This window comes from Plectropomus leopardus, chromosome 4 (genome assembly GCF_008729295.1).
Source record: "Plectropomus leopardus isolate mb chromosome 4, YSFRI_Pleo_2.0, whole genome shotgun sequence".
Lineage (NCBI taxonomy): Eukaryota > Metazoa > Chordata > Actinopteri > Perciformes > Serranidae > Plectropomus > Plectropomus leopardus.
In genome coordinates, this window is record NC_056466.1 from 37,400,946 (window position 1) to 37,473,034 (window position 72,089).

Here is a 72,089-nt window from a genome sequence, read left to right on the forward strand (position 1 = left end):
CTTCCTGGAGAAACAGACACACCAGACCACCACGCCAGCCACACCGAGCTCTGCTCTTAGGGGCAGGAGTAGTTTATTTAATTACTTTATTTTATATATTATTTTATTTATTTATTCTGAACTTTAGCTGCAGCTAACGTTACATTGAGAAGCTAACGTTAGCCGCAGCTAATAACGTTACCGGAGTCACACACCCCCCTCAGCTGCTGCCATAATAATAAACGTCTGAGATGCTGGTGAGTTTTTATAATTTTAAAGTTACACAGTGTTTTAGCGATCTATGCATATGAACAATAACGTCACTGTCATGTTTATGCCTTCAGTTGACGTTATTTTGCCAATCTAACAGAGAGGAGTTGATCATGTATCTTTGTGTTTATGGATAAGTGTCTGTGTTGTTAGCAGGAGAACTAGGTTAGCCATCATGATATCAGGCAGGCTGAGTTTTAGGGGTGCGCAGCGCCATGTAGAAGGAGAGAGGAGAGCGCGGGAGGGGGTTGGTATCGCAGTGACAACAGTGTTGTGCACGTTCATGCTCAACATGAACTAGTTCAAAGTTCAGTTCACACAGCTTAAAATGAGCTTGTTCACATTCTTTGTTCATAATTTAAAAATATGAGCGCCGTTCACAGCCCAAAATATGAGCTTGTTCACATTCATTTTTTTCCTTTTATATGTTCTGCTAGAAGCAACTTTTTATTAACCCTCACTGTCTGTCCCTCACCCCTGATGGTGTTGGAGGTGAAGACTACAACAGTAACGTGTTACAGCGATGTATTCATTTTAAAGTAACTATTTTATACCCATTACTGAAATGATGAGGTTAAATGACTCATTTTACTTTGTCAACTAACGTGTCCCCACCCAACCTCGTCATTTACAACATTTACATTAGAATATTATATTCCATAATACAAAATAAATATCTCTGATCTGGATGCTGCGTGACTCATTGACTTACTTTATGTTGTCACTGTAACATTACCGAGGGTCCGGGCGGCCTCTCTTTCAGATGCTCTGTAATAATCCAGCCTTGAATGCAGCGTCGTCATGGAAAAGCATGGCCCTCTACTGGATGTTTTAATTAACAACAATATATGCTTTTTCTCTTATTTGACAACTTGATAATGATATGAAACATAACGCTCTGCCATTTTTGGAAAAGTATGCGCGAGCATTGTGGGAGGCAAGAGTATCTTAAACTCCTGGTTGAGCGTTGTTCAGTCTCGCCAGAGTGAACTGCGCTCACGTTCACTTTCATTAGTTACAAAATGATTTGTTTCAGTTCACCATTCATCAAAATATGCTCATGCACAACACTGAGTGACAAGGCGCTCGGTGAACATACTGTAAATGATGACGTAGTGCGGATGTCTTTTCTTCTATTTTTTTCTATAGTACATCATGCTGGTGAAGGTGAGATTTGGAGAAACGCAGAAGTATGTCAAAGTGGCTGAGACTGAAGATGGCTATGATGACTTCAACACATTTCTTCAGAAAGGTTGGCACCACTTTTAATAGAGCCCAGAATGCTTGTGTAAATTGACTAATTGCTATAATATCTACTGAATTTATGTGACATGTAAATGTCTCATATTATGGAGTTGTGTTTATGATAACTAATGGTAATGGCCTGTGTGCCCTTGAAAAAATGTTGGGAAAAACAAGTTTAGCAAATTTATGATAATTGTAATTTTTCCATTGCTCTAAATTTAATATTTTTTATCAGTCATTCAAAAGCTAGACCTTCCACTTGAGACTGAGCTGCACTTGACAGATGAATCAGGGACAGAAGTCGATGCAGATGTGTTTGAGGAGCTTTTGCAAGCAGGGAACCTTACTGTTAGGGTGTCAACTGAAAAGTCAACAGGTGAGACTCAGGCTTGTGAGGCCAGGAGTGGATCGTCAATAAGGAGTATTGTGGAGAACTAATTATTTTTTCCTTTTGGGTATACATTTTTTTAAACTGTTTACAGTTGTGCTTCATCATGATCTTTCATATACTTCGTTGGAGTCACCCATGTCAGACAACTCATCTGTGTCAGTGTCAGAAGACTCCCTGGCAGTATCCTCGGATTCATCAGATGCAGCAGTGATTGTTCAGACAAATGGAGGGAAGAGAACCCATGCTGAACGGGAATCGGCAAAAGAGGTCTTAGTTATCCTGGAAGAGGGGTCCCTCATCATCCTCTACCGCTCTTCCTGAGGTTTCTTCCCTTTTTTTTCCCCCCATTACAGGGGTTCTTTTTCGGGAGTTTTTCCTTGGGTGATGTAAGGGTCTAAGGGCAGAGGGATGTCATACACTGTAAAGCCCTCTGAGGCAAACCATGTTTTGTGATAATGGGCTCTATAAATAAAATTGACTTGAAAAACTGACTTATCAAATATCACACACAAATATATTGTGCAGCTAAACTGTGTTAAACTGTTTTTTGTTGTTGGACGTAATGATGATGATGGTGATGGATATAATTGCTAATTTGCTTTATGATTCTTTATCTTTTAGATGGTGAGAGATGCTCTAAAGGGTAAAGCGGGTGGACAGATTATTTTGGATGAATATGATAAGATGAAAACATTGATGGATAGCACAAGGAGACAGTTGGTAAAAGCTTCTTGTGGCCGACATGGTTGAAATTCACGGGTAAGACTTCATTGTTCATGTTTATACTTTACTCAATACAGATTTTTTTAGCAGCACACTTATTTTAGGACATTGCATATTAGTAAAGCAACTTATTGTTTATTTTCTCCTATGAAAGAGATAAATACTAAATGGCTAAAACATGACACAAAAACTAACTGTTTGAGAGAGACTTAAACTCAATGAAGCTAACAACAGTGACATTTGTAACCACGGAGGAGCCCACCTGTCTCTGTGCGAAGTAAATATGCTTTGGGCATCATCTCTCTATTTCCCAGCCTCAGAGATCCATACTCAGACAATGGATATGTAAGTTTATAAATGAAAAACTGATGAAAAAATGATATCAATTTATGGAGTAGTAATATGGTCTGAACTACAATTTAATGTTTTTAATATTACAGGAATACTTCTATGTGGATCTGGGTACTTGGCCCGGAGGATAAAAACTGTTCAGCACAACACTGCAGCTCAGTCCCAGAGATCTTCCACCAGCACACCCTACCAGGACAGTCCAAAGACAAAGAGAGAGGTTCTCTGCACAGATAAGCAGCTGCTTGGTGAGCAGTGCCATGAAGCAATATCCTTTTTGAAACATTCAACATTCTTCCCACGATTCCTCAACATCACTGGCTTGGTAAGAAAGACAACTTCTTTATATTAAGTGAATTGTCACTCAATGTATACACTTTTAAGTTGTATAAGTATAAAAATGTGTGTTCTTCTGTAGATTGACCAAGATTTCACCATGATGTTTGGAGAGGAAGTGTCGGGCAGATTTTTGGCAAAATGGCCTACTTTTTTCAAACCTAGGATCCTGACAGACTGCAAAAAACTGACTTCTAATGGACACATTCAAGACCTCTTGTCTGCGCAGCACGACTCAGATGGGTCTGGTTAGTTTCTTCTCTTTCTTTCCTTCTCTTTAAAATTATGATGTGAATGTGTCAGACATTTTCTCCTGTTGTTCCCCTAGGCTGGGACAGTGACTTATCAAGCATTCTGCTGTTGGTTCACTTGCTGCCGCCCACGTCCAAAGGCCACAAGAAGAGTCCTAAAATCAGCGCATGTCAAGCTGAAGACCATGTCGTTAGATATTTGCAGGTATGCAAATAGTAATGTACTTATGTAGGGCTGTCCCAAATGATTATTTTTCTCCCGATTAATCTATCAACTATTTTTTCGATTCGTCTAACGATTCATTTTTTCGACTAATCTAGCGATTATCTTTAGGTTAACGATTATTAATTTACAAAAACACTGTGGTATGCCATCTCCATTTTGCAAAGGCTGCAGATAAGGATGCACATGATTAACCGATCAACCTTTCTTTTAACAGATTACAATAACTTTGACCAATTAATAGCCTACTATTGGTAAAAAAAAAAAAAAAAAAGTTAACGTCTGCCGTACGTGTTTGATTTTTAAAATTGGTTTAGTTACTTGAATGTAGCAGCGCTATATTTCATGATTTTGTCATGATTCTTATTTACATTTTGTTAAAGATGGGAGCCAGTGTCAAAATGTTCCTTGCTGGTGTGGTGCCGAGACAGCCCTCCCTTGTGTGAGTCAAAAGAAGAACAGTATCCAAAGATACTACGTCATCATTGACCACAAGGCCATCTCTTGCAAGGCACAGACATCCTCGGCAGCTTTCGATGAGCTCTTCAAAGCACACTTCATCTTCAGTGTCAACTACCACGAATCCCTCTTTAACTTCGATACATTCATCCAAACCACAGTTTTTAGCATTGACGTATGACGTGCCAAGGAAAGTCCTAGAGTCAAGGAGCTCAGAGCTAGATTTTTGCACGACGCTTGAGGTGATAAATATCCCTGGATGAAAATATGTGAAACGGGCTGTGTTAGAACCCAGATGCAGTACGCCAAAACTCAGAGTTAGTTGGTAATGACTTTTATTATAACCAACACAAACGAAGATCAGCTCACAGAATTTCAGTTCGTTCTTCGGGCGGTAAGCCCAAACAATGTCTCTGGGAATCCCACGAAGCGAAGACACGAAGCTTGAACCTACTGTGGCTGGAGAACAGGAAACCCCGTAGCTCGACGAGCCGACAACATGTGTGGGAATGTTGTCGGGGATAGCGCTGAATCGTGGTCGGGGACAGGCAGAGGATCCGTAGCCGGGAAAACAGTCCGAAAGAACAAGGTACCGTCGAGGAGCAGGCAGGAGGATCGTCGTGGTCGAGCGGTGAGGTCTTTGCCAGTGGAGCCGTCAGATTTCCGGAACGCCGGAGCGAAGCACGTGGTCGGGGACAGAAGGCAGGTAGGTACACGGGGAGGCAGGCACAGAGAGCTGGTCGGGAACAGGCTGGGTCGGCAACGGGAAATCTGGCAGGAAAACGCTGGAGAGTCGTGCATAGTGCAGAGGAACAATCTGGCAGTGAGTGAATGTGTGGGAGTGTCTTAAATACCGGACTGATTGGAGATGAGCTGCAGCTGAGGGGAGCAGGCTGCAGCAGTGGGCGTGGCTGGCAGGTAGAGCGGGTCAGAGTGAGGTGAGTGGAAAAACACTGGCAGTGGGGAGGAGGAGAATGCAGGAACCATGACAATATGTTTCTTTGTTGTCTGTAAGGCACACCACAAAAGTTCTGCATTGCTTTTGTAACCCAGGTTAAAAATGTGTATTAAAAATATTTCATTGTGTATTAAAAACTGAGACAAATGGGTTAAAATCAGTAAATTAGTTCACTATATATATATGAAACCAGGATGTTTGAATTAAAAACAGTGAAATTCATAGTGGAAAAATCAATTCATTAAATATAATGTTTTGTTAATGATTAAAATACCGATGTTCATTTAAAAGGAAGAACAGAACTGTAATAAAAAAAAAGTTATGTGGAGTTTTAGTTTGGAAGAGCTGATCGGAAGACGGACTTTTCATCAAATCGGAAGATAAGCTCCCACCCTCTGACCCGATTGGAGCAGGTACACTTCCTCTTGAAGCCGCTAGAAGAAAGAGAGCAAGCCACATTGAGCACGAGTCACGAAAAACACACTTTTGGACGATAAAACACTGAAAAACACGGAGAAAACACGGAGAAAACTGTTGGAGAAGATCCCCCGGACGACCAGGACCTGCGTGAGTGCAGCTAGAGGAGCCGCTCGGGAGGAGAAAGCATCGGTCAGGTTTTTTTTCGTTGGATTCCATTGAGATACGGACCTGCCTGGAAGTTGGAGCCAATAGAAGTTGATGGCGAGCCAGACCCCGGTGGACGCTTAGAAACCGACGTCGTGGAACCTGAATCCTTTTGCACCAGTACACACACACACACACCCACACCCCAGTGAGGTGGAACTGATATTTCACCTATACGGTGCTAACTGACTGAACTGAACACTAGAAATTAAAGCAGCTGCAGGACATTATTTTATTTTATTTTTTTTTTTTCATACTTACCCGGGTAAGAGTTGTAATAAATGTGTTATTATTGTGGTCTTCCCATCTGCAATAAATAGGGAAGCATTATTGTTCCTTAAAGAGAACACTGTGTTGTGTCGTTCCTGAGCTATCGGTTGGTCAATCCTGGGCTCCGTAGTCGACCTTAGAGCTTCTGATACCTCTGGCCTATTAAACCTAAATCCTATTCTCTCCTTTAAAGGGTAATACGTGTTACACTTTGTCAGCATTTAAGACTACCCACCCTGGGAATTCTTAAGTCTATGTTCAAGAACACTGAATTGTGTAAAAGTTTCTTGCAAGCCAAGCATCAAGAAGAGGGAGTTTATAAAGACATATGTGATGGTTCATACTTCAAGAATAACGTTTTGTTTTCCCAGAACAAACATGCTCTACAGATTCAATAGGTTCAAAGAAAGGGACACAAACTTGGTTGCATTTACTTTATATTGAGGAACCTGCCCCTAAAATATAATTCTGTGTTGATGAATATACATGTTGTGGCACTCTTTCACTCACAAGACCTGAAGACTTACGGATTTGATGACATCTTAAAGCCTGTTCTTGATTATCTTAAAATACTTGAAACACAAGGAATTGAGGTGCCTTTCTCAGACTCACCTTTGCTTGGTTCTGTTATACAAGTAACAGGTGACAACCTAGGTTTACATGGACTGTTTGGTTTTGTCGAGTCCTTCAGCGTTACGTATTTTTGCAGATTTTGTTTGACAAGTAAGGCTGAGTCACAGTCTGTGTTTACTGAAGATGACCCTGGCATGATTTTTCGTACAAAAGAAATGCATGCAGAACATTGTGCAGCTCTACAAGAAAATCCTATGTTGAGTTCAACATTTGGTGTCAAAAAGACATGCTTGCTCAATACACTGTATTTTTACCACACCTCTGAAAACTATGCAGTTGATATAATGCACGACTTACTTGAAGGTGTTGTACAGTACGAACTCAAACTTATCTTTCAATACCTTGTCAACCATAAGTATCTGTCTTTGGAATCATTGTCACTGAGGATTCAAAGTTTCAAATTGAAATGTCAACATGGACCACTTCATTTTCAAATGCTCATGGACAGAAAATGTCCCGTATGTTGGATCATTTTTCATCCACACCTGAGGAGGAACAGGACAGGGAGGAGCCTGCTTCCTCCACCTGCCAGAGCAAGCAAGTTTAAATATATTCAGATTTCTTTATGAATCTCTCTCTCTCTCTCTCATTTTGTGCGTACGTGTTGTTACAACCCTGGCTCAGGGGAAGCAACATAGAGGAGTCAGAGGCATCAAGTCGACGATTACAGTCTTTATTTTACAGGTTAACTAATAAAAAGGAAAAAAGGAATGGTGGCTGAAGCCATGGTCTCTGATCCTGGCTGCTGGTTGAGAGAGGGAGGGGCTTGTCTCAGGCTTTTGTAGACATCTCTCAGGTGCAGGTAATCAGTGGCAGATGATGTGTGGAGGCCAGGCAGTGTCACACTAAAACAGGAGGTACGGAGGTCAGGGAATGCCTCAAAGAAAACAAAACATTGGTAGGTCTATACATAACAGTGTTTGTGAAGTGTGACACATAATTCACGCAAGGTTTAGGGGCCGGTGTGTGCGTAATTGCCCGCAGAATAGACCATCCACATCTGTTGCGCTTGGTGTTGCATGTGAAGTCAGTGCAATAATCTCATAGTCATCATCTCAATTAATTTATTGTTTCTGGTTGTTGAAAGGGCGGTCTTACTTTTCATGCGTTCATATTTTTTTACATTGATTTCAGCCCCACAAGTGTATGGATTAGCCCTACATTTATATAGCTAAAACAAAAATTCTGCCATCGCCACTGAATGAGATGAAGATGGAAAGAGAAAATGAGAATGTTTAAAAGGATTTTAAAAAACAAGGACATATTGTGACATATGTGACACAGGCTGAAAAGGGAAAAAAAGAGATTCATTTGAAATCATGAAGAAGGACGACAAGTTAAGCTAAGCGATATAAACAGTTTTGTTCCAGGTGCCATCACACGCGATAACAAGCTGTAGGAAGATTGCGAAACTTCACATTGCACAACATCATTTTGGAGCCTGTGTTTATGATTTATTTATTCATAGTTTTTGGATTGTTTTTTTTTATTTAAGTTTGTTTTTTATAGTTTCATGTTTTTATTGGTATTTATGACATATTTGACATTCATTAGCACTGGGGCACTTGTTTAATCCTTGCAGTTGTTTAATTTTTATGTTTGATCTTGTTTTTTTATCTCTTTGTCATGTTTTTATTCTGTATGTTGTCTGTGGTGTCAGAAAACTGTGTCGAATGGATGCCTTTCACCTTATACTGCAAACCAAATCTACCTACGGGTACAAATAAAGGAACCTGAACCTGAACCTGAAGCTAAAATGTTGAAAGGAAGTATGGAAGTAAATGTGTGTCATCTGATTTTGAATTGAAAAAGCCATTACAATTTTGGCACTGAATATGTATACATTGAAATTATGTATCTGATTTTTTGCCTCTGAATTTAACTAAATTTCACCTTTAATTTCCAATGCTCACAAATTCAGAATAAAAATTTCAAGTTAAAAAATTAAGATAATCTGAATTCAAGTTGCTTAAATTAAATAGGCCAAACTCGGATACCAAAATATGAGGTATAAAATTCAACTTATAAATTTTCAAGTTGCTCAAATTCGATAGGCCAAATTCAAATAATAGGAGGTACATAATTCAGAGTAAACAGCTGGAACCCAAGGGAAAAGCAATCAATTCTAGATCAAGTCAAACCAACATCCAGCCAATCACATTATGCTCAACTGGTCACCTGATGCCGAAACTCAAGCTCATGAAGTCAAGGGCTGTGGTCAGTGTTGCCAACTTGGAGACTTTGTCGCTATATCTAGCAACTTTCCTGACCCTCCTGGCAACTTAATTCGTCAAAGCGACCAGCAACAGATGGAGTGACTTTTTTCTGGTAATTTGGGGAATGATTGCGTTGACAAAGCTCTGCAAAACGCATCTAACATATCCCATTCCGTGGTTCACATTACAACTGAGCTCACGAGAGCCAAGTACAGCGAGGGAGGCTGCCGTCTCCTCCTCATTACTCACACAGTACTCATGTGGTCAGTCTGACCAGCAGCACCACAGTCCCAACCTGCAGTGGACTGAGCGATTTGACCAGAAAAAAAAAATTTGGAACTTGATTTGTTGCTTTTGACTAATTAGGTCACCGAGAGGGTCTGGAAAATTGCTGATAAGGCTCGATTAAAAGTCCGCCTTGCTCGCCTTCAGTTGGAGGCTCAGGAGAAGGCGCAAGACCACCTAGCGCAGCTCGATAGTGATAGTGCCCGTGCTCCCTCTGGAGGACAGCCTCCACTACAACGCTGTGAAAGCTGTCATCCTGCGTGCCTATGAATTAGTCCCAGAGACAGCACACAAAAAGTCCCACACTCAAACTCACATGGAGTTTGCTAGGGACAAAGGGAACATGTTTGATAAATGGTGTTCAGCCTGTGATGTGCATGACTTTGTTTATCTCTGTGAGCTGTTTGAGGACTTTAAAAAGTGTTTGCTTGAGCGCATTGTTGTATATTTAAATAAACAGAAAGTGCTGCTGCCCAGGGCCGGTTGTAGGGAGGCATATATGAGGGGGCAGTCAGAAATGTGAAGGGGGCATCATATGTTTGCTCCAGCACTTTTTTTCCCCTGTGCTTATAGTAACAGTGTTTTCTTCATTGAATTGGGTTGTTAGCTATGTGTCCAACCCCAACCTAGAGAAGTGGATTGCACTTAGTCAGGCCTCTACCTTCAGACCTGTCCAACTTGGGTGTCCCACCTGAAGACTAAGCTCCTGCTGGTATAGCTCTTAAGGTCACTGAGGCACGCAAACCCCCTGACCAAAATAAGGTGGCAATCCCTCAAGGGGGGAAACTGAAAAATAAAAATAAAATAAAATATCCTTGATCCAGATTTTATCAACCAAAAACATAACATATATCTTAACTGGATGGCCTAATTCTCAAATAAATTTTAACCTAAAGTAAGACTTCACACACTATAATCAATATTTACAAAACTGAAAGGTAGTCTTATGAATAATAATAAAAAAAAACTTCTCAAACTAATTTATAAAACACAACAGATATAGAACAGAACATTTTATGTTTTCTTTCTTTTTTTAAATTTTTTTTGGCTTGTTTTTTTTGTTAGCAACCGAACAGTTCAAAAATCTTTCTTTCCAGTTGTCCTGCCTTCCTCCCTTTCGATGAGTGCTTGCTCCAATTTTTTGTTTTCCTGATGATTATTTAAGTCCATCGTACCTTTGTCAGTGCATGGCTGTGATTTCATGTGAGCAGTCTTCCTCTGTGCTGTGTGCTCTGTGTAGCTATTGATTGTTGTAGGTTGTATTGGTTAACTCGACTGTTGTACGTGCTGCCTGAGAGGAAGCAGTCAAGTTGTGAAAGGAGCTGGACCTTAGAGTAGGTTGTTTTGTGTTGGTATCTTTTGTTTATAGTAGCCTCCATACCCAGTTGTTGCACCACCCCATAGCAAAACTCTGTATAGCACACTAGATCCTATCTGTGTCTACTGTGGGCTGGATAGGGTAGATACAGATTTCTTTTGTTTGCCTTATTGTTTGTTGTCACCCTTCGCGCTCTCTTTGTGTTCACATGTTGCCTGCTACTGTAGTTTAGCATAAACATCTAAACACTAAACATCTTTCGCGCCTGTTTAACACACACGGTGCTGTGTTACCTCCCTTTGTCCCTAGGCATAAGATTTGCGGGTTGTAATGTTCTCCAAGTTGGCAACACTGACCACAGCCCTTGACTTCTTTGTCTTCTCCGGGATGAGCTTGAGTTTCAGTGTCAGGTGACCAGTGGAGCCTAATGTGATTGGCTGGATGTTGGTTTGACTTGATCTAGAATCGATTGCTTTTTCCTTGGGTTCCCATCAGTTTACTCTTATTTTACACCACCTTTTATTTTGGCATCCGAATTTGGCCTATCGAATTTGAGCAACTTGAAAATGTATAAGTTGAATTTTATACCTCGTATTTTGGCATCCGAATTTGGCCTGTCAAATTTAAGCAACTTGAATTTAGATTATTTGATTTTTTTAACTTGAAATTTTTATTCTGAATTTTTGAATATTGAAAATTAAAGGTGTAAATTAGTTATTGAAAATGTAAAGAGTTAAATTCAGAAGCAAAAAATTAAGATAAAATCACAGTCAAAGCCAAGGTTCAAATGAGACAGTTTTGCAACCACTTTCTCTACCATTGAGACGCCTGCATTCAAGGAAAACAAGAAGTCTCACCAGGTTCAACTGCAAAATAGTTAATCTGCAAAGACAACTGGAATATGTATGTGCTGTTCTAAAGGCCACTCACAGGAACATAAACTTTCTAAAGGAGAAGGAGTCTGCTTTAGCCTTAGCATTGGGCACATGAGCAAAGATTGCGACAAGCACTTGATGTGTAAAGTGTGCAGCCAAAAACATTCCAGCATTCCTCATATTAACCAAAGAGTAAGAGCAAGCAGCACAGACTGTAAATGGCCCAAGGAACCATCTGTGAGCAGTGCACTGGTCTCTCTGCAAACATGTGGTCATAAGGGGCTGGGAATGGTGATGGAATCCTGTCCATCCTTCCAGTTCAGGTGAAGTCTAGCAAGGGAAACAAAATTCATACAAACATATGCAATCTCTGGATCGAGGCAGTACAGCCACATTCTGTGCCAAAAACTTGACGAGGAAGCTGAATATGAATGGAAGGAAAGCTCAAATCAATCTACAAACCATGGGTTCAAGAGCATCAGTTTCCAGCTATAGATTGACAGGTTTGGAGATTTCAAGTCTCACTGAAACCCTTTTCTATGACTTACCAGACGTCTATACCCAGAAGAGGATACATGTAAGCACAGACAACATTGTCATAGAGGAAATTGGCTAAGTGGACCATACTTGGATGGTGTTGATATATCCTTGTATCCAAGCTAATGTGGAGTTGTTGATAGGCACCAATGCCTCCAAAATGCTTGAACCCTGGGAAGTAATCAACAGCCACAGAAATGGACCATATGCCATTAAGACCCTATTGGGTGGGTTATTAATGGCCCTCGTCAAGAATGCAGTGAAAAGAGGTGTGAAAAGTGACCACCTCACTGCTACTGTCAACAGGATCTCCATAAGAAGGCTGGAGGTGCTACTGAATAATCAATACAACCATGATTTTAATGAGCATTCATCAGGTGACAAAGGACATGTCAAGAGATGAAGTCAAGTTCGTTAAAATCATGAAAAGTTCAGAAGAGCTTCAAAATGGGCATTACAGCCTAAACTTCCTTTTGAAAAAAGAAAGAGGTCTCTCTGCCAAACAATCATTGTGTTGCCAAGTAATGCATTCTTGGATTGAAGAGGAAGTTTGAGAGAAATGAAGAAATTCCACCAGGAATACACCAACTTTCTTTGTGAGGTCATCACCCCCCACTCGCATGAGGGATATGCTGAATGCGTACCCGAACTGTGATCAGCCTTTGGAATGGTCCAATCAAAAATATGGTATATTCCACATCACGGAGTATACCATCCGAGGATTTGAAAGAAGTCTATCGTTGTTGAGCTTGACTGTGGAGCTTAGTTCAGAGGCTGTGCAATTGTATTTCATTTCTAAAAAGTCAACATCTTACAAGGTTCCTTACCTTACCAGCTTCTTTGTTAGGAGTCCTCACACACATTCAGACAAGAACCTGTGATGTGAGGGTCTAAGGGCAGAGGGATGTTGCTGATATTCAGGCAAACCATGTTTTCCATCAAGTCAAAGTAGCCCAGGATTGATTGAGATTTCCTGCATTTCTTGTTGTGCCTGAAGGCGATTGTAAATCACCTGCATATGTGAATATAGAATGACAGTTACATCTGTTCGGGGCAGTGTCTAACTTTTCACCCAGGTTTGCTGTGTCTTCATTGTCCCAGATTTGACAGCCGTTTTCATAGGGAGGTTTCTATTTGACAAAATGGATTAGTAACAGTCGTGGTGTGTTGCTATCCATTCCACAGGAGCAAAGAGCGTAGATTTTGCATGAGCTCGATTGGACAGAGACCAACTTCCAGTTGAGAGAGCCTTGCCCTTCATTGGTTTGTTGAGACAGACTATTTTAAAATTCAAGATGATACTCAAAGAACAGCCTCATACCAGACGGGGGATTCTGTCGGTGGTTAGCTCTGTTTGTCCTTTGGAATTTCTAGCACCACTCACACTTCCAGCAAAGTTCGTATTGCAGGATTTGTCTAGGAAAAGTATTGATGGAATGATCAAATACCAAATGCTCTCCAACAGCAATGGATCAAATGGTTAGGAGATGTGGAAAGGGTGACAGCATTCAAAATTGATAGATGCCTTAAGCCACCAGATTTTGGACAACCTATTCATAGTCAATTACATCGCTTTTCAGATGCCAGTGATACTGGATATGGCACTGTAACATATCACAGGTTGCAGAAGAACAGCAACAGTATCCACGTGTCTTTCATACTGGGCAAAGCCAGAGTGGCGCCATTGAAAAATGTGACAATTCCTGCTTAGAGCTTACAGCTGCTGTTCTTGCTGTTCGCATGGACACAATGCTAAAGGCAAAATTACAGCTTCCACTTTGAAGTTATGTTTCTGGACTGATAGTAGACAGGAGGTTTCAAACCTTTGTGGCAAACAGTATACTACCATCGAGGAGCAACTGATGTCCACAATACAGGTATGTTCATACCACCCATAATCCTGCAGACAAAGCCTCATTAGGATTGACAATGGATTGTTTCTTGATAAACCAACGATGGATTGAAGGCCCTGATTTTCTGTGGAAAGGCCTGGCCTGTAAACAGCTTAGATTTTGACATTGATGCTGATGACCATAGTTAAAAAGGGATCTCATGGCTAATGCAGTGATTGTCGAGGATTCACCAACTATTCATCAGCTGATAACCTTCTTTTCTGACTGGGGAATGTTTAAGAGGTCAGTTGCATGGATTCTGAAAATAAGGAAGGCTCTACTGGATATGATTCAAAAAAGAAAACAACTGAGTCAAAGGGATGCAATAATAACAATAGTAACAAAGTGGAAAAGGAAATGCAAAGGCTTAAAGCTGCATATGGAGGACAGACTTTGACTCCAGACGATCTTTTGGAGGCAGAAACAAACATCATTCATTTTGCTCAACAGGAAAGATCCCCTAATGAGTTTGTTGCATTATCATCTGGCAAATGTGAAGTAAAAAAAGGTGGGTACAATTTACAAACTGAACCCACTTTGCATGATGTATTGCTTAGAGTTGGAGGGAGATTGAGTAAGGCTGCCATGCTAGAGGAGACAAAACATCCAATTATCCTATCCAAAGACCAGCATGTATCCTCTCTAATAAAGTACATTCATGTACAGCTGGGCCATAGTGGGAGAAACCATGTTCTCTCCAGATTACGGAGCAAATTTGGATCACCAGTGCTAATGCAGTGTCCAGAAAGATTCTGCCCAACTGTGGATTCTGTAAACGCCATAAAGGGAAGTTGGGTGAGCAAAAAATGGCTGATCTGCCCATAGAAAGAATCATTCCAGATCTTCCCCCATTCACTAATGTTGGTGTTGATTATTTTGGACCAATCAAGGTCAGGGTCCTGATGATACACACCACACGTGAAGAAAAAAAAAAAACCACACACCATCAACTGACACCCAGGTGCACTACTGTACAGGGAGTGAGGGGACCACCACCGCAGGGATCAGTCACTCGCCACACCAACCCAGCAGCTCCTGTCCAAGAGAGAGAGGCAGATATTAATCAAGGCAAGAGGGCAAGAAAACAAAACTAAACCAAAAATGCCCCGACACCACACTCTGCCGGGCCCAGGAGGTCACCACCAAGGTTGATTGTGCTTCAATTGCCGCTCACGCACAGTTAACCCAAAAACCAAAACAAAAAAAAAAAAAACAAAACTTATGCAAAAAAATAACTGAATAACTAAACACAAAGTCTACAGAAAACAATGATCACAAAATCCATACACAATAAAAATGAATATCGAAGTACAATACCAAAAGAAACAATAATCAACCAATGATTAAAAAGTTAACTGGCGTGGATCAGTCCTCCTAGTGCAGCTTTAAATCCTATGCTGCGTGTTACGTCCACATGATCCACACCACATACAGTGCAGGCAACACTCACGGGTCATCCAGAGGGATTTACTCCAGGCGTGCGAGACCGCACGCACACGCCGAACACACAATTATATATAAAGGAAAGAACAAAACGGAAAACAGTGGACACAAATGTAAAGAGTGGAGAGCTTGCTGCGGCGAATCCGCGACAGAGCAGGTAGACAGAACAGCAGCAGCAGCACAGCGGCCCACGTCAGAGGAGGAGCCACCTGCTGTGATACAGACTAAAATTAATACGTGAATTGCAATTAGATGGATTAAAACAATCGCGCATACATACCCGTGAGTGAGGGCGCAGCGTCACAGGCAACAGGAGAGATAGCCACCAACCAACCACCTTTATAACTGCTACAGCAAACAGAGACCAGAATCACACAACGTGCAGCCCGACAAAGCGCATGAGACACGCCAGACACAAACGAGCCAAGAATTGTTGACATTTTTGCAGATTTATTAAAAAAGAAACACTGAAATATCACATGGTCATAAGTATTCAGACCCTTTGCTGTGACACTCATATATTTAACTCAGGTGCTGTCCATTTCCTCTGATCATCCTTGAGATGGTTCTACACCTTCATTGGAGTCCAGCTGTTTTTATTATACTGATTGGACTTGATTAGGAAAGCCACACACCTGTCTATATAAGACCTTACAGCTCACAGTGCATGTCAGAGCAAATGAGAATCATGAGGTCAAAGGACCTGCCTGAAGAGCTCAGAGACAGAATTGTGGCAAGGCACAGATCTGGCCAAGGTTACAAAAAAAAATTTCTGCTGCATTTAAGGTTCCTAAGAGCACAGTGGCCTCCATAATCCTTAAATGGAAGACGTTTGGGACGACCAGAACCCTTCCTAGAGCTGGCCGTCCGGCCAAACTGAGCAATCGGGGGAGAAGAGCCTTGGTGAGAGAGGTAAAGAAGAACCCAAAGATCACTGTGGCTGAGCTCCAGAGATGCAGTCGGGAGATGGGAGAAAGTTGTAGAAAGTCAACCATCACTGCAGCCCTCCACCAGTCGGGGCTTTATGGCAGAGTGGCCCGACGGAAGCCTCTCCTCAGTGCAAGACACATGAAAGCCCGCATGGAGTTTGCTAAAAAACACCTGAAGGACTCCAAGATGGTGAGAAATAAGATTCTCTGGTCTGATGAGACCAAGATAGAACTTTTTGGCCTTAATTCTAAGCGGTATGTGTGGAGAACACCAGGCACTGCTCATCACCTGTCCAATACAGTCCCAACAGTGAAGCATGGTGGTGGCAGCATCATGCTGTGGGGGGTGTTTTTCAGCTGCAGGGACAGGACGACTGGTTGCAATCGAAGGAAAGATGAATGCGGCCAAGTACAGGGATATCCTGGACAAAAACCTTCTCCAGAGTGCTCAGGACCTCAGACTGGGCCGAAGGTTCACCTTCCAACAAGACAATGACCCTAAGCACACAGCTAAAATAACGAAGGAGTGGCTTCACAACAACTCTGTGACTGTTCTTGAATGGCCCAGCCAGACCTGACTTAAACCCAATTGAGCATCTCTGGAGAGACCTGAAAATGGCTGTCCACCAACGTTCACCATCCAACCTGACAGAACTGGAGAGGATCTGCAAGGAGGAATGGCAGAGGATCCCCAAATCCAGGTGTGAAAAACTTGTTGCATCATTCCCAAAAAGACTCATGGCTGTATTAGCTCAAAAGGGTGCTTCTACTAAATACTGAGCAAAGGGTCTGAATACTTATGACCATGTGATATTTCAGTCTGCAGCCCTCAGGTCCTCTGGCAGGCTGTTCCACAGACAGGGGCCGTAATACTGAAATGATGCCTCATCGTGGGTTTTTGTTCTAACTTTAGGAATAATTAAAAGGCCAGTACCCGAGGACCTCAGGGTCCGCGAAGGTTCATATAATAAAAGCAAGTCTGATAAATAAGAAGAATCACAGCTCCCAGTACAAAGGGCCCTCCGTCAGCAAACACCAGAGCTGGAGTAAAAAACTAAAAACAGAATAAATAAACAACAAAGTAGTTCAGACTAAAAGGTTAAGAAGTTGAGAATATTATAAAACAAAACAAATCTGACATAAAATATACGTAAACTAAGATTAGCTAGAACATTTCCTTAAACAACCTAAGAATCTTAATAATATCAATAAATAAATACAAAATTTAAATAAATTAATAAGTTGGTAGATTAATAAATTAAATAAGTAAATAAATAAATAAAAAATAAATAAGAAAGATTAGCTAAAATCTAGACTAAAAAGGTGGGTCTTGAGCCTGCATTTAAAATTCTGAACACTTTCTGCAGCCCTCAGGTCCTCTGGCAGGCTGTTCCACAGACAGGGGCCGTAATACTGAAATGATGCCTCATCGTGGGTTTTTGTTCTAACTTTAGGAATAATTAAAAGGCCAGTACCCGAGGACCTCAGGGTCCGCGAAGGTTCATATAATAAAAGCAAGTCTGATAAATAAGAAGGCCCAAGACCATTAAGACTTTTATAAACCAATAAATGTCTCTTAAAATCAATCCCGAAACACACAGGGAGCCAATACAGAGATTTAAAAACAGGCGTAATGTGTGTGTGCTCTTTTTTTGGACCTCGTCAGCACACGTGCTGCTGAATTCTGGATTAGTTGTAGCTGAGTAATGTTTTTTTAGGAAGACCAGAGAGTAGAGCACTGCAGTAGTCAATACGACTAGAGATAAAAGCATGCATCAGCATCTCTGTGTTTGCATGGGAGAGAAACTGGCGGACGCTGGCAATATTTTTGAGATGGTAAAATGCCGTTTTTGTTATGTTTTTAATGTGTGGAATAAAACCAAGCTCAGAGTCAAAGATAATGCCCAGGTTTTTTACTTGTTGTGATGGGTTTAAAAACAATGTCTGTAGTTTTGTTATAAGTTTCTCTCTCTGAGTTTCATGATTAATAATTAAAACTTCAGTTTTGTCCTGGTTGAGCTGCAAGAAGTTCTTGGCCATCCAGGACCTGATGTCTAAAATGCAGTTAAAAAGGGCATTGAGTGGTCTTGGGTCATCAGGAGACACAGAGATATATAGCTGGGTATTATCAGCATAACTGTGAAAGTTGATGCCGTGCCTCCTGATGGGAGCATGTGGAGATTAAAAAGTGTGGGGCCCAAAATTGAGCCTTGGGGCACACCACAGTTTATTTTATAGTTCTTTGAGGAGCAGGTATCCATACTTACTAAAAATTTTCTATTTGTGAAATAGGAGGAAAACCAGTTAAAAACAGTACCAGAGAGGCCAGCCGGGTTGTGGAGTCTGTTTAAAAGAATTCAGTGATATTATGTATCGAAAGCAGCACTTAGATCCAGTAGCACCAGGACAGAAGGTTTCTTCATGTCCATGTTACACCTGAAATCATTTACGATCTTTAACAGGGCTATCTCCGTACTGTGGTTCGTCCTAAAACCAGATTGATATTTTTCTAAAATATTGTATTTATTTTAAAAAATCATTTAGCTGAGTAAAAACAAGTTTTTGTAAAATTTTGCTTAAAAACGGTAAGTTGGATACTGGTCTGTAGTTATCAAGAGTGCTAGCATCTAAGTTGCTCTTCTTCAGAAGGAGCTTGACCACTGCAGTCTTAAAGGCAGTGGGGAAGACAGACGCCTGAAAAGAGCAATTCATGATGTTTAAAAGTCCTTCCTCGAAGAATCCATAAAATGTTTTAAAAAGTGAACTGGGAATGGGGTCTAAAAAGCAGTTTGTAAGATTACTTGAGAGAAAACTCTACCAAGCATTTCGGCATCAACCAGGACAAAACTCCCAAGTGTTTCCTCAGATAAAAGCAAAGATTCAAGTGTGTTAAAAACATATTCTGATATGGTAATAAATCTGATCTAATTTTATCAATTTTACCTCTGAAGTGGCAAAGTAGTCACAAAGGGAGTCTGTTGACATTCTGCTGGACTTATTAAAATCAGGGTTAATAAGGTGATTGATGGTAGAGAAGAGGATTTTTGGATTGTGTTTATGGTCTATGATGAGTTTAGAGAAGTGAGCCTATCTGGAATTTTTTACTTGAATTATTATTGTAAATTTTAAGTTGCTCACAGAGGATTTGGTAATTTATTGTCAGTTTGTTTTTTCTCCATTTCGTTTCTGCTGTCCTACAGTTTCTTTTTAATTGTTTTATTTTTTTCATTTCTCCATTGGGGTATAGGATTTCTTTCTTTCTTTCGTTTTCAGTGGGGCGACGGAGTCCAGAGTTGACTTTAATTTGCAGTTAAAATTCTCAACAATAAAATCACACGAGGAAGGTATAATGTCAACAGGAATGTCACATAAAACCTTAATAAAATTTGCAGCCACTTCCGAAGTAAGATGGCGTTTCCTCACAGTTTGCTCCGAAGCTTCCCACTGAATAAAACCAGTGATGTTAAAAAAGATACAGAAATGGTCAGACAATGCCAAGTCAACAACAGAAGACACACTGATGGAAAGGCCGGATGTTATGACGAGATCCAGAGTGGCTGTTGTGAGTGGGTTCAGTGACGTGTTGAATAAAATCCATGCAGTTAAGCAGGTTTAAAAAATCTGAGGCGATGGGGTCTGACCAAGTATAATTGTGTAAGTTAAAATCACCAGAGATAATGATTTTATTGTAAGAGGTGTGGATAATTGAAAGTAAATCTGAGAATCTGTTAATAAAATTACCACATCGTTTGGGTGGTCTGTAGATTGTCAAACATATAATAGGAGGGCTGCTAAAAACAAAGGAATGGTATTCAAAGGTGGTGCCAACACCTTTTTTGCCGCTCCTTGAGGAAAAAGTGAAGTTAAAATTTGGTGGGGAAGCTTTATTGAGGGCAGCTGGTGCATCTGTGCCCAGCCATGTCTCAGTTGAAAACAAACAGTCAATCTTATGATCTAAAATCAGTTCATTTATAAGAAAAGTTTTGTTTGACAGTGAACATACGTTCAGTAGTGCCATGTTGAGGGTCACAGCAGTCACTGCTTCCTCTGCAGGATGGTTGTCTGTGGTTTTATTGTCTTTAAATTGCTGACGTTGGCTCCACCGGTATGATTGCTATGATACCTGTTTGTGGTTACAACAGTAGGAATGTTAAAAGGGTTCGGGGAGTGAGTGCAGGTGTGACTGGTGGGGCTGTGACTGGTGGTGGAGTGTCTACCTGGATCAAGTGTGGCTGTATTGATGATTTATGGATGCAAAGGTATACCTGTGCTAAAGTGAGAAATACGTGAATGAAAATAAATGGGTCACCGCACTCAAAGAAACCTTATTGGACATTGGTTATTTATTGCTGCCCAGAACACGCATTTGAACAAGTTCTTCCCATTCACATACCGGAAGCCAAATGTATTAGTCTTGATTGAAAGACTCTACACACAGACAGTGTCTTTTACTCACCAAGGCACCTTATATACATATTAGATCACATACATGCACTCACAAATTGGCTCTCAACAGAAGCACACAGAGAAGAAACTTCAAGTTCCTGCCTTTCCTTTGTTCCTTTGTCTGACCAGTCACATGGTCAGCTGAGGCCTTCTTCACTCTGCGGCCATCTTTGATCCAGCATCTTGAATCTGGCATCTTCTTTGTGCTTCTGTTCTTAGTCAATCCACCTCTGCTTCTTTGTGTTTTTATGCTCACACAACACACATTTATACATCCACTTGTATACTTGTATATATTAGCAGTTAGGATATAATGTGTGTTTTGTTTAGCATTGCTTTTCTTTTTGAATAATGTCATTGGAATCATACTTGCTGTCTGCTTAATGTTGTACAAACGTGGGTAAATCACCGAAATCCTTCACTCTTTACTATCAATATGAAAACTTTGGTTATAATTATCAATTTAATTATTGATCAGAGTTCCGAATTGTTAATTTAGTGTGTTTAGTGTTTAGTTTTATGAGACTGTTTTTATTGACCGGCTATCATTTGCCCCAGAAGGTGATTTAATGTAAATTAAGACACATTATTTAACAAAATTAATAATTATGTTTAATAATCATTAATTATTTCTGATACTTTAACAACTGGTGAGCCTTGCGTGAGGCTTAATCACAGAAAGGGTTGTGTTAAAGCCAAATCCCTACAGCAGTGTCATAGAAAATTATTATTTTCTAATAATGTTAATGTAATCATGAGTAATTGTATGGAGTGGTATGATTCAGTAATGTCATGAGGACCTTTCAAGTCTTTCACTCTCTCCAGTAAACCTATATGTTAAGATACTGCAAGGGAGAGACCTTGTAGATTTTTTGACTACGCTGATAGGCACAGCTGTGTGACCTGTGAAATGTACTATATAAGCTGAATGACTTTTTGGTATGTCTCTGTCCATGCATATGTTTTGTGCTAAGACCTTCTCTGATCAGATATATGTAGTAAACATATATTCAAGTAAGGACAACTGAGGCTCACCGAGTTCATTTCACTACTTAATGAGTTATTTTACTACTTATTAAGTTTATTTAATAATACATCAAGTTTATGTTATTATTTATTGAGTTTACTTAATTGTGCATTGGTTCATCAAGAGTATTTTCTTCAACAGGCAGCGTTTCATCCTGATGCCATCTTGCTCCGTTTAATACGGAAGCAGCAGGTACTGTCCAGCCATCTGCCAGCATATAATAACACTGCGCCTGGTTCTGTTCATCAGTGTTCTCACCTGACGCCGTCTAGTGGTGTTTCATGCAGACGTGATAGGTGGCTTGAAGTACAGTCTAGTGGGAATCATTGCTACCAAGAGGGCAACTATCTAGTCCAGTATACAGGACTATGATGTGCTCCTAACTTTGGCCCTTAGTAGTCAGCCAGCTGCTGCCATGGAGACACGCAGTGGCTTGAAACATCAGTGTTTTCCACACGTTCGGGTCATCGCAGGATCATCGTAGTTTTCTCCCACAAAATGTCAGGAGAATTCATTTTTCAGTTTGACTTTAATCAGCCAAGTTGAGCAGAGATGGAAGTGAATCAGTTTGATTTCCTCAACCTACCCTCGGTGTGTGTGTGTGTGTGTGTGTGTGTGTGTGTGTGTGTGTGTTAAACAAATGAATGACAAGTGTCATTCAGCTGTCTTACTTTGGCTCCTTCATGAAGTCATCTAGCTACATGAAGAGATTACACAGGACATCTACATCTCATCAGCAGTTTGAGTCCAACCTCTGGTTTCCACCCACTGCGCTGAAGGATGAATGTCACCTAAATTCCTGCTTGAAAAGTCTGAAAAAAAAAAAAAAACAGTGTATTTTTGTCTCAGGTCCAACTGAGAACATGCATTTGAAAGCTCCAATTGTGTTATTTTTATTGATAAATGCTGAGAGGATGGTGTCTCTCAAAGTGTAGAAATGAGGTGAAAGCACTCTCACAGCCTCTGTGCAAGTCAATATCTTGACTTTAAAGTGATTGACAAGTTGTTTTTGTGAACAAATCCCTTGGTTTTGGCATGTAATCCTGTCTGTGCTGTGCTCCGTCCTTCATCTAGTCTCTTCCCTGTCAGACAAGGCTAGAGCCTGATTTTATTTGTCTGCCACAGAAAAAGGCAAAGCCGGGGGGGGTTAATAATACAAATCTGATGTTCTTTTTTTCTCAGCTGTCTCCCTCTCTTTCATGTTGACTTCTAATTTCATTTTTTACTTAACTCCGCCTAACCCTAATTTTCTCAAATTTCCATCTAATCCAGCTACCTTCTTTTCAACGGTTGTTTCTCAGATCCAGACAAAGAAAAAGGCAACTGTCAGTATGAAACTATGGCCTGCTCTCCCTCCACCATGGCTTCACTCTCTTCTGACAAGCCTTTAAATTGTTTCCCAGACAGCCTTTCACCTTGATCAGGACACTAAATCCACCAATTAAATCACCCAAATTGGCACTGTGGGCACAGCCTGAGGGCGGAATTGGAATGGCAGCATCAGCAAAGGTGACATATACATCTGTATACACCACGCATAAGTGACTATGACTGTGTGTGTGTGTGTGTGTGTGTGTGTGTGTGTGTGTAGGCTTTGACAGCAGGGATTTGCCGACAGCAATACTACCTTGCAAAGGTAGAGTGCAGATGCAATGAAATTAAGAAAAAGGGGTTTAAAGTTGTCAGGCTGGATGGCTGACTGTAAACAAATAGAAGGGTTTACTTTTTCTGCCCCAATCATTATTGGCTAATCCATGCCACATATACAAATGCAGATACTGCATTCTGCCTTTGGATAATCTTCAGCGAATGCTCATACAAACTGAAGTATGTACCAACAAAACATTTTCTCCAAACATTCTTATCCTTTTGAACCAGTGTGTTTCAGAAAATTGTCTTTAGTTTGATTATTTACAGTCTGTAGCTCATAGGAATCAAGCTTCTATCTGTTTGTATAGCATTTATACTTATATTCATTAATTTATAATTTAATACATTTAAGTAAAGTGGAAACCGCTTCTGGTGATCACAGTTACAGTAATCAACTGCTGATATACGTAGATCAAAAAGCTTGAATCATTTCTATAAAATGTTGTTAAAAAATATGCATATAATACACACTCTTCTGACAGTGTTTATGTCAGCTCTTTCCGTACATGACAACATGTAGAAAAAAATGTTGAAACTACAATTATTCTGATGTTTTGTTTTTCCTTAACTCCCATGATCCTTTGCTTTGTGATTACCCGTCTGCCTTCACCTGGCTACCTGAGGTTAGTGCTGTGTGTAGACTGAAATCCTGACAGAAAAGAGAAAGTCATTGTCTCTCAGTGAAAACTTTACACCCTTTTTCCACACTTGTGCTGGCTTGGCTTGACTTGGTTTGGTTTGGCATGTCAGCTTAATGCAGCAGGTCTGCATGTGGCTACCCTCTGGAAGGTGTGTCTTTAATTGATGATGGCTTGTCCTGAGTGACAATGTCTCAGACACCAGGCTGATGTCCCCCGTTATTCTTACTTTTACTAGTTGGAATTGAGCTGTTTGTGTTGGTAAGAGCATTAAGAGCCTGTTGTCTGCAGCTCTTTGTTGAACATCTCACTGTAGCTGTTTCTGCTTTTACTTTCTTCCCTGTGTAGCCCATTCTCCTTCCAAACTCCTCAAATAGCGTGGCTTTGACAGTGCTTTTGGCGTAAATGTGTAAGACCAAAAGAAAACTTTTGCATGTGCGTGGAACACTGCTGGATGGCAGGAATGCGGCCAGACAGAACGTAGGGCAGATGGTTGGACGGCACCTGCTGTCTCCCCTTGATATGTACACAGGCAGCACAACTTGAGAACGCGGACGGAACCTGTCGCATGAGCATGAAACGCATCAGGATGCCGTTGGGTTGTAACATTGCTGGTTATGATGTAATATAAGGAGTGCAAGTGGGCTTCAAGGGTGGGCAGGAGGGGTGGTGAATGCGTCCAATAAACCTGGACTTTGATGCGGGAGTCTGTTTGAATGTGATAATTTTTCTATACCTTTCTATGTGCTTACTTCCCCTTATCCTAACCATCTGTGCTGTGCTGTGCCTATTCACAACCACATGCCATCTCATCCCACCATGTGCATTTGTTTACACCACTGTAGCAGCATTCTGTTGCATAAACATCAGACTTAGAAGGATACCTAACTTGAAGAAAAGATTCTAAGCTCCACTATTTCTTTGATGGACACATTTCATCTCGTGTCATTTTTTTATAGTAAATGTTTGTTTTTTATTGTGAAGCATAAAAATAAGGAAATGTTTGGTTTTCATCAGCTGTAACTTAACAGACAGCTGTATTGCTAAAAGCAAACATGATACTGTTACAAACCTGGCTCACTGGTTTGCAACAAAGAGAGAGTCCACACAAAGTTTGCCAGGGAATAAGGAGATGTTTATTTAACTAAATATAATTAAAAGGAAAATAAGGTGCATATCCGTAGATCAGTGTGTGAGGTGGAGTGAGGAATGTGTGTGTGTGTGTGTGTGTGTGACAAACAGAGAACAAACCAAACTAACTAAACCATGTTGGCCATGTGGCGTCAGCTGCTCAACCACCAGAGAGAGAGCAGAGTGACTCCAGCAGCCCTTTTATAGGGGTAGGCCCCGCCTATAGGTGTGGCCAGCCATTTAGACGGCCCAACTACTCTGGGCTGCAGCAAAGGAAGAAGCTGAGAAGAGAGGCACAGATTAGTGAGGCCGTCACAATACAGAAGAAATAAAGCAGAGATCTTAAGTACAAACAGGACACAAGAGAGAAACTAAATTTCAACCCACAGAGATTCAATTAGAAGCTACAAAACTTCTGAAAGATGAACACACAGAGACTTTAAAAATGTCATATTCTCTGGTCTTCTCACAGACAGGAGGTGAGTGGAGCTTCAGGGGGAGAAGACAGTCATTGGGTGTTGGCAGCGGCTGGCGAGACATCACCAATACCTGTTTGTAGGCGGTCAGGTGTGCTTTTGCCCTACTCCAGAGATCATCCATCTCTGGCGTGGCTCGGTTTGGCTTGATGCGTCTTAGCTGATAATGAGAAGACAAATTGGTGTAGCATGGTTTGACTCTTCCCGGCCCGAAGGGGTGATGGAAAAGGGTACTAGTCTCCATGAAGCAACTAAACTTGATGTTCCTGTGTAGCCTACTCAAATAACAGGGGACAGTCACAGCTACTGCACGAGTAAAATTATTGTGTATGGGGAAAGCACCTGCGATTGAAGCTGCCCTCATCATGTCATCTCAACAGTAGAATTCAGTAAATAGTAAAGCTGTCCCATTTCATTACTTTATAGCCATATAAAAATTAAATAAATGTAAATTAGATTGCAATCTGCATAAGACATGAAGAAAAGGGATTATAATCATCTTTTTTTGATCAATCTGACCCCGATAGTGTAAAGTTTTAGTAAGGGTGTGTAAGCAAACACAATGAAAGGCTGGAAAGCATGAACACACTGGGGTGACAAAGACAATCTGGCAACTGAATGGAGGAAACACCGGGCTTTAAATACACAAAGGCTGATTACTAACTGCAAACAGGTGAGTGAAACAAAACACAGGTGAAACACATGAAGCAATCAAAAAACGCAGCAAAACTCAGGAAGTAAAATTAGCATCAAATCACATGGCATTGTTTCGAGTTCAAAATTAGATGACAGCTATATACTATGGGATCTGCTACACTGTAAACCCAAATGTTCAAAGTACTTAAATAAATTAAGTTATGCATACTCAAAGTTTTAAAAAAAGTTCTAATAACTTAATTATGTCAAGTTCATTTAACATGTTGTTCCGTTTTGAGTAATTTTAACTAATATGTTTTGATTAAATTGAACTATGGCTATATTAAGTAAGAGTAACTTAAAAACATAGCTTACATACAACTTAATACACTGTAAATCCGAATGCTCAAAATAATTAATTGGTATTAGTATAGTTAACTTAAAATTTTCTCAAAAGTTCTACTTATAAATGTTGATTGCCAGTATAGCATTGTCCGTCTTTTCAGTTTATTAAACTTGTAATTTTTGATGAACATGAACTTTTTGCAGATTTGTGTAACCTACTTAAAATAATTAACTCATAGTTACTTATAAGCTTATCTGTTTTTATTTTTTTTTTGTTCTTGGTAGGACCTGTTTCAGTTCCCTTTTTCTCCTTTTTTTTTTGGTTGTACATTTACACTCATATTGTACGGCTTGTATCTGTTGTGATATTGTTTGTAATAAGAAAACCAATAAAAAGAGAATTACAAAAAAAATAAAAGCGTATCTATTAAACATGAATAAATCAAACCAAGAATCAATTAAGAATAAATCCGTTGCATCAGATAGATTTGTACTGTGTAGGTTACACACGCGCACCTTCCACCGGTAGTGTTCACACGATTTTATTTTGTAGTATTTGCGTGCACTTCCTCTTCAGACAGCGAGGCGGAGGACTCAGGAGGAGAGCGGGATCAACAGACCAGCCAACCGAAGGCGGCAACATTAGCACTCAGCTCTGCGCCATTGGATTAAATGTAAGTAGTCGACATAAAACTCGCTTTAATGTTTGTTTCAGACGGTTCAACGTGTTTTTAAAACGGACTAAGTGACTCACGTTAGCCATGTAAAATTGTTAACCGGTTAGCAGCAAGCTAACATGCAAAGTCAACTCGTCAGTTAACGTTAGCTGTGTTGCATGGCGAAGGTTATGTAGTTGTAAAGACTGGTGATGCCAAACATGCAGTGACTGCTCATAATTAAAACTCTTAATCTGTGTTGAAGCTGCGTCAGTGTGTGAAAGCAGAAAGCTAACTCTAGCACCACGTGCTGTGTCTAGCTAAAAGTTAAAAAAGTTAAATTAGCTGGTTAAATAAAATTTTTTCTATGTGTTTACTAAGATTAGAATTTATGAATGTTACCAGCCAAATTTTCTGCAGTTCAAATGAGTGGTTTTGGTTCACTGCACAGATAGGTGATACGTTTTTTTTTTTTTTTTTACCTGTTGGCAAATTCTGGTTCAACTGCCAGGCTGTGTGCGTGTGTGGTAATCTGTATTGAAGCTGCATCAGTGTGTGAAAGCAGAAAGCTAACTCACCATGTGTTGTGTCTAGCTAAAAGTTATTCTCTGCAGCAGAAAACTGTAGCACCACGTGTTGTGTTTAGCTAAAAGTTCAATTAGCTGGTTAAATAAAATTGTTTTTTTCTTTGTGGTTAGTACAGATAGGTGATACGTTTTTTTTCCCCTGTTGGCAAATTCAGGTTCAACTACCAGGCTGTATGTATGTGTGTGTGTGGTAATCTCTGTTGAAACTGAATCAGTGTGTGACAGCAGAAAGCTAACTCTAGCACCACGTGTTGTGTCTAGCTAAAATTTCAATTAGCTGGTTAAATATAATTGTTTTTTTCTTTGTGGTTAGCACAGATAGGTGATACGTTTTTTTCCCCCTGTTGGCAATTTCAGGTTCAACTACCAGGCGGTGTGTGGGTGTGTGTAATGTAGGCTATTTGTGTAAAATGTTGCAGATTGAATAGTCTAACAGGATAACACATCTAATAATGTTTTAAGCAATGTTGGTGTATTTTGTTGTACTTTGATAGTTCTGATAGAGGTTTAAACTTCATAACAGGTGTCCTGTAAAATAATATATTTTTTTGTGTGTTTTCAGGTTGCTGCAACGAACATGACTTGGCACTGTAAGTTATGTTCAGCTTTTTTTACCACTAGAACATATCTATTTAAACACTGTAGATTGCAGCACAGCCACTTTTCAAAAATTAGCCCACTCCCATGCCTCCATGATGATTGCATGTGCACATTTCAGACACTTAGTGCACTGAGTACTCATCTGTCAAGATATCATACTCAAAAACAAAACAGCAGTGCAAGGGAAAATCAGGAACTTGTGACTTTCAAGTGTCCTTTATGCACATTTGAGCAACCATTTTCAGAGTCTGTACTCCTCAGTCACATAAGATCACACTTAAAAAAGCATGAGACAGTGGTATGCCCGTACAGAGGTTGTGACTATAGCACAAATGTGTACTCTTCATTTAACTCCCATAAAAGTAGAGTGCACCAAGGGAGTCTTGCATCAGACTTTTCTAGTGACATTATCTATGAGCATACTCAGAATCTCCATGCTACTAGCTCTAATGTCACTAGTGATTTGGATGAAGGGCGTCCAGTTCAGAGCACACAAATGCAGGATGATGAGCAGTGTGATACTTCGAAGCTGAAAAATCAGCTCAAACTTAATGCAGCTTCTTTATTTCTAAAGATGCAGGCTATCCTTCATGTGTCGAACACAGCTACACAAGAAATAGTTGACAGCTTGAATCAGATCTTCTCTTTATCTCAGCCCTTGATCAAGGATGCCATTAATGATATATTGCAGAGACATGGTCACAATATTACAGATTCCACACTCAATGACATTGTCACTGCTGTCATGGACTCTAATGTTGTATTTAGTGCTACCTGCAAAGGTGCAGAGTTGTCCTCTTACAAGCGAAGAAAGACATTTATAGAGCACAACTATCCATTGGTAATGCCAGTAGAGTACCACTTAGAATCACCTGGTCATACCATCATGTATGTGCCAATCCTTCAAATGCTTCAGGAGCTGTTTAAAAACACAGATATTCTGAGCAAGATCAGAGAACCAAACACTGAGCCTGGTTATTATGTGTCATATCGTGATGGCTCTCATTTCCAGGAGAATGAATTACTCTCAACAGAAGATCTACACCTAGCAATCCAGCTATATATTGACGATCTGGAAATAGCTAACCCTCTCGGCACGTCACGTAAAGTTTACAAACTTTGTGCTGTATACTGGGTCCTGGCAAATGTGCCGCCCAAGTATCGATCAGCAATGCACACTATACAACTGGCTGTGCTAGCTAAAGTGACAGACCTCCAGAAATATGGATATGCAGCTGTACTTGCTCCACTGGTCCGTGATGTTCACACACTCGAACAGGATGGTGTTTTCATTGAATCTGTTGGTCAGAATGTGAAAGGCACCATCTTCTGTGTTTCTGCTGACAATCTGGCTGCACATGGGTTAGGCGGCTTTATGGAGTCATTCAGAGCAGATTATGTTTGCAGATTCTGTATGGCCACAAGTGAACAGTTTCAAGCAACTGAGGTAAAAAAGGATGAATTTGTCCAGAGAACCAAAGCTAGTCATGACCTTCATGTACAAAATGTCCTCCAAGATGAGAGTTCAAGCAGCCAATTTGGGGTTAAAGGTGGTTGTGTCTTGCGTGAGTCACTTGATTACTTCCACCCTATCACAGGTCTTCCTCCAGATCTACTACATGATCTTTTGGAAGGAATCGTTCCAGTTGAACTTGCACTTTGCATTAAAGAAATGATTCGGCTTAAGTTCTTCACTTTAGACTACTTGAACCAAAGGATCACATCTTTCCCATATCAGCACACTGATAAAGTAAATAAACCTCATCCAGTTCCCAAAACATTCATGACCCGAGGAACAATAGGAGGCAACGGGCATGAAAATGCCACTCTCTTGAGACTATTTCCGTTACTTGTAGGCAGTAAAGTACCAGAGAGTAATGCTGCATGGGAGGTTTTGATGGACTTGAAGGAGGTGGTGGAATTAGCATTGTGCCCATCATTTTCTGATGAAACACTTGACTACTTTGTTTGCAAAATCAGTGACCACAGACAGATACTGCAAGAAGCTTTCCCCGAGTTTAGACTTCGTCCTAAACATCACTATGTAGAGCATTATCCCACCTTAGTTAAGTGCTTTGGGCCCCTGGTGCATGTTTGGACGATGCGATTCGAGGCTAAGCATCGCTTCTTCAAGAGAGTGGTGCATGATGTGCAAAACTTCAAAAATGTCTTGAAGACAATGGCAGTGAGACACCAGCACATGATGGCCTATCACCTTGCTTCACCGTCGTTTTTCAAGCCAAAAACGCAAACATCCAGGGTTGATTCTGTTTTGGTTTCAGCTCTACCAGAAGTAGCTCAGGCTCACATCAGAGGACAAACAACTAGTGACACTGTCTATCGTACATCAAAAGTGACCATTAATGGCATAGACTATATCAGTGGAATGTTTGTGTCTGTTGGAGTCAGTGGGGGACTGTCTAAATTTTGCAGACTAACACAGATCTACCTTGTGAATCACAATGTGTCTTTTCTCTGTTGTGATTATGACTCCTGGTATGTAGAGCATCTTCGATCCTACGAGCTGTCAGCCACACAGGGAAGCCTGTCTATCCACCTGCAATCCGAATTCAATGATACAAGCCCACTCTCTGCATACAAAATAGATGGGCTGCTGTTGGTGACTCCCAAGAGGTTCATACAAGTGAGACAAAATTAAGACCACTCTATGGTAAGTAATACTTCACAATTCAGTAATTGTACATTTATTGGAAGATGTGCTCAGTATGATCAATCATTATACATCAATTTTGGGATTGCACTCTTTGGTAACACATTCTAAAGAACATACTGCATTAAAAGCACATTAATATAGCTGGCTAATTTTATGGTAGTTACAATGTACTGTGTAACCCAGGTCTCACAATTTTCTGTCACTTTGGCATGTAAGGTATAAAGCATTGTCAACACATTAGAGGTTGTCATAAATGATTATTATTATAACATTTAAAAAGCCTTATAAATGCACCATAATACATGTTGATGTGCTTTTAACCTCTCATTTCATTTCTTAAAGCGATGGCAGCTGAAGCCCCACAAAACATGATCCTTCGTGTCGTCGAGGCGGACCGTGTCAGAAAATTAAAACTCGCCTCCCGTCCAGCCTCTGTTGATGGACTGATTGAGATTTTAAAAGAACAACTGGGATTGGACTGTGACTTCACTTTGAAATATGAAGATCCAGACTTCGATGGAAAACTCACTTGCCTCATTGACATTCAAGAATTACCACAAAAAGCCTGTGTTCATATTTCACTTACAGAGGATTCCTGTTCTGTTGCATCGACTGATACCCTTTCAGACGTGTCATCCCCAGAACGTCTAAGCAGATGGCCTCCAGGTGCTTTTGAAATTCCCACATTTGCATATGACGTCGAGCTGACACTTCGAGATGGGAATGCTGAATTTGAAAAGAATGAAAAAACTCTTCAGCTGTCAAGGGATCAAAAGCATAATATCTTAGACAAACTGGCATCTACCATATATGGTTTCAAGGCTTACCCTAGTGATAAAGAGATAGCAGTGGTAGCTGAAGCTCTTGTGAGGAAACATCCCTGTTTAAAAGAAGTAGGATCTGACAGTGGATGGAATGGCTGGAAAAACAGCATCAAGTTTAAAATGGGCAACTACAGGACCAAGATGAGAAGAGCTGGATGTCAGGAAGTCACTGTAAATGCTGGGAAAAGAAGTCAAAGAAACCCTGAAAATGAACCCTCACACTCCAGCATCAAAAGACCTAGGCGTGCAGAAGTCAACTTTCTGCCCAACTTTCCTCAAGGAGAAGATCCCTCAAGTCTTGACGTTTTGAGGCAGGCTATTGTGGAGGAAGTAAAGAAGACTGAGAGAAATCTCCCACTTATTAGCAAGATGATGCAGACCACATTTGCCTTGCGACGACAGACTATTGTGACGTCCAGCCCACCAGTCAAAGAGCTCATGGAGCTCTGGCCTGCTCTTCGTATGCAGTCTGAGGTAATGTTGATTAACTCATTCATCTGTTTTCATCTGTACCAGACAGTACTGTATATCACATTGTGTGCAGTGTTATCCATGCATTCATCCTAGATTAAATAATGTCTTTCCTCTTTCTCTCTGCTTTCTGTACTGTCCTTTCCACAATGCAGGTGTATGCAGAGTTTCAACGCATTACTAACCAGAACCTTCCCAATACTTTCTATGCCGAACTTGATCGTCACACTCCTCGTTTAATGGCCTTGTTTAGGCAGAAAGCTTCCAGAACGGGCAAAACTGCAGACGCGTTGGCTGACATTTTTAAAGTCCATGATACACAGGTGATTATACATTTCACAGGTGCAGTCTTTGTGTAATGTTGAGAATTTAAAGGTTTAAATAAGTGTTTGAATTTGACAAATGCACCAGATAAGTCAGCAGGTTATTAGTGGAAGATATTATTGTGGTAGCTAATATAATGCGTTGACTGGTATTGGGTTTGATTAGTAAACTTGTCACAGTATTTACACTATTTTAATCTTCTTAGGAAGTACATGATGTCCACACAAGGCGTATCACTATTCTCCATGCCCTTCCTGTGTATCTGCGTGAGGAAGCGTCAGGATTTTTCAGAACATGTGTGGTAAGTCCCAGTTAAGAAATATCAAGCCTATTGTACTGTAAATTAACCTACTCATATTTTCATTTCATTTACTTATGTATAAGGAAAACACACATTAACATTTATGTAAATGGTCCAGTGTTCAAACTGCAAACATTTGGCAAGATGTTTAGAAACCTTAACCCTCTTTCAAAATCCATCCTTTGAGAACCTTGAGGACATTTTGTCCACTCAAAACAACTGCTCTAAAAATGTATGAGATAGATTTTTTTTTTCACAGCTCTTTCAGTCAACCTCTGTTCTTTCCAAAAATACTAAATATTATATTTTTTCTTTGGTTTTTAATATTTTTATTGTCCCTTTCATTTTTTCAGGATGCTATGGATGAGCCAGACCTGGGGGATGCGTCAGTGGTCCTCCTTACAACCGTGAGTGACGGTGCCACAAGCCCAGTTCACTACCACCCAGCGAAAATCTCCGTCATCCTAGAGGGTGATGTGGTGGTCGACCTCCCCAGGCTCGCTGATGCCTTTCTGGTAATGTTCGGCCTGATTTATGCTCTACATCTCGCCTATCCGAAGGGACTGACCAACACGTTTGAGTTCACACAGAAAATCTTGCTTGGTCTGGATAACTCTAAACTGTCACCAAAGCTACAGACTCTCAAAAATGACCTCATGTTACATGTGTAACTCTAGATCTGAAAAGGAGTTGTGGATTCTGAGGGTTCACTCTGTTGGAGCATAGTCCACAACAAGAATATATCATGGTCCATGGTGACTATTGTTCAAGTGTTGATGCAAGTTGCTGCTCCACAGTATTCAGGTGGTTTTCAGCCAAATGGCAGAAAGTTGTTAATGTAATTTACATTTTATTGTTGTTGAACTGATATATAAGTGTTTACACTATGACATTTTGTTTTTACAAGGTGTAGTTTGGGGAAAGAATCTGGCCTCAAAGTTTCAGGCTGTTTTACTGAAGTAAAGTAATTACCTACCTAGTTGCAAACAGTGTTATAGAGACTTTATTATCCCCCGAGGATGGAATGTTGGGATATTGTGAATTTTGCTTTTGAGTTTGAATTTCTTTTCTAAAACGTAGATTTAAACCAGATAGCCAAAGGAAAGCTACACACTGTGCCTTGTGTATGTATGGTTTTGTAAACTGTTTACATTGCTGCACTTCAAGTTTACAACCAGATGGCCCAAATTGAGCCTTTGTAATTGTGTCTTTCAAATATTATTTATGTTTCATTTTATGCTACAAGGCACAGGTGTGAGTAAATAATTCTTCTAAACTCAAAGGGTAATGTTGTATTAACAGTTTCCTGATTTTGAGTATTTTGCACTACTACTTTTAAGTCAAGAGTACTTGATAAGCTACAGACTCTCAAAAATGACCTCATGTTACATGTGTAACTCTAGATCTGAAAAGGAGTTGTGGATTCTGAGGGCTCACCCTGTTAGAGCATAGTCCACAACAAGAATATGTCATGATCCACGGTGACTATTTTTCAACTGTTGATGTTCAAGTTGCTGCTCCACAGTGTTCAACTGGTTTTCAGCCAAATGGCACAAAGTTATTAATGTAATTTACATTTTATTGTTGTTAAACCGATATGCTAAGTGTTTACAATATGACATTTTGTTTTTACAAGGTGTAGTTTGGGGAAGGGTTTTGTAAACTGTTTACATTGCTGCACTTCAAATTTACATTTACAATTTTCCTGATTTTGAATATTTTCCACTACTACTTTTAAGTTAATAGTACTTAATATGTTTAAGGCAATCAGTTGCCACAAATAATTTAAGTGTGAAAGTAAATGATTTCAAGTTTAAGCAAGTCAATGTTTTTGAGTCATGTGTAATCAGAAAATTGAAAGAAAAAACTAATAAATGTTAAGTTCATTGAACATGAAATCCTGAGTTTTCATACTTGAAATTATTAAGTTATCTTGAGTTATTGCAATGAGAAAGATGAATGAATTATTTGAGTACCATTTACTGACAGTTTTTGAGTTGGCCTAATCAGTAACTACAATTTATGAGTAATTTAAAAGTATATGTAATATCAACTCCAAATATTTAAGCTCTGATATACTCAAATGTTTGTGTTTGTGAACTCAAAAAAAATGTGGCAACTGATTGCCTCACTTTTTTTGAGTTCTGCTAACTTATTCGGGTTTACAGTGTACTTATGCTTAACAAGGTTTTTTTGTTTGTTTGTTTCCCTGACTATCATGACTAGTTTTAACTGATAACTTTTTTTTTTTAACTATGTAGAATAACAAAATGATGAACCAAAATGTCACTTTATCAAAATGGATATGTTTCATTTCCTGATGACAGCTTGGGGAAATCAATAACTTAACTTTAATTTTAGCAAAGGCTTCAGAGTGCAGAGACTGCAGTATGGTGAGGAATCCCACAGCACACAGATTAACAACAGTTTGTAGCCAGAATGTGGTAACCACTCAGTCAAGTGCCTTTTAAAGTTACTGCAAATTTAAAAAGCCTGGTCATAGAAATGGCACATTTCTACACCATAATATCTTGATATAGTAAAACGGATGTTAGAGAGTCGGATACAGGTTAGAAGTGTTTGGCCTTTGTAGGGCAGTATAATTGGTGAGCTTAGTTCGTCTGTCAGAGTGTTCTCAGCACAAGGCCAAAGGAGCTATCTGTCAAGCCAGATGACACAGAGACGGGGAGCCCATGAAACGGGGGTCATCATATCACAGCAGCTCGGCAAGGAGGCAGGGGGAGAGGGGGGAGGGGGACGAAGGAGTAACAGTAAAAGAAGAAAGGAGGATGGTGAGAGAGGAGAAAGATGAGGAAAGCAGAGGTGAAGGGAAGACACAGGACAAGACGAGAAAGTATGAGAAAGGAGTATGATGTCAAAGAAAAGTGGGGAAATAGAATGATTCAGAGATGGAGAGATAATCCAAGAAAAAAACAAGAAATAGAGCAGGAAGGGAGTGAGAAATTGGGATAGGAACAGCAGTATGCCAGATTGCATTTAAAACAATAAGGACAGAAGCAGGTAGGCAGGAGGTGAGAAAGGAGAGGAGAGGAGATGAGACACTGTATCTGTAAGTGACGGAGGGATGATAGAAGAGAGGATTTGATGGCTGGGGAAATTGGGGGGAAAATGGAGGAGAGAGAAAGTGGTGTTCAAATCATAGGTGATTTGTTTGGTGGTGCTTTTCACAAACTCGCACTGTACACACAAAAACATTCGAGGTGTAACTCTCTTTTCAATTACATGTGACAGCTGCTGTCCTTCTGATCCATGCAGCTCCTCTGGCAGCGGTGCAGGAGGCAGTGGAGATGTGGGAAAAACTGAAACAGAGCCAAGAAGTCCAGGGATGAGCAGCAGAGGTGGCCACTAGACATAAAGTATATGAGAAATAGCACTCCAAATAAGGTCAACTATGGATGATGCATTTCTTTAAGAGGGCTTGATAATGAACATCATTCATGCAGATTGGCACGGTTGCCTAAAGAGCATAGTTAAAGAAAAAATGTAAAGATTGTCCCAGAGGGCAAATTGATGCTCATGTTTAAACAAGCCATAACATATACATGACAAGCAAAGAGGTTAGATGGGGCACATTTAGTAAACAAAATAACAAGTAAAACACTTAGACATAGAAATGTGTTATTATTTAATGCAGACTCTTCTACTTCTGTTTGTCATAGAAAATATGTTTCCCCATTACATACAAATGACAGTATCTTGCTGATACTTGTGAAGTTTTGTTTTGCTTTTTAGGCATCCACGCCAGCAATAGCCAAAGCTGGAGGCATTACAATTTTGGGTTGTCCATACATCTATAAGCTAATTTAATGAATGTAATATCTCGAGAACAACTTGAGGGAATTTCTCCAAATTTAGAACAAACCTTAATTTGGAACCAAGAATGAACCAATCATAGGTCAGTCTTAGGTCAAAGGTCAAGGTCACTGTGACTTCATCCATCTCATTCTTGTGAACATCATATCTCAAGAACAACTTAAGGAAATTTCTTTAAATTGGCACAAGTGTTCAAACAGACCCAATGATGAACTGATTAGATTTTGGTTTTCAAAGGTCAAGGTCATGGTGACCTTGCATTCGTCTCATTGCTGAGAATGCAATTTCTAAAGATGACCTTGAGTACGGTGTCCATATTAGGACATCCTCAGGTGTCAGGGTTCAGAGTCAGACCTTAGATGAAAAGGCATCAGGTCTCAGGAAAACCACCATCAGGTCTCAGAGAAAACACTGTCAGACTTCAGAAAAACAAGTCATCAGACCAAATGGCCTCAGAAAAAAAGTCGTCAGACAAAACGGCCTCAGAAAAAAAGTTGTCAGAAAAAAAGCCTCAGACAAAATGGCCTATTAATTTATTCATCGATCCCGGGAATAACTGAGACGTCATCAAGACACAACCTCGAAAAACGGAAAACAAATGCGTCATCAGTACTGCACACCATGACTGCACAGCCAGAAGACACGAGAGTAAGTTTTCTTCGTTATTTTTTTTCCCTCTTACTGCTTCCCCTGTTGTGATAGTTTATTGTATATTGACAAAATACTTAGCTGAGGTTTCCTGCATAACGTTAACCCATATCACAAAGTTTCTCGTTTTTCATTAATAAGCATAACGTTAAGTTCACTGTCATTAAGCAATAACATTTTTTCTCGTACATCTTTTCCAGACTCAAGATGTCAGCTGACAGGGAGAGAGAAAGAAGTATCCACAATAGTGTATTAATGAGTTCCAACTAACAAATCTTACTAATTAAATTTGATGCAATTTGATGTATTGATTCAATGAACGTACTTAAGGACTGTTACCGTGACTAGTCCACTAAGTTACTGGTTTAACTTACTTTCCCGCACGATTTTTGACAACTTTACAAGCTAGTATGAGGACAAGCCTCCATATGTTATCTGTTTAATTTTTTGAAGGAGCAGGCTATGTTATTCTGAATATAGAGTTATTTCTGTTTACTGTGAGTACATCTTACTTTTAGCAGAATATATCTATATCTTCTGTTGTAGTTGTTTTTGGTTTTGTTTTTTACCAAGAAATGTCCAGTGCAAGTGGTAGAGGATCCGTCAACCTATGGTTGTCACACTTAACCTTTTGCAGATGCATTGATAATTTTGTTATTCAGCAATGGGTTAAAACAAAAGGAAATCAGCTCTGCACTGGCTTCCCATGGACATAAAGTCAGGTAAGCCTACATTTGGAAGTGTGTGTTGCTGTTTTAGATACCATTAACATGACATATTTTTGATTGTTCATGTAATGTTATAATACAGTAGTTTATTCCTTGTGGGCAGGAAACAGTGAATGTATTTTTTCATGAGGAAAGTCTGTGTTGTGTTTTGTTTGTGTTCTAACAGTGAGTGACATCTCAGAAGATTATTAAAAATCCTGGAGTTGAGGCGGAGAGGTTGCCAGCGACCTTTCATTGAAATCTACAAAGCTGTGGAGGTAAGCCTTAAAGCGGGTATTAACAGTAAAACAAATCATCATATATTTTAAGCAGCATCTATGTTGTGGGCTACTTGCAGAAAAAAAATAACTCTTGTTAGTTATCTATGCAATGATTATCCTTATGATAAATAAAATTATGTAAGATGTCATCTAATGTCTACGATTTCCAGAGTGAGTTGAGACAGTGGTCACCTGATCAAGGCATCAGGGCCATGCTAAAACAGGTTCAGGATGTCAGAGGTGTGCAGCCTTGCTACAGGTTGGTTTCTGTACTATGCTGTTAATGTCATCAAGCACTGTCTCATTTTAAGTTAGAGTTTGATTCATAACCACTTGTTAATGTAGAGATGATGTTGCTGGAATAATGAGGGAGTTGGATGCAAGTGGTCTTCAGAGAAGATCTCCTGGAAAGAAAAAAATCCTCCATCCTCCGTAGTAACTATGTCTGCCATGGCCCAAATGACACCTGGCACATTGAAGGTACTTGTAGCTTTTTGACTTAAGTAACTCACCTCTGAGATGTAACTGTAGTAATACTTATTGCAAATACACATTTTTCCATATAGGTAATGACAAACTGAAGTTCTTCGGTATGTGGATACATCTGGGTATTGATGGGCATGTATTTTGATAATGATTTTGAATAGCTTTTGCTATTTCATGTTAAACTAGCAGATTATTTAATGTTACACGAAAAATGGTGTGTTGATATAGGTAGACTCCCAACTGAAGTGAGGCTATGGGTTAACTATGTGATTCAGTCTTATCTTTACATGTGCATCTTTTCTATTTGTCAATTCAGATTTTCAAGAAAGGTTGTTTGGCTGAAGGTGGGCACCTCCAGCCACAAGCAAAGATTTGTGGCAAGGTTCTTCTATGATGCTGTTCAGGAACAGGGTGGTATGAATTGTATTATTTGTAATTGGTTGGAATTCCTATTAAATAGGGAGCGAGAGAGAATGGCTGGAATGGATTTGTTTCCTCAGGCTGTCCTTTGTTGATTCGAAGTGACAAAGGAAAGGAGAACCTTGTTTTTGGTAAATGTAAATTGCATTTCATATACGAGAGTTGGGAAACCAAGCATGGAAGTGCTTCAGAATGGGGACATCAGTCCACAACCAGGCAAGTTTCTAAACAAATATTTCGAGACCAGCACTGATGATACTCAAAAGAATTGTGTTTTTTATTTGTGGTTTAGAGAGCTGAAAGCTCGAACAGCATTTTAAAGTGGACAACACCCTCAACATTTGCAGAAGCAAATGACATGTACAAATATTTGACCGGAGAAAGGATGGAGAGAAGCCATTAAGTTGTTGCTATGACAAATAAAAGATATGCAAAAAACTCTTTGATGATTTTGTTTAACAATTTTCAAAATTCTTAAAGTTCTATGTTCTGTTTATAATGTGGACAATTTCATGTCATTGCCGGAAAACATTGAATCAATCAATGACAACAGACCCTGAATTTAGTACACCATTTTTTAACCTATATTTTTGTCAGTGTGTTTATTTGAACATGTAATTAAACAATACAATAAAAATTGGAGGTGTATAACCTGTACAACAAACTTCAACTTAAAACACATTACACAAAGAACTGGGTATGTACACAAAGAACTGGTCATGTACAAATATAAAAACCATTACACAAAGAACTGGTCATGTACATATATAAAAACCAATACACAAAGAACTAGTGATGTACATATATAAAAAACATTGCACAAAGAACTGGCCATGTACATATATAAAAAAACATTACACAAAGAACTGGCCATGTACATATATAAAAAACATTACACAAAGAACTGGTCGTGTACATATATAAAAAACATTACACAAAGAACTAGTCGTGTACATATATAAAAAACATTACACAAAGAACTGGGTATGTACAAATGCAGTTGACAGACTACCATTCATAGCCATATCGGCTTGCAAGATCAAGCACTGATTTGAGGAAGTGAACAACCGGTAGGCCTTGAAGAAGCATCGTAGTTCAACAAGCCACCAAGAAAACTATATTTGGCATCGAGTTGTGCTAGGGCGTGTGGTGGGGTTTGGGCAGCCATGAGCACCACCAGCTCTCTTTGTTTCCTAACTGACCATGGAGCAGACCCGGTCAGGAGCCTGGCGAATACTTACAGTGTCTTTTATGTTTGCCATACCCCAATCTGTCAGGACCGCCTTCTTAGACAGGTGGTGAACCTGTAAGGCATTAGAATGCAAAAAAACAGGCTATCCAAAAATGGCATTGATTTTATACAGTGAATTGTGAAAAACGTGTGGCTGCATGTCATGTAGCTTATGATCCATGTTATTCTCATGCTTTTTATAGGCCTATTTTGCCAACAGTGTACAGTGATTGGAGGAAATACTCCAGGAAGCAATGATTGCCAACAGCAAACTTAAATATATGTGCAAAATGTTTATGTTGTGCATGTCTGCAGTCCTACCATATGATCTTATTAAGACACAACAACAGACAAGATAATCAAAATGTATAGAAAATGTACTAAGATTGTAATGACATCCATTTTGCATGTCCTGATTTATGCAAGGAAGTACTAACTAGATGTTTTGCGGGGTGAGACTATTAAACAGAACCATTGTAAAACATTTTGATTGACATGAAAAAGCAATTAAGAATTTAGGAATAGCAAACAATTGTACATAATCATAACCCATAATCCCAAATCCAAAGCATTTTCAATTTAACAAGTGGTTTGTGCTGTGGAGAAGTGACTTGGTGATGAACTAATACTTAAGAATTTCAAAATTGTCCTGGGAAAGTGGGCAGAATGAGAAAAAATGTAAGACAAGACAATTATCTTACCATGACATTTGCTGGCTTTAGGTCCTGGTGGATGATCCTTTGTGCATGGATGTATTCCACAGCCATTGATTGGTCCAGGCATATGAACATGGCATCATCTCCCTCAAGCTAACAAGATAATAGGTTAAGTATATGTCAGGTAAAGAAATATCTAAAGTGTTGCTTAAACAAAACATCCTGGGGACGTATTTTTGGAGAGCTGAAAAACTAAAATATATAAATCAATAAGTAATATAAAATAAAATAATTTGGACAAAAAATTAATTTTGCCATTTAATTACTTTTACAAAATAAAAATTTGGAATGGTACCTTTCCAGTGCAGTTGTCAGAATGGAGCACTGCATCCAGGGATGCTCCATGGATGTATTCCATAGCCAACAAAAAGCAGGACTCCGTTCAGGATGCAGCCATAAGCTGAACAATGTTGGGATGAGATAGCCTCCTAAAATGCAGAAAACAAAAACAGTGTTGTGTTATATTCATATACCATTCATGTAGAACTTTAAAATATACAAAGACAGCACAATAAAATAAGGCACTTTAATTTTCATTAAGTTCTTACAGGGATACGTTTAATTATTGCTGGATGTCACTGTCATCCATTCCTGCCAAGCTTAACAGTGTCTTCTTTACTGCAGCTGGAGTTCCATGAAATGAACCTCGGTAGACTTTGCCAAATGTCCCTTCACCGAGTAGATGTTCTTCACTGTACTTTATTGTCAACATATGGAATGCGAAGATACGCTTGGGGATACAAACACATTATCAAACAGCTGCCACTTGGTATTCCAATCATTCCTGTCATGTTTATTAGAGCAGTCATATCTTAACCATGCAGGTCTATGTACAGGAGCACCAGTCCCAACCCCTTAAGTACAAACTTTACTCTTTTTCTGCTTATCGTCGACCAATTCTTGAAAATATCTGTAATACTGTAAAAGTAATAACAATAATACATTTGGAAGTGTGTGTTTGTTGTAACAATAATAATACTTACATGCTGGCAGAATGGGAGTTGTAAAGGACCAATCACATTTGGAAGATATCTTTTCCTTTGTCCATAAATATCAGTCTCTGATAAATATAGACACTAGCAGAAATGAATGCTGATGCAGTTTTTGCAGATAGTTTTGGAATCCTTTGGGCAACTGAATGAACAAAGAACAAGTTTGAGGAAATATATACCTAGATGGTTCAGTCTCTAAGGGTTGATAGAACAAACACGGTTTGTTTGGTTTATACTGGGGTTGTCAAACACTTAAGTGTACAAGGGAAACAAGAAGTTTCTTGCTATTCCTCACTTTTGTTTCCCTCTATTAGAGAACTAAGGAATAACAGGAGTCGACATGCAGGTTCAATCTGAGCTGGATACAGAAGACACTGCTCAAAAGGGAGAGGACAAAGTGAGAGACATAAACATGCCTTAACTGCATCTCTGTTGGGTTTCAAACCTAGGTCAGGCATTCAGCTGATGTGTCAAAGCGTATGTACAAAGCTGATGTACAGAGTGTAAACTGGGGGGAGGGCTGGTGGTTGGCTGTTGACTGTCATACAGTAGAGATTTCAAACACACGCACACACACACACATTTGTGCACAGATACACACAAAAGATGAAGGGATTTGATGAGAGTAAACAGTTTGCTCCTTTAGAGAAAGTCTGAAGTGTGTCTGACACACCCAGGGATGCACAGATGGGCTCAGGCACATTTGCTATTTAAGGACGTGGGCGCCGGGTGTGAAAATGACAACTGCTCCAGTCTGACACTAGTAATGACTCATGACTCAAGCGTAAGATAGAGCACAAGTAACACAAGTTAGACTAAGCTAATTGTCAGCATTTTTCATTTAGAGATGTGTCAGTTGAGAAATTCTGCTAATGCCGATATGATATACTTGATTGTCTCCGTAGGGAAAATAAGTCTTGGACTCAGTGCTATAATGACTCCACTCATACCAATGTTTAAAATTATTAATGTGGCCAATAGCGAATACAAAAACCAAATAAACAACAAAAAAAAACTAATAATAATTAATAATAATAATAATAATAATAATAATAATAATAATAATAATAATAATAATAATAATTATCCCCTGTGTGTGTGTGTATATATCTTTGTGTGTGTATGAATATATATATATACATATATTCATATATTTATATTAGATTTGATTTGATTAACTTTATTATCTACCTTTTGCTTCTCCAATACATTAAATCACAGACAAAAACAAATCATTATATACAACAACAACAAACAAATTGTACAAATAGACAGGAAACAGCAGCAGCAGGTGAAATTATTATAACCTACAGAAAATGCACTTAAGAGCATTTGGTTTCCCTGGTGCAGTCGTTTTGCATTCAGTGCTTGTAAAATATAAATATATATATGTGTGTGTCCTCCCTGAGCTACCACCTTATTGTGGTGGAGGGGTTTGCGTGTCCCAGTGATCCTAGCAGCTCAGCTGTCGGGGGCTTTATGCCCCTGGTAGGGCCACCCATGGCAAAAAGGTCCTAGGAGAGGGACCAGAAAAAGCGTAGCTCACCAGACCCCTTATGATGAGTTACATAAATGGTTCAGAGTTTCCCTCGCCTGGACGTGGGTCACTGCCCCCCCCCGGTGCCAAGCCTGGGGGTGGGGATCGATGGTGAGTGCCTGGTGGCCGGGCCTTTTACTATGGGGCCAAAGGGGACGGGTGCAGTGTGAGTTGGGCGGCAGCCGAAGGCAGGGACCTTGGCGGTCCAATCCTCAGCTACAGAAGCTAGCTCTAGGGACGTGGAATATCACCTCTCTGGTGGGGAAGGAGCCTGAGCTGGTGCGTGAGGTTGAGAAGTTCCGACTAGATATAGTCGGCCTCACCTCGACACATAGCACGGGCTCCAGAACCAGTCTTCTCAGGAGGGGACCAGCAACTGTGGACCAGCTCTGGACCCTTGGCAGGATCCTTGAGGATGCATGGGAGTTGGCCCAACCAATCCACATGTTCTTTTTGGACTTGGAGAAGGCATTCGACCGTGTCCCTCGGGGACTCTTGTGGGGGGTTCTCCAGGAGTATGGGGAATTGAACCCCCTGATATGGGCCGTCCGTTCCCTGTACAACCGGTGCCAGAGCTTGGTCTGCATTGCCAGCAGTAAGTCGGACTCGTTTCCAGTGAGGGTTGGACTCCGTCAGGGCTGCCCTTTGTCACTGATTCTGTTCTTAACTTCTAAGGACAGAATTCCTAGGTGCAGCCAGGGCTTTGTGTGTGTATGTACATATAGATACATCTTGGGCATTTAGAGGGTTTTCCAGGAACATACAACTGGTAGGAGGCCCTGGGGCAGACTCAGAACATGCAGTGGGGATTTTATATCTCATCTGGCCTGGGAACACTTGGGGATCTCCCAGGAGTAGCAGTAAAATGTCACTCGAGAAGGGAACATCTGTAATACCTTGCTCAGCCAAAATTAAACACAAGGCCCTCCTCAGTGCTTATATGTTATTATTTTTTGAAGATTACTGTTTTGTCTTTTAGTCTTTATTTGTGATAGTACAGCTCAAGTGTGAAAGGGGGAGAGAGAGAGGGGATGACATACAGCAAAGGGCAAGGCCGGAATCAAGCCTGCAGCCACTGGGATGGGGACACAGTCTCTGTATATGAGCTGTCCGCTCTACCAACTGAGCTTCTGGGTGCGCCATTGCTTACATTTTTTTTAAATGCCTGACCTGTTCTGCAGCTCCTCTTCCCCCCTAGTAAATACTGACCAGTCTCTCTCTATCCCTACCCACTGAGAGAGGTCGGCGTGGTGTCTAGGAGCACGTGCAGAGCACCTTGTCCAATTACTAAGGTGTACACATGACAGAGGAAAAAAATCCCTGAAACAACTCCAAATAACCCTCAAATCACAAAGATGTCGATTCACACAGGAAATTTTTACTTTACAAATTACGAACATGGCTTATTCTTAATAATCTAATTATCAGTTGGACACTTTAACTTAAAAGTTTGGAAATATACTATAAAGACTAATTACTGACCCTCATAAAGGTAACAAGTATTTATGAGAGGCTACATATCCACATTTCAAGAATATGTACTACAACCACATGCGCAGATTGCTTTATTCATTTATCTATCTACAATGAATGTTCATACAGAACAAACATGATGGGACAACAGAAGACCTGGCAAAAAGTCAAGATAAAATGTCTGGCATGGGGGGGGGGCAGACCACTAGCTCAGCCTTCACCACAGCAAAGAGAGCTGGCCCTTGACTTAAACCAACTGAGGCTTGTAGTAGAGGGGATCCAGGAGGGGACAGTCACTGACTCTGTCCCACTGACTGAAACTGCCTCCTTCATACAAGGTTCATCATTTATGTACTGCAAATGGAACGCCATCAACCGTTTAGACGGTGTTATGTAGACTGTCTGACTTTGGCTTGCCTTGCAGTGTCTGGTGACAAACTCAGTCTGCTCAAGCCACCAGACAAGTAAGTGAGTATCCTTTATCCATTAAAAGCATGCCTGGCGTGTCCTGTCACAGCAAGTTCTGTTGAATTTGGCAGGAGGAAGGCACTTCTGCAGCAGGGGAAGGAACCTCTGCAGATGACTATTACACTGTGTCGCTGGACTCCAGAAGGCATGTCAGTCTTGTGGAAAAGCTTATGTGGTTTAAGTCAGTGATGCAGTGCTAACAGAACAGGACCCAGACACTATACAGCCTGATGGCCAGACTGCAAACATACTAAGTATTCCCTAAAGGAAACCCACATTATGCACAATTCCTGCTGTGCTTACTGGTAGGTGTTTTACAAACTTCACCAACATTCAGACAGCTTGACACCAAACACTTGAAACAACAAATTGAGCTGGCAGAGGTAAAGATCAAACACGTTCTCATGCCTAACTTGTCACATGGTGCCGCTTTGACAGGACCTTCTGTGTCAGCCTATTACGTTTTAGGTATCCTTCTGCATCAGCTTTTTACATTCAGGAATGCCTTTACCGTGATGCACATGGTGAGATGACAACCCATCCACCTCCCCACCCGCCCGCCTTATAAGCGCACTCACACGCCTTACATTGCGTGATTACCGGTGGCGTTATTACCTGACACTGTCCTCCAGCATTAATGCACATGCAGCCAGTTTCATCAGGCTGCATTGTGAAGGGATGCCCCCCTTGTGGGTTGCATGTGGACACGCCCGCTGCCTTCCAGCAAAGTATGATAACAATGCCGCTGGTTCTGTCTGGCCATGTTCTCCAGATATGCCATATGTGCGATTGCATGTGGATGCGCCCCATCCCTTCCAGTCATCCCCAGCGTACAATAATAACGTCAACGCTAAATAGTAATGATTATTATTGGCAATGATCATATTGCTGTGATGTTTCTGCAGGGCTGCCTGTTGCTATGACTTCTTTATTTCCATATTTATAAGCACATATTCCACCTATTTATGAAGTTGCGCAGCTCCTGCACTGTCAACAACACAGTCTTACAAATGTTTACAATAAAATGCCTTGTGACGACAACTGATGGGATTCTGTCAACAGAGATGTTGTCAGAGGACTTTTATTTTGAAACGGATGCATGGAAGTTTAGTGTACATGTAGACTAGGCCTTTGGCAGGTCATTGTGAACCCTTCCCTGATCTGCCAAACTCACCAGCCCTGTCCAGCTATGTCCAGTCTTGCCTTTCTACTCTTTTTCTGCACGCTTTTTCATCTGCACAGCCAGCTCCAGAATGTGTTTATTTTATTAAAGCTATTCATCATTTGCATTTGTAGGCTAATTATTGATTTCCTGTTTGTAAATTCCTTATTAAATAACCCAGAATATGGTCATGATGTCTGAAATTAAAAAATGAAAAAAGAAAGAAATTAAATTATATAAAACCAAATGTTTCAGGAAAAAAATTAATAATAATGCTAATCATGACATCCAATGATCAGGAATGTTTAGCCTCACACGTCTGACTGAAAATGATGAGTGAAAAACTGCTGATGACAGCCAGTTTCGGCCTTTAACTGTCTCCAGAATAAGGTTAATGAGGAGAAATAATAGATTCCTTTTATTTTTCAGATTTTTAGATGGTAAATCAGAAGACATGAAATATAAAACTTGGGAGTAATACACTTGTGTTAAATCTTTGTTCCGCCTTCACTGCGGTTTGAAACTGTGCAGTTAATAACTGATGTGTGGTGGTTTGACCATTGTGACAGTGTGTGAGTGCTTGGGACTTTCTGTGTGTGTGTTTGGGTTGTCTTTTCTGTCTGTCGGTGTTCAGGGGTTGGGCGTGGCTTCCGGGTCCTGGAGCTCTGGGCACACTCTCTCACCTGCACCTCATCATCAATCAACCTCTCACAGCTTAAATACTAGGACTTCACATCTCCCCGATCTCCCCACATCTGCCAGATTATTTACCGCTCCATAAGTGGTAGATCGGCCATCTCATTCTGAGATTCTTTCTGTGCTTTTTTGGATTCGTTTTTGTGTCTCTCGGATTTTTGCTCATTGTGCCTCTTTGTGTTTTCCTCCAGTGCCTCCCGTCTCATGCTCCAGCGCTTTACCAACCAGCCCCTCGTCTTCGTGCTCAGCCACCACCACAGCCCTTCACCACACCAACGTCACCTGCCCTCGCTGCCTGCACCATACCAACCTCACCTGCCATCTGTGCCCACGTGGTTCCCCGGCTCCCTTTCCCCCTATTCCTTCTCATCACATTTTCCTTATTAAAAGTTACACTGCTCCCATCCTATTTTTGGAGAATTTGGGAACCATAAGTAACCCTGTGTTTTCAGAGCGCAGTGATCTTGAGGGATGGTAAGGAACTATGAGCTGTGACAGATAGGATGGAGCCTGATGATGTAGATGGTTGGGATCAAATTCTAACATGTCAGGAACTAAGGTTCTTCTAAGAAGTGAGGAATGTGTTTGTGTTGCTAAATCTGCTGGCACTGGTCCATCTCAGGTATCTATGGTCAACTTACAGGCACTAAGACTTAGCTATATATGGGTAGTTCTTTACTTGAGGTAGACATAGAGTCTTGAACTAACTGTGGAGGATGCATGATCCTAAAATACATACTAACAAATACCATCTTCTGACGAGATGCAGAACCAACCAAATGGCATCTAAATTGAAGGTGGATGGAGCGGACCAGGCAACACTGATTCATAGCTCGGTGAAGAACACGAGCTGGAAAAGACTGTGTGTGAGTGATTCATTGTGGAGAGTTTCAGCTCTGAAAATGGGGTATTTTCAAATACCCTGAGTGTGCCAGTGAAGGAGTGGATGACAATGTTGGACGACTGCGGGATTCACATAGGCACTGTTTCGCACCAGTCGATGCTCTAGGGAGGTGTCTAAGGTAAAAAAGAATCTCTCTTTGTTAGTCTAGAAAACTAAAAAATTTTTTTTAAAAAGATCAAGTTACGAGGCCACTCCCACCTGTCTTCCACACCCCTCTCCTTTAACATATATAGGTCGGACTCTAGGACCCTGTGACTCTACCACTCTGTGCTCTTGCATCAATTTTGAGCATCATGTATTCGCTATCCAGGCACTCTTGTTAGGGATACACGCCCCCTCCTCATGCAGAGCTGCACGATGGGCTAGAGTGCGATTGCATACACAGAGAGGGTGACCAGCTGGACGCTGTATTGTTGACATGGCTTCTTGACGGCGTTAAATCTGCTGTCCTTCATCTGCTGGACATTGTCCTGAGCCAGAATCTGACCGAGATCTGCTACGGATGCCAAGTCAACCACCCGAGTAAGATACAGCACAAATGCATGTGGGAGATCCCAGAGTATTTCTTCTAGACTCACTTTGACCCTTTGATGAGAAAACTCTTATCCTCAAGTTGCTGAATTCGCAGCGCAGATATACCAGTGAATCCAGAGTCCCAGGCATTGTGTAAACATAGCTTCTTGATCTGAGGTCATCGGAGAAGATTGCAGGCAAAATCAAGAACTTTACAACAAGTTAGTTGGAGAAAAACTCTACAAAAACAGCTCAACTACGAGCGGCTGCTGACCTTTGGAGTGGTTGAGAAGACTATTTTTTTTTTAATGTGAATGCTTTTTTTCTCATATATATATATATATATATATATATATATATATATATATATATATATATATATACATATATACAGTTATTGCTAGAAAATTGTATCATGGGAAATTGTTTGAGAGGACTGTTTTGAGCTGTGAAAGAATGCTAAATCATTTTTGAGCTACCGGCTCTTTCACATCAGGCCATTGAAAACACTGTAAACAATGGGCCAAAGAACAATGGAGTTGAATTAGAAAGATTAGAAAATATAATGTAAGTAGTAAGAGCTCAATCTTCAGAGAGTCAGGGGAAGAGAGACTGTGCAAAAAGCTGTTACAATGTCAGAAACTTTTGCGACTGATGATGTTGATGTTGTATGGTATACTATGCTTGTTGATACCCTTGCCCATCTTGTTAAAGAACAGCCAGAAAAAAATATATAAAGAGAAGCAATATTACGTGATGCTTGCTGAAAAAATTTTAGTACAATCCCCCATCCCTGCAGTTTTGGGGGAGTGGACCGTCTTCACAGGGCCATGCAGGATGAAACGGGGAGTAAAGTCAAAGTAGATGGGATGAAAAAAATTCTATGAGAGAAAGATACGATACCTTACATAAACCTGCCAGGATACATTTTCCCAGAAATAGAGTATTCGTACCAAGACCCCTAAACCAGTTTCAACTTGATCTCTGCGACATGCAGGCGTTGTCGCAATACAACAATGGATTCAAGTATCTTTTAACCGTTATCAACGTTTTTTCAAAAAAAGGCTTATGCCAAAGTGCTAAAGACAAAAACGGGTAGCGAAGTGACCAAGGCTTTTGCCTCAGTATTAACAGGCAGCAAAGTGCCTGAGAAGGTACAAACCGATGCAGGTATTTTTCAACAAAAATTTTAAGGCACTAATACAGAAACACTGTATTGTTCACTTCGCCACCTGCAGTGTTCTGAAAGCTTCTGTGGTTGAGAGGTTTAACTGTACGCTAAAGACTAGAATTTGGCAAAAATTTACAGCTAAAAATACACGTTGTTACGTAGATGTATAACAGGATTTGTTAAAAAGTTATGACAGCTTTCATCAAAGCATAAAAATGAAACAGAACGAAGTCACTCCTGAAAACACCCCGCAGGTATTTCAAAACTTGTATAGGACATTTCCCCTACGTCACAAAAACAGGTTGAAGATTAATTTAAAGGAAGGTGACGTTGTTAGATTATCCATACTCAGAGGGGGATTTGATAAAAAAATATGAGCAAAGTTACACAGATAAGCTGTTTACAGTGTCAGAGTATAAATTGTGCCAGCCCCCCGTGTACAAAATAAAAGATTATGATGGAGAGCTCATTGATGGGACCTTTTATAAAGCCAAATTACAAAAAGTAATGGTTGGTATAGATAATTCGTTTCAAGTGGAAGATATTCTTGCCAAGCGTAATAAATGCAGTAAAAAGTATGTCCTGGTGCTTTGGAAAAATTCTCCAGTGAAATTCAATCGTTGAGTGGAGGCCAGTCAGCTGACTGATGTATAAAGGCAGCACACAGCTTTTGATACAAATCACAAAGAGCCACGGACGCATAGCCTGAAGAAGGATTTTATGTGACTCTGCCTTCTAAAGCCATTCTCAGCGTGTATACAAAAAAACACCATTTCCGACTTTCTAGTGGCTTTAGCCCAGCATCTTCACTTGGAAGGTTCCTGGCAAGGAGCTTTAACAGAGATTTAATACCCTCACACTTTTTATAATGTTAGCGCTAAGCAGGCAATTTTTGAATGGATAGACACTTGGGAGCACAGAGTTCCAGAGTTCAATGAACACATACCCCAAAAATGTACCTATTATGATAGCAAATTAACCATCCACAAGGAAAGATTGGAAGAAGGCTATTACGATGAAAAGAAATAATTTTGAGACAAATAAATGCGTTGCTTAAAAGGATGAAATCTGAAGTCACTCTTAGGTATGTCCTCTTAAAACGTGTTTCAGTGGATAGGTAGCGGTCGCTATCGAGTGCATTTTTCCCCCCAATGGTGTATATTTTAGGTTTAAATGCCGGTGAATGGTTCACGTGCAGTCCTGGCCCCAACAACTCTCCTCATCCATCTGATATAAAAGCCGGGGAGTACCAGTTCTTGTTACTGCGATCTGGTGCTGCCGCAAGTGGTTGGAGACTTGTATGCTCCGCTTTTACAAACAGTTCAAATAGAGGGGAAATTTGGCAACATAGTCAATAAAAACCTTTAACCCGGCTTACTACTTACTGGTGGCACAGGCACATATTGAAAACGCTGGTGTAGAAATAAAGACGGATCAAAACCAGCCGGTAAATTTCACCTACGGAAAAGTGGTTTTGACATTACATTTTAAGCCTGTTTAAAATGCTGAAGCTTGCTGAAAATAATTAAAAGATGGTGCAAGTAGAACCTCACCCCGATCTCAAGTTGTTAAGTTATTATGAAAATCAAGCGGAGAATGGGATGCCTGGGTTCCATGGGGCCCCTATGATGTACAGCAAGGGACTGGAATCCATATTTTCCAAATTTTTTTGCTTTGTTACACTCATGCTTACAAAACGTTTCGCCATTGCTAAGCCTCATCTCAAAAGCGCTGTGCAAAATATTGCATCGGACGTAGTCAATTGAGTTGTCAGGCGAGTGACTCAGAAACAGACTCCAGTTGGGGAAGATCAAGATGGTGTGGGTCTAATGCTTCTAGCTCGAAGACCTGGAAAAAGCGCAAGACCAACAGTCGCAGCAAATCAGTGCAGAAAAGACGTGCCACAAGAAGGAGGTCCAGCAAAATATTCTCTTGACTCTCAAAAATCCCGTGATGGCTCTTCTACACCATAAATCTCTGGAATGCAGCATGTAGGAGCTGTTCGTCGCTGAGGTGGATGCCTCAGATACCAGTGTTGGGGCTTTTTCTTTTGCGAAAATTGTCCCCCGCAGAGAGGAATTTTGATGTTGGGAATCTGTTGGCAGTCAAGCTGGCTCTGGAAGAGTGGAGACACTGGTTGGAGGGAGCAGAGAAACCCTTCTTGGTCTGGACTGACCATAAGAACCTGGCCTACACCCAAACCGCTAAGAGACTGAACTCTCGCCAGGCTTGGTGGGCCTTATTCTTTGGGCGATTCAACTTCACCCTTACCTACCGACCTGGAAGCAAGAACATCAAGCCCGATGCTCTATCCTGGAGTTTCCAGACTGACAGTGAGAGGGAAGCCACGCCTGACACCTGACAATTAGGGGGGCCCCCTCATTGTCTCTTTGTCCCAGGCCAAGTCCGTTCCCAGGTGCTCCAGTGGGGGCACAATTCCCACTTTGCTTGTCATCTCTCCAATGACGTTTCTGGTGGCCGACTGTGGTCCAGGAACACCAGGGAGTTCGTCTCTGCATGCACCACCTGTCTTGAGGGAAGTCTTCCAACCGCCCTCATGCTGATCTTCTACAACCACTCCCTGTAATAGGACGCCCGTGGTCACACATTGCTGTTAACTTTGTGACCGGTCTGCCCCCCTCGAGAGGTAATTCTGTCATTTTGACAATAGTGGATCGTTTGTCCAAGGCTGTCCATTTTGTGGCCTTGTCTAAGCTGCCCTTGGCGGTGGAGACGGCCGATCTCCTAATTAACCATGTCTTCCGCATCCATGGCATACCTGTGAGGTGTATTATGCTCTGTTTATAGGGGTCTTATCTTGAGATCAAAGGTTAAGGGATGGTTAGGCCTTGGGGTCTGATGGCTGGAGTACGGACACCCGGCTTAAATTACATGGAATGTGTCCCCTTGGGGTTTTTGTGGTTGAACACAATGGGTGAAGGAATGTTTACTGATAGATCTGTAGATGCTTGTACCTATATAAGACACATGCATGAGCTGTAAGAGAGAGAGATTCACATTGGTCCCAAATCTTCTCCCAGGCAGACCATGGTGCTGGTGGATGCTGAACTTTGTTGTAATAAATTGATTCTTATACAACCAAGTCGGTGTCAGCGGAGGTTTCTTCATCGTCTACACATCATTGCTGCTTAGGAAACAACGACACCTGCAGATATAGTTTTGGACTGGCACGTGCAGAGGGGGGGACGGAGGGTGCTGGAGCACCTGCCCCTTTTCCTCCTCTCGATGCCCAAAGTGCCCTTTTGTCGAGTATGTGTGTGTGTGTATGTGGTTGCCCTCGGTCGGTCACATGATCCACGTAAACGTGCCCACACTTCGTCACTCACCGCCCAGACGTGCCCGGACGTGCCCGGACGTGCCCAGTGGAGCCCTGTTCCTTTGCGCTGCTAATTATTTAACAGCTGATAGCCCAATGATTCCGGTGAGTAGGATGTGCAGCGATATTTGTTGGTGCACATCTGGTGTATTCTTTCATTGAAAGATGACTGACGAAGTAAAGTGAGCATGAGCAAGTGAGTGTGTGCAACTGAGGGATCTTCACGAGGGTTTTGGACTGGATGTGTGCACAAGTGGAGATCACACGGAGCTTCCCCCACACGTCACAACTAAAGGACGGTTCGACCCAGTGGCGTGCACGGGGGGGGGGGCAACCGCCCCCCCTCGTTGCCCAATTGTTGAAAAACGCGTGCTAAAGTGCCCCCTGGGAGCCAAAACGCGCATTAAAGTGCCCTCTTGGGAGCCAAAACGCGCGCTAAAGTGCCCTCTTGGGCCAAAACGCGCTGTGCCCTCTTGGACGTGCCCGTTGCTAAAGTGCCCCTTGGGAGCCAAAACGCGCGCTAAAGTGCCCTCTTGGAAGCCAAAATACGTGCTAAAGTGCCCTCTGGGAGCCAAAACGCGCATTAAAGTGCTCTCTTGGGAGCCAAAACATGTCTAAAGTGCCCTCTTCAGTGGCGAGGACACGCTATATGTGCCCTTTTTTTCCTTTTCGCCCCTGCCCTTCAAAAAGTCAAGTCAAGTCAAGTCAGTTTTATTTATATAGCCCATTATCACAAAACATGGTTTGCCTCAGAGGGCTTTACAGTGTACGACATCCCTCTGCCCTTAGACCCTCACATCACCCAAGGAAAAACTCCCCAAAAAGAACCCCTGTAACGGGGAAAAAAAAAAGAGGAAGAAACCTCAGGAAGAGCGGTAGAGGATAGTGAGGGATCCCTCTTCCAGGACGGACAGACGAGCAATAGATGTCGTAAATAGCAAGTGAAATACAATCATGGCAAAAAAGGAAAGAGAAAGAGAGGGGGGGGAGAGGGGGGAGAGAGGAGGGGGGGGGCACAGAATAATAGAAACAGATGCATGTCATATTACAATAATGGTAGGTGTGAAATTAGTAATTGCTCTCTATGATGATGTTGATAGAGATGATAACAGTCTCATGCATATGTGAAAGGGGGTTGTCCAAAGGCAAGATCACAGCATCGGCGCAACCAGGACCAGACCACGATCAGGGCGAGCGGGGGGCACAGAATCAGTACAGCCACAGCACGAGAACAAACAAAGCAGGGTCGCGGCATCAGCACAGCTATCACCACGGTCAGGCACAGTCAAGGTTACGGCCAGGATCCAGGGAAAACTAGGAAACAAGGGAGCAGGAACGCTCCCGAGAGGCAACAGGATTAGCGTAGTGCAGTTCAACAGACCCAGGCTCTGTAATCGCGAGCCCCAGGTAGTGAGAGTACCACATGGCTATCACAGAGCTAAGCTAAGCTTGCACATGGCAATGCAGTAAACAGACATGCATGATTTCTGATGGCGGCATTGAGAGAAGGAAAGGAGCTCAGCGTATCAGAGGAAGTCCCCCCCCGGCAGGTTAAACCTATGTCAGCCTAACTATGGGCTGGTCCAGGCAGCCTGAGCCAGCCCTGATTATAAGCTTTATCAAAGAGGAAGGTCTTAAGTCTACCCTTAAAAGTTGAAACGGTGTCTGCCTCCCTGACCGAAAATGGAAGATGGTTCCATAGCAGAGGAGCATGGTAGCTGAAGGCTCTGGTTCCTAACCTAATTTTGGAAATTTTGGGAACCACAAGTAACCCTGCGTTTTCAGAGCGCAGTGATCTTGAGGGTTGGTAAGGAACTATGAGCTGTGACAGATAGGATGGAGCCTGACCATTTAGAGCTTTGTAAGTAAGGAGGAGGATTTTAAATTCAATCCTGGATTTCACAGGGAGCCAGTGCAGAGAAGCTAAAACAGGAGAAATATGATCCCTTTTCTTGCTTCCCGTTAAAACACGAGCAGCAGCGTTCTGCACCAGTTGGAGAGACCTAAGAGATTTGTTTGGGCAACCAAATAATAGGGAATTACAGTAATCCAGCCTAGAGGTGACAAATGCATGTACTAATTTTTCAGCATCTGTTTGGGATAGGATATGTCTAATTTTTGCGATGTTACGCAAGTGAAAGAAAGCCGTCCTTGAAGTTTGTTTTATATGGGAGGCAAAAGGATAAATCCTGGTCAAATAAAACTCAGAGGTTCCTTACAGTTGTGCTAGAGGCCAAGGTAATGCCATCTAGAGAAATTAAATTGTTGGAAAAGGAGCTTCTGAGGTGTTTTGGGCCAAGAACAATAACTTCAGTTTTGTCTGAATTCAACATCAGGAAATTACGGCTCATCCAGGCTTTTACATCCTTAAGACATGTTTGAAGTCTAGATAGCTGATCAGTTTCATCTGGTTTCATAGATAGATATAATTGCGTATCATCAGCATAACAATGGAAATTTAAGGAATGTTTTCTAATTATGTTGCCTAGAGGAAGCATATATAAAGTGAAAAGGATTGGTCCAAGCACCGAACCTTGTGGCACTCCAAAGCAGACCTTTGTATGTGCGGAGGGTTGATCATTGATGTGAACAAATTGGGAACGATCTGATAAGTATGACTTAAACCAGGCTAGTGACGTTCCTTTAAGGCCAATTGAGGTTTCAAGTCTGTGCAGTAAGATTTGATGGTCAATGGTGTCAAATGCAGCACTGAGATCTAATAGGATTAAAACAGAGATCAGACCTGTGTCAGAAGCGATAAATAAGTCGTTATTAATTTTTACTAGTGCCGTCTCTGTGCTATGATGAACTCTAAAGCCTGACTGAAAGTCCTCGAATAAACTGTTGTCTCGGAGAAAGTCACAGAGCTGATGAGCAACCACTCTCTCAAGGATTTTAGAAATAAAGGGGAGATTAGATATCGGTCGATAGTTAGCTAAAATCTCAGGATCGAGAGTGGGCTTCTTTAGAAGAGGTTTAATGACAGCTACTTTAAAAGACTGGGGTACATAACCTGTCAATAAAGACGCGTTGATTATATCTAATAAAAAGTTGTCTAATAAAGGCAAAACTTCCTTAAGGAGCTTAGTTGGGATGGGGTCTAGCAGGCATGTTGATGGCTTAGATGCAGAAACCAAAGTATAGGGTTGATGAAGGTCAATGGGGGAGAAATGGTCTAGATAAATTTCGGGCCTTGCTGCCATAATCAGGCTATCTGAGTTCGGGGTCAGGTCAGTTGAGGGTAAGAGGTGATGGATTTTATCTCGAATAGTTATGATTTTATTATTAAAGAAATTCATAAAGTCGTCACTGCTTAGGGCCGAAGGAATACAGGGCTCTATAGAGCTGTGACTCTGAGTCAACCTGGCTACAGTGTTGAAAAGAAACCTGGGATTGTTTTTGTTTTCCTCAATTAGTGATGAATAATAGTTTGCCCTGGCATGGCGGAGGGCCTTCTTATAGACTTTAAGACTGTCCAGCCAGACTAAACGGGACTCTTCCAGTTTGGTCGAACGCCAATGTCTTTCAAATTTTCGCGATGTTTGTTTCAATTTGCGAATCTGGAGATTAAACCATGGGGCTAATTTTTTTTGTTTCATTATTTTCTTCTTGAAGGGTGCAACAGTGTCGAGAGCTGATCGCAGTGAGCCAGTAGCATTATCGATGAGACAGTCAATTTGGGAATGACTTAAGATAGTAGTAGTGTGCTCAGGAGTTGTAAGACATGGTAATGATGTCAAAGCAGAGGGAATTAGTTTCTTAAATTTAGCCACTGCTGAATCAGATAGACATCTAGAAGAGTAGCTCTTACTGAGAGGCTTGTAGTCAAGTAATAAAAAATTAAAAGTTATCAAATAATGGTCTGACAGAGCAGGAATCTCAGGAAAGACTAATAAATCTGCAATATCAATGCCGTATGCAAGGACTAAATCGAGGGTGTGATTGTAGCGGTGGGTGGGTTTATGTACACACTGACTGAAGCCTATTGAATCCAAAAGTGTGGAGAAAGCAGAACTAAGGCTGTCACTATTAACATCCATGTGAATGTTAAAATCCCCTACGATAATAATTTTGTCTGATTTGAGCACTAAACTTGATATAAGCTCAGAGAACTCAGATAGAAATTCAGAGTATGGGCCGGGGGCACGGTACACTATGACAAATAGAATTGGCTGTAAAGTTTTCCAGGATGGGTGAGAAAGACTAAGAAAAAGGCTTTCAAATGAATTATAGTTTAACTGACCTTAGTGTGAATTGCTAAGCTTGAATCAAAAATAGCAGCGACACTCCCCCTCCTCGGCCAGTGTCCCGCGCAACGTGACTATTTATATGACCAGGAGGAGTGGATTCATTCAGGCTAACGTACTCTTCAGGACAAAGCCAGGTCTCAGTGAGGCATAATAAATCAATATGGTTATCCAATATTAAATCAGTGACTAAATGAGCCTTGGTTGATAAGGATCTAACGTTCAAGAGTCCGCATTTAATTCTCCTGTTATGATGCTGTATGACAGGAGATGAGTTAATTTTTATGAGATTTTCATGTACAACTCCCCTTTTGTTTATTTTAGTATTAAACAAATGAAGTGGTCGGGGGACAGACACTGTTTTTATAACATATACATTATGGGTGTGTGACTGTGCTAGAGGAAGCTCAGAGAAGCGTGTAAGACTGCGACTCCGAAACCTGGTCCCAACTCTGGTTTGTCATGGCTTTGGGCCTCTAATAAAATCGGCCAGATTCTTAGAGAGGAGAGCGGCTCCATCCAAAGTGGGATGGATGCCGTCCCTCCGGATAAGACCAGGTTTACCCCAAAAGGAGCACCAATTATTAACGAAGCCCACATCATTAGCTGGACACCACCACGACAACCAGCGGTTGAGTGCTGACATGCGGCTAAACATGTCATCACTGGTCACATTGGGGAGGGGTCCAGAGAAGATTACGGTGTCCGACATCGTCTTGGCGTACTCACACACCGACTCTATGTTAATTTTTAGTGACCTCCGATTGACGTAACCGGGTGTCATTGCCGCCAACGTGAATAACAATCTTACTGTATTTACGTTTAGCCTTAGCCAGCAGCTTCAAATTTGACTCGACGTCGCCCGCTCTGGCCCCAGGGATACATTTGACTATGGCCGCTGGTGTCACTAATTTCACGTTTCGCAAAATAGAGCTACCAATGACCAGGGTTGTGTCCTCGGTCGGTGTGTGGCTGAGAGGGGAGTACTTATTTGAAACGTGAAGGGGGGGTGGGTGGTGTACCGCGGGCTTCGGCTTACTATGCTTCGCTCGGACAGTCACCCAGGCCTCCCGGCTGCACGGGGGCTGCCGGGGGACGGCTAGCAGAGGCTACGCTATGTCGGTCCGCACCGGCTACAGGGGGCTCGCTAGCTATCGCAGCTACAGAGGGATTATCCGCGGTGCGGAACCGCGCTTCCAGATCGCTAAGCCTCGCCTCCAGCGCAGCAAATAAACTACACTTGTTACAGGTACCACTATCACTGAAGGAGGCAGAGGAGTAACTAAACATCTGACACACTGAGCAGGAGAGAGCAGAAGAGGGAGAATAGCAGGGAGAAGCCATCGCTAACCAGAGCTAATGCTAACGAAGCTAACGGGCTAACAGTGAGAGAGCGGTTGTGAATACACAGGAAAAACCACTGAGAGGAGGAGACAGCTGTGAGTGATTAAGTAAAACTTATGCCAACTGTGTACCTAAGATGAGCAGGACAGGTCCTACCGCCAAACAGGGCATCATAGGGTATCAAAGGCTGAGGTATTGCTGAAGAAAATCTTTCAAACATTGATGAGAGTTTTTCATTTGAATTCAATCATGCTCCCAGATGAACTCGACCACAATATTTTCCATGCTGGTTAAATGGTAGCAACCTATATTCGTAAAGAATGTTTTGCAGTTTTTCCTGACAGGCGGAGTGCAGCACTTCAAAAGTGGTGCCTGTTTGTGGGTTGACTTCAATAGAGGAGAGACATTGCGGGCACCCATGATAGAAGCAACCAAGAAATTCCCGCACTCTTTTAATGCTGTCAATTTCTGCCTAGCCGTCTACAACGTACCACCCCAGCTTTTTCTCCCCCAAGTTTAAAACATGTTGAAAGAGAAATTTTTGTTGAGTGGCACCTATTCTAACCACTGGATGCCTATGTCTGAATACCTCTTAGTTTGCCGACGGTATTTGTCAAGTGAGGGAAAGAAATTTGATTTGAAAACTTTCATGCACGCTGAGGCAATCGTAATACAGCTGAAAGGATCAACAGCGGTCTCTGCAATGAACTTGCTACGAAACTTAGAATATGCTGTGGCCAAAATTTTGGTGTCATTATAGCAATAAACTATCGCTTCTTTTTTTAAATCAAAAATTCCACTGGTTTTGGTCGTGTGCCATGCGTCAAATTCTTGCTTTTCAATCTCTGACATACATTCTACACCGTAGGCTTCAGGGGGTGGATAGGAGCCTACATAATACAGCCTACATTATTAAATGCTTTTCAGAGCTGAAAACATGGGGAAAGTAAGCTTTACTTAAACTTTCCTCAGCAAACCCTAAGGCTTTTGGCATCTGAGATAGATGCAGTGTCAAAAATGGGAGAGAGTCAATGTAAATTTGATGGAATGTCTGGTCCTGAAACTGTAGAACCTTGCTGCCTTGCATGATTATGGCAGGGGTTATACCTTGACCAAATAAATAATTGAGAAGCAGATCACCGTCAAAACTTTTGGCACTGTGAGCGCTGAAAACATATTTGGCATATTTTTTTTCTTCTAACATCTTAGAAAAATTGTTTAACAAAATCGACACCCTAAGAACCCCATTTCTCGCCTTTCAAAGTTTCTGTGCTGATATAAAAGGGAATATGCTCGCCAGAACCATTAGCATGTTTCGAAATCATAAAACACATACTTATCAGAATACTTTTCTTCTGGTTTCAACGGTTGCACAAGTGACTGTCATCATTCTCTGCAATTTGCTCACTGCATATAGGGCACCTGTGTAACAATATTCCCACACATGGCTTGTACCCAAGAATGCTTTCAGACAAGTTATGCCGTAGTAGTGTTTTCTGAAAAGGAAGAGAAAAACTGTTTTAGCGTGTTTCCCACTAGATGTTTGAAATCTGGAAAGCGCTCTCTCACCCTCTGCTCTATAAAACACTACTATTTTACAGTCAACAGTCTGCTCAAATTTAGTAATATGGCTAAAGGACACAGGAGTATGGGGAGATAATCCAATGTGATTCTGTATTTTGTGGGCTCTTACAGTAGCCTCATCTAGGTTTAAATCGGGATACAGCAAAAGTGCTAGGTTAATGGCAAAGCATAACTGATTATCGGCATTGTAGACTATATGTAGGCAGCGCATTTTCTTCTGAACAATATCGCTGTCTAAAATATGTTCAAGTTTTCTTTTTGTGCCGCCACGAGGACTACACACCACCTGCACAACTAACTTTAGAGTGCTGTTGGTCATAATGGCCATGTTAGACTGTACTAACCTGTTGAGAAGATTTTGAAATTTGTTTAGATTCACGTCTCCATCATGATTAACAATAACAGAGACATCATTTTAAAGACTTTCTCCCCTTAATTCTAGCTGCACCACATCCCCCTGCCTTGCCTGCGACAAGGCTCTATTTACCACTTCTTGTGCAGAGCCCATAACATCATTGTAAAACTCTGCATAATCTGGCATGGAGTGTGAGGAGGGAAAATTAAGTAACTAATTAACTGTCTAACTGTCTAATTTCAATGTTGTTAAAATTATTTCTGTGAATGATTCTAGGCTTAGGTGGAGCATTCTCTCCACCCATCATACTCATGTTTGATGGCCCAGGTTGTGATCATTTATGTCTATATAGATATTTTGATTGAAAGAGGGTTGCGTCAAGACATTTAGAGCCTCTTCCAAATTTTCTACATGTTGAAGATCGGAAAGAGGGGGGTTATTGAGGGTTGCGTTTGTTTCACTTTGGGTTTGTAATTCGTAGGGTTCAGGCAATAAGAGAGCAGAGTCTGAATGATTTTGTCGAACAATATCATGCGTCAGAGCATCAATTTCTGATTGAAGGAACTGAACACAATTCTGACTGGTTGAGGGCTGCGCCAGGACATTTAAAGCCTCTTACAAATTTCCGAGATGTTATAAATCAGAGAGCGGAGCCCTTTGGTTATTTTCACCCATGATTAACAATAGTAATAAAACTCTGTGACAAAGCTACTTTTCAAATGCCCGTCCAACTCTTTATTTATTTTGCATGAAATATTTTGCTGTAGCTACAGTATATCGCACAAGGAATCCAGGTAACTTCTCACTTCCAAAGGCTGGCCAAGAGTTGTCCTGTTCTCCTCCTTCTTTTTCTTCTCCCTTCAACAAGGGATCTTCTGCGTCCTACAGCAATCCGTGTTCTGCTGTGTTCTTGTCGCTGTGCTTGATTGAGCTGCCTCTGCTGCTGCTGCTGTTGCTGCTGGTAGTGTCCCTGCTGGTGGTGCCCCTTCTTGTGATGAAAAACATTATGTATTTTTTAAAATAATGATAATCAAATCAATTAAAACACAAACAAAACTCAAACAAAAATGAAGACACTCACCAGCGATTAAAACCTGATCCGAATCATCCACCACAGTTGTCTCTGCCCATGTCATCATTGACTCTGCCTCTGTTTCTGCCCCTGCCCCCACTTCCACTGGAGCTTCTTGAAAAATAATTTTTAAAAATCATAAAGAAAAGGTCAGATTTCAAACTATACATCTTAGACATGTAATAAATATATACCATTACAAAATTAAGAAATAAAAAATAAGAAATAAAAACATTGAAGCTAACCTGCTGTTTCACCTGCTGTTTCACCTGTTGCAAAATTATAACAATAAGTTTGGTAGAAACATAATAGTGTGTATGCTTTAAAAAACACTTTGGTCCACATGAAAATGTTTTTAATGGTAAAGAAAGAGCTAAATCGCATACATGTTATTTTTCTGCTTCATTACCTGCAGTGTATTTTAGCAGGACTTAAAAAGGACAAAAAAGTAGAAGCTAATCTTGTTTTAAATCATTTAGTTGCTACCTGAAATAACAATGATAACACTGGAATATTACTCTTTACCTTTCCCCCCTCACTGTACTCTATTTTTTCTGTTTGAAAGTTAGCACACAAATGGCACAGAATACACTGAATAACATGTGATATGTAGTCAGCTAAGTATGAGGTATGATCACAAAAGCTCAGCAGCTGAAAAAACAATGCTTCGTTTTTTAGGAGACATTGGTGAAAAAAAACAGTTCATTACATATCTTGATGCACTTTGCATGGCAGTATTATTTTGTAGAAGGTAAGCCACATCTGCATTATCCATAGTATGTAAATAAAAATGGACGACGCGCCCCCATTTATCCCAGCTATGCCTAAGTGATGTAAAAATATTCCGGATACAAGCATTGCCATCTTGTGAGGGTGATGTCATTGCGATCCCTGCATCTGCACGGCAGCGATTATTGTGGTGGGGGAGTTCCTGCCTAAACCCCCCGTCAGACCAATCACAGGACACTGCATTGAATGCAAGTGCACGGATTGGCTGTCACACTCCCAATCATGGCGGAAAAGCCCCCTTTTTTGAATAACTCAATAAAACCGCACTGATCATGAAAAAGAAAACACTTGAACAAACATCAGGGTGACAAGAACTACTGTCAGTAACAGATATCCTCTTTGGGAAAATGTTATTTGTCGTGTACTTTGACTTTTTAGTTCAGTCTATGACCATTAACATGGTGGGGCGGATCTTAGGACCTGTACTGCAGTCAGACACCAAGGGGCGATCGAGATTGAATAACTTCACTTTGAGGGAGATGTCATGTCTGTCCATCTTTATAAACAGTCTATGGTATTATCTAGTAACTATGGTTAATTAGATTTCGAAAAAATGTATCAACTGTATTGATATGTGCTTCTTAACATTAGCTCTACAGAAAACTTTAGCAATGTGTATATGTACACTGCTTGTACCTGCACTGTATTCATGTCCCTTTGTCACCGACTGTCGACACAAAACAAACCCAGACAAAACACTGATATGATGTTACTTACAGCTTGTGCCTTGGAGTCCTCCACAAGGCCTTGTATTGATAGGACGGTACCGTCCGTTAGCATTAGCTTAGCCGCATAGCCAGCTACGTACTTTCATGTGTTTTGTAAACAGTCCTCTGTGAAGTGGTGTGAACAAATGTGCACAGCCGTATTTGGCTTTTGCTGGCTGGGAAACAAAGTCCATCCATTTCTGTCTGTTGCTTGCCTCTCTAGGGACGCTGAACAAAGTTGACTTTCCAGAAAAAAAGGAGGGGGAGAGCAGTCGTGCAGTGGGAGGAGAGGGAGAAGCCTGAGCTTGGAGCAGAGTGCGCATATAGAAACATCCTGTTCACTATGACGAGAGAGTGAGTCCTGTTCAGAAAAACGAAACAGAACCTGGTGTTCACAGCTAGGCAAAACTGCCCACAGGGCTTTCTCCCACATATGCTTATTTCAGTATCTGAAACTTTGGCATTCTTTAACATAGACATCAAATACTGTAACAGGATTAACAGGTTGAAAAGCAGGAAAAGCATAATATGTTTCCTTTACCTGACAATGGCAGTGCATGTAGATGCATCAGCCGGTAGCTCCATAAATCCTTGCTACTTTTTTGTTATATTTTGTCATATTTTCTTTACACTCTTTTTATTTTTTTATATTTATTTCTTCGATACCATGACCCCTTCTGCTGAGGCACGACTTTTCTACAACAGAGTGGCACTTATCAACATCCGGAGAAGTTGTGTGGGGTTTGGACTGAATGCAGCAGACCGCGACAGGAGTGGCCTGTGCCGACTGGCGAGTCAAACCAGAGGGGAGAAACAAAACCAAAGGCACCAGACAAAGAGAGAGAGAGAGGAGAGCCGGTATCAGGGTAAGGCTGACCCGTCTTGGACCGAGCTGTTCCTCTTCCAACCTTCTTCTGTCTAATGTTCACGCACAGGAGAAAAAAGTGGATGAGATGCGATTAAGGCTCATTCAACAACGGTTTTTCAACACCATGGCCCCTTCTGCTGAAGCATGACTTTTCTACAATAGATACTACTTTTCAGCATCGGGAAAAGTTGTATGGGGCTTGGACTGAATGCAGTGGACCGCAAAAGGGTCCCCACCGATGGCATATGACAACAAGCCGGTTGGACCGGAGTGGAGAAACAAATTAAAAGTGCTGGACGAAAAGAGGGAGAAGAGTCGGTATCACGGTGAGGCTGGCCTGACTCGGAGCGGGAGCTGTTCCTTTACCAAGCCTTCTTCTGTCTAGTGTGTGATCGCAGGAGAGTGATGACGTGATTTTGGCTCACTCAGCAACGGGAGATCTGGGACTGCTCTGCGCACATCTTCACAGAGACATAGTTAACACCTGACATCCCGGATCAAGCTGTTGCACTGGATGGACTAACCTTGTGGGGGCCATTTGGACCCATTCCCCGCCACCTTCCACAGATGATTAATGACTTTCCTGCTCATACTGTTAGGCAGTGGTTGGATGTGAGGAGGTGGGGCCATGGCTTCCAGCTCCTTGTGGATTGGGATTACGGTCCAGAGGAGCACTCATGGGTCTCCAGGTCCATGATCTAGGACAGGGACCTTCTTGCGGATTTTTGCGGCCTGGCAAGGCGCTGGGAGGCGTTTGTTGGGGGGCGATACTGTCACGACCTGGACAGTGACATTTTGTAGCTTTGGTTTTTGTTCCCCCTCCCTTTGACCTTTTTTTCCCTCAGTGTGTGTGTGTGTGTGTGTGTGTGTGTGTGTGGAGGCGTGGCTGACTTTCTCCTGCTCCTGCAGAGGAACACACCTGTAACTCATCCCACCTCCACCTCATCACTGCAGTCCTCTTATGCCTGGGCTCTCCACCACCCCTGTACCAGATTGTTCTGCTTCATGGTGGTAACTACTCAGGCTCTCAGTTTATTCACTAGTGTTTATCTCCAGTTTATTAACTACTAAATTAATATAACTCAAAAAGATTTTTGAAACTGATTACATCAAAATTTTTAAGTAACATTAACTCATTCTTTTAAGGGAAGACAGCAATTCTTATTAAGCAGGTTTTGTCAGTTATTTTAGTAAATAAAGACAACAATTTATATTAAGTAGCTTTTACTAGAATGCTTTAAGTAATTTTTACTACACATTTTGTTTTCACATTACAAAAAAAATAGTACAGCTAACTTAAATATTTTTATCACTTTTAAATCAAAATATTTAATTTATCTGTAATAAATGATAATTACTTATCTTTTTTTAACTTCAATAACTTCTCTATAATTAAAAATGTCGCCTTATTTTAGCTCAAATTAGATCTGATCATCATCACATGCTGATACTGAAATCAAATATTGCCCTAAACAGTTGTAGGCATTGATTTACCACATGGCCCATGAAAAACTAATTTACCAGATATGCATTGCAAAATGTTTTCCTCACTTTTAAAAACTTTAAAAAATGCAAACTTTAAGTTGAACAATAATACTTTCAAAACACAAATTTTCAAAACAAAACCAACATTGCCAGATTATATGCATGAAAGGACAGTAGTGGCAGATGCAAGTGCATATGAAAAGTCATTAAAGGAAAGGAGCAACTGTAACAACTGTGTTTAAAGATGAGATTACTCAACTGCCAAGAGTTTATTGTTTTTTTTTTTTGAGGAGTCTGACATACTTCTTCCTGTTGCAGTCCGTACTGAGATTTATTGGCAAGGCTACCGGACAGCACAACGTTAGAGTGGATAGGAAGAGAGAAAAGAGAGAGGTTGGGGGACACAGAGGGGAGGGGAAGACACAAGAGACAACAAAAACAACAGCAACAATAACAACAACAACGACAATGAAAACAATGACAACAATGCTAACTACAATAATGACAGCTGCAAGTATTTACAACAGTATTAACAGTGGAAAGCAGGCAGGAAAAAAGTAAAAAAAGAGAAAAAAAAAAAAAATAAATAATAAGTAATTAATTAGAGAGAAAAAAAAAAAAAATAAAATAAATAAAGTAAATAAAAAAAAAAAAAAAAAACAAAAAAAAAACAAACGTGGCAGATGCAAGTGCATATGAAAAGTCATTAAAGGAAAGGAGCAACTGTAACAACTGTGTTTAAAGATGAGATTACTCAACTGCCAAGAGTTTATTGTTTTTTTTTTTTAACCTGTTCTGTTCAGCAGCTTAGGCATGCAGTATGAGAGGTCTGGATGCCTTGAGGTGCCATAACAGATTTGCTCTGCAAAGGAGGAATCTTCCTGTTGCAGTCCGTACTGAGATTCATTGGCAAGGCTACCGGACAGCACAACGTTAAGTGGATTTGGGAGAGAGAAAAGAGAGAGGTTGGGGGGACAGAGAGGGGAAGACACAAGAGACAACAAAAACAGCAGCAACAATAACAACAATAACGACAATGAAAACGATGACAACAATGCTAACTACAATAATGACAGCTGCAAGTATTTCCAACAGTATTAACGGTGGAAGCAGGCAGGAAATGAGTAAGTAAAAAAAAAAAAAGAGGAAAAAAAAAATAAAAAAATAAGTAAGTAATTAGAGAGAGAAAAAAAAAAAAATAAATAAATTAAAGAATAAAGTAAATAATAAATTAAAAAAAATAAACAAACAAACAAAAGAACCCCCCCCCCCAAAAAAAAAAACCCAAAACAAAACAAAAAAAACAGACTGCATAAATACTTACCCAGACATACAACCTTGACATGGATAACCCCATATTTTGTAACTGTTTGTTACGTTGGTGGTGATTGATATAATACAGTTGTGGTGCTGTGTGTGTGTTGTGGTGTGTGGTGTTGTGGTGTGTGTGTTGAGGGTATTGGTCATTGCATGTGGGTTTGTAGTTGACGGTGGGGGCCACTGTAACGAACCACCCCCCAAACTCCCAGGGCAAGCAGAGCCAAGACCCAAGCGCAACCAGAGCACCCAAAAGCCCTCCCAGAACACGACAGACCCAACACCACGTGCCCCAGAGACAAGCCACGGCGCCCCACCAAGGGGGAACAAGCAAGGGAACTCACAGAGGCCATCACCCCCCGGGTAAGGCCCACAGAGGGGACCATGGGACAGGAGTCAATGGTCCAGATAAGAGCAAGACAATACATACAAAAGATATAAAAGACACATAGAAGTACCATACACAACATATTCACAATGCAATAAGATCACTTAATAAAAAAAAAAAAAAAAAAAGTAAAAAAAAAAAAAAAACTAAAAAAAAAAAACATATCCCCAATACAATATGTACAGATCACTTAAAAAACAATTAAAAAAGTCAATGACCACAGAGGAGACTACTATACCAATGCTTCCATATCCTGGACATATAGCGTGTAGTGCTCAATTTGATGCTTGTCAAAGCCATGATTATACAGTTCTCTGAGTTGTTCAGCCGACCTATAAATTTATACATCAAATTTCTCAACGAGGCTTGCAGTGTATTAAGACCTGCAGACACGAACATCTCGCTGGCGCTACACCAACGTGGTCTCCTCAACAGAATTCTCAAAGCATCATTGTAAGCTACCTGAATTTTACGCAGGCTTGCTTTGCTGTAATTAGACCACAAGTGGGCAGTATAGAGAGGAGTGCAGTGTGCTCTGAACAAAGCCACCTTCACTCTATCTGTACATGCACCAAACTTGCGAAGCAAACTGTTTGCTTGAGCATATAGAGAACGGCATTGCCTGTAAATGTCTTGGTCATCCTTCAACTGATCTGTAATGAGATGCCCAAGATACTTAACTTGGCTCATACATCTCAAGTTATTACCTGCCAATTTGAAAGTAGGAAACATTAGACATTTGTCCTCCTTTGTTCTGCAGATCATGACCACACTCTTATCTGTATTGAATTTCATGTCATGGACAATACCATAATCAGAGCAGACATTAAGAAGCTGCTGGAGACCAGCACTGCAGGGACTGAAGACCACGAGGTCATCCGCATACATAATATGATTGACTAAAGTATTGCCTATCATACACCCAGTGTTACAGGTGTTTAGCATCAACATACAGATTAAAGAGAATTGGAGAGAGAATTCCCCCTTGTCTGACCCCATTCCTGACCCCAAAAGGGGCAGAGACACAGTGACCCCATTTTACACGCATCGACTGGTTGGCATACCAGTAGGACAGAATTCTCACAATACATTTAGGTACACCTCTGCTAGTCATTTTGTTAAATAACTTAAAATGATTAACCCGGTCGAAAGCTTTTGAGGCATCAATAAAACTCATTAAAACTGAGGAATTCTTATCTCTATACGTATTGACAATTTCCTTTAAGGAATATATGGCCAAGTCTGTGCCATGCTTAGCTTTGAAGCCAAATTGGCTATCAGTAGAAGAAATAATCTCCACAATTCTGTCCAACAGGATGCTTTCAAAAACTTTAGACAGAACACTGGCAAGGGCTATTGGTCTGTAGTTATCAGAGTAGCCAACTTTACCTGATTTATCCTTGATCACCGGAACTAACAAGACAGATATCATTGTATCTGGCAAGAAACCATGAATTAAAAAAGCATTGAAGCAGATGGCAAGAAGGGGGGCTAACCTCATGCTGGCATATTTAATGTGCTCAGCAGTGATGTGATCTAAACCACTTACTTTGTTATCTGCTAACTTGTTTATAGTGCGGGACACCTCGTGAAAAAATTGCCTTGGAATCAACACACTCAACATTATCAGGCACAAAAATATCACTTTTAACACAATTAAATAAGGTGCTGTAGTGCTGTCTCCACAGCTCAGCAATACTGTCAACCCCTGAGATACCATCTACAGTGCATGGGGGCGTTATTCTACATTTGTTAAGACCCTTTACCTCCTTCCAAAAATCAGTAGTATTGTTACCTATTACCTTCTCAGCCATAGCATCAGCCCTCATAGCTTGCTCATTTTTACAAATAAATCTAACAGCATATTTATACAATGCATTTGCATGTTTCTTCTATTCAAACAAAGGCCCTTGCCTTGGTCTACCAGCCAACACCCATGATTTAAAAGCCAATTTTGCTTCCTCATGATACCCGGCCACGTACTTATTCCAGCCAGGCCTCATTTTACCCCTTTTGTTTTTCTGTTTAAAATAGGGTCTGCTGCTTTCATACAGAGCTCTCACAACATGACTATATAGAGAGGAGATTTCTTCCCTATGCTTCCAGTCATTGCAATTTACATCACTACACCTAATTGCATCACTGGGAAGACTGATATTACTCAGAGATTTATTTGTATCAGCATAGTAGGTAGCAATATCCTCCCTTGAGAGAGCAGACCAGTCCAGGAATTCAGTATTAGAATCAAAACTGTCACTGGAGAGCACTGGAATATCTTCAACATTTATCAATATAACCACAGGCATGTGATCACAAGTTGCTGCCCTATACAGAATGTTCATACCCACTATAGACGAGTGTGCATCAGCTGTGCTGATACAGTGATCCAACCATGAGGCAGTATGCCAGGCCTCACTTATATATATAAGTGTAACTTTCTGTGGGGAGTAACTCTTTACTTGACAGCATTAGATTATTTTCCTGACAGAACTGGATCATGTGATTAGCAAACAGTGAGCCTCTGTCAGCAATGTCTGCGTTCATATCCCCAATAACATAAATACAAGAAGTAGTGCTGCTCTGAATAAAAGAATAAATAAAGGCGAGCCTATTAAGATATTCATCTTCATTCTGAATACATTCATATGGTGTATACACATTAAGTATAATAAACTCCCTGCCGTTGTGACTGAACTGTACACCAATACACCAGTCTACATCGAGCCTGAGCACATTAATACATAGATCAAGCCTCCTGTTCCACAGGATGGCCACACCCCGAGGTATCCTACCCCTGATTATTCCTGAGCTGAGATCAGTTGTAGATTCCCCAGCACCATGAAAATTGACGTCAAGAGTGTTTAATTTTGCCAAGTCTTGCTTTGCCAAAAACGTCTCTTGCAAGCACAGTATGTCACAATTTCCCAAGAGATTGTCAACAACCAAGCGGTGAGCCCTGTCACCTGCGCCCTGGCCCAGACGCAGGCCAGTTGTAGGACAAAACACGAAGAGGACCAGTCATGTGGGGGATCCAGTGAGTGCTCCCTGCACCAGCTGACACGCTTCTCAACTCAGCAGACAAGACAGCGTTAGCCCCAGTAACACCCGCCTGGCGCGGCTCATAGTAGCGCCGGACCAGTGCCCCGTCCGGCCAAAGCTCCGGATTGTACATTTCTCCAACCTCATGGCACTCAGCAGAAACTTTAAAGGAGCTGTATCTGCCGTTTTCATTACCGATCCAGTTGCATAAAACCACACGGCCAAGTTTTTCACCAAGATAGCCAGAGAGAGCTTCCGCATCCAAATCAGGTGAGAACTTGGAAGCAAAAACACTCACCAGCTCAGGTCTTATAACTTTTAGTACAGCCTTGTTTGGAAGCTCCTTAATGTCTACAAGTGAACATAACTGCCCATCAAAGTCTGGGTCTTGGTAGGATAAGCTCAAGTCAAAGTCCAGCTTAATTTTTTCTTTTAGCACATCCACAGATTCTGGACGTGAAGATCAAGTCATCTTCATCAAGTAACTGTGCCCTTTTATCAAAGGCAACGGCACAAAGTTTGCATCTCCAAGCCATTGGAAAACCAAACAATATTCCCCCAATATCCCATCAACAAGTCAAACATACATTATGAAAACAATTTTGAGAAAGGTGTTGGATTAATTTCAGTTTTGCACTAACTTTTCATTCACATTTTAGTATCTCTGCACAAAAAATGTCTGTGGAAGCTTGTTTTTTAACATCAACATACCAGACTGAACAATCCTTCTAGCAGCCAGTTGCTTCACTTTCAGCCCGAGGAGACAGAAAATTGAAAAGTTAGCTAGGTTGCAACATTTTCACTTAAGTACTACATGTGGAAAACATTTAACACATAAGTTACTAAAAATTACAGGTATCATAAAAAAATTGCACTGTCTCAGACTATAAAATACAAACCCATGTCACCCTTGGTTCATTTTAGCCCACATTCTGAGAATTTAAAGGGTGAGGAGCAAAACGTAAATGTGACCAAAGATAAATTAACAACTAATGCAATTTTTTGCTGATACCTGAGCTGCACAATCTTTACCAAAGTCCAAACTGTTTCAACAAGCTTAATTTAAATAATGCATTTTACCACTGTAGGGGAATACATTCTTACATAACTATAAAAAAATATATAATACAAATGCAAAAATCTTAAAACAGTCTGTATATCACTAAATAAAAACATTAACATAAGGCTAAAACTACATCCTCAGGTTTGTAGGGCTGTCCCAAATACCATTTTCTGGGCTCCAGAGTTTCAGCAACAGTGAACAAACTGACGAAGCCTATTGAAACAGAGGCAGGGCATACTAACTCCAAGAAATTTCACATTTAAG

At 40.9% G+C, this 72,089-nt stretch overlaps 1 protein-coding gene and 3 long non-coding RNA genes across 4 annotated transcripts in view; 3 read left to right on the forward strand and 1 right to left on the reverse strand.

Annotated features, from left to right (window-relative positions):
• The window catches only part of LOC121942018 (EMILIN-1-like), a 61,228-nt gene extending 56,822 nt beyond the window's left edge, over positions 1-4,406 (forward strand). The window contains exons 10-14 of the mRNA XM_042485083.1: positions 1,399-1,501; positions 1,730-1,870; positions 3,049-3,204; positions 3,621-3,713; positions 4,150-4,406. Of these exons, the coding sequence (XP_042341017.1) occupies positions 1,399-1,501; positions 1,730-1,870; positions 3,049-3,204; positions 3,621-3,713; positions 4,150-4,406 (750 nt within the window). The remainder of the gene's footprint in view (positions 1-1,398; positions 1,502-1,729; positions 1,871-3,048; positions 3,205-3,620; positions 3,714-4,149) is intronic.
• A 22,779-nt stretch (positions 4,407-27,185) lies between these two features.
• LOC121942038 lies at positions 27,186-32,371 on the forward strand. The gene is made up of 3 exons (XR_006105790.1): positions 27,186-27,228; positions 27,909-27,917; positions 32,298-32,371. It is a non-coding gene; the product is annotated as an uncharacterized LOC121942038 (long non-coding RNA).
• Positions 32,372-32,632: 261 nt separating this feature from the next.
• LOC121941644 lies at positions 32,633-33,376 on the forward strand. Its single transcript, XR_006105766.1, has 3 exons — positions 32,633-32,689; positions 32,896-32,991; positions 33,345-33,376. It is a non-coding gene; the product is annotated as an uncharacterized LOC121941644 (long non-coding RNA).
• A 28,447-nt stretch (positions 33,377-61,823) lies between these two features.
• On the reverse strand, positions 61,824-63,760 carry LOC121941714. Its single transcript, XR_006105773.1, has 4 exons — positions 63,676-63,760; positions 62,415-62,438; positions 62,179-62,283; positions 61,824-62,085 (listed from the first exon to the last, which is right to left on the reverse strand). It is a non-coding gene; the product is annotated as an uncharacterized LOC121941714 (long non-coding RNA).
• Positions 63,761-72,089: the final 8,329 nt, after the last annotated feature.